At 42.9% G+C, this 68,340-nt stretch overlaps 18 non-coding genes and 31 pseudogenes across 18 annotated transcripts; all 49 read left to right on the plus strand.

Moving 5' to 3' along the window:
* The first annotated feature begins 18,987 nt into the window (after window positions 1-18,987).
* Window positions 18,988-19,106, plus strand: LOC136738548 (uncharacterized; annotated as a pseudogene).
* Window positions 19,107-19,321: 215 nt separating this feature from the next.
* On the plus strand, window positions 19,322-19,440 carry LOC136738364 (uncharacterized; annotated as a pseudogene).
* Window positions 19,441-19,651: 211 nt separating this feature from the next.
* LOC136738547 (uncharacterized) lies at window positions 19,652-19,770 on the plus strand (annotated as a pseudogene).
* A 219-nt stretch (window positions 19,771-19,989) lies between these two features.
* LOC136738396 (uncharacterized) lies at window positions 19,990-20,108 on the plus strand (annotated as a pseudogene).
* Window positions 20,109-20,324: 216 nt separating this feature from the next.
* LOC136738348 (uncharacterized) lies at window positions 20,325-20,443 on the plus strand (annotated as a pseudogene).
* A 209-nt stretch (window positions 20,444-20,652) lies between these two features.
* Window positions 20,653-20,771, plus strand: LOC136738597 (5S ribosomal RNA). The gene has a single exon (XR_010812676.1). It is a non-coding gene; the product is annotated as a 5S ribosomal RNA (ribosomal RNA).
* Window positions 20,772-20,981: 210 nt separating this feature from the next.
* LOC136738500 (uncharacterized) lies at window positions 20,982-21,100 on the plus strand (annotated as a pseudogene).
* Window positions 21,101-21,324: 224 nt separating this feature from the next.
* On the plus strand, window positions 21,325-21,443 carry LOC136738420 (uncharacterized; annotated as a pseudogene).
* Window positions 21,444-21,661: 218 nt separating this feature from the next.
* Window positions 21,662-21,780, plus strand: LOC136738305 (5S ribosomal RNA). Its single transcript, XR_010812607.1, has one exon. It is a non-coding gene; the product is annotated as a 5S ribosomal RNA (ribosomal RNA).
* A 224-nt stretch (window positions 21,781-22,004) lies between these two features.
* Window positions 22,005-22,123, plus strand: LOC136738307 (5S ribosomal RNA). The gene has a single exon (XR_010812609.1). It is a non-coding gene; the product is annotated as a 5S ribosomal RNA (ribosomal RNA).
* Window positions 22,124-22,341: 218 nt separating this feature from the next.
* On the plus strand, window positions 22,342-22,460 carry LOC136738306 (5S ribosomal RNA). Its single transcript, XR_010812608.1, has one exon. It is a non-coding gene; the product is annotated as a 5S ribosomal RNA (ribosomal RNA).
* Window positions 22,461-22,684: 224 nt separating this feature from the next.
* On the plus strand, window positions 22,685-22,803 carry LOC136738308 (5S ribosomal RNA). The gene has a single exon (XR_010812610.1). It is a non-coding gene; the product is annotated as a 5S ribosomal RNA (ribosomal RNA).
* Window positions 22,804-23,013: 210 nt separating this feature from the next.
* Window positions 23,014-23,132, plus strand: LOC136738460 (5S ribosomal RNA). The gene has a single exon (XR_010812636.1). It is a non-coding gene; the product is annotated as a 5S ribosomal RNA (ribosomal RNA).
* Window positions 23,133-23,351: 219 nt separating this feature from the next.
* On the plus strand, window positions 23,352-23,470 carry LOC136738317 (5S ribosomal RNA). The gene has a single exon (XR_010812618.1). It is a non-coding gene; the product is annotated as a 5S ribosomal RNA (ribosomal RNA).
* Window positions 23,471-23,685: 215 nt separating this feature from the next.
* LOC136738338 (uncharacterized) lies at window positions 23,686-23,804 on the plus strand (annotated as a pseudogene).
* A 215-nt stretch (window positions 23,805-24,019) lies between these two features.
* On the plus strand, window positions 24,020-24,138 carry LOC136738339 (uncharacterized; annotated as a pseudogene).
* A 555-nt stretch (window positions 24,139-24,693) lies between these two features.
* On the plus strand, window positions 24,694-24,812 carry LOC136738294 (5S ribosomal RNA). Its single transcript, XR_010812596.1, has one exon. It is a non-coding gene; the product is annotated as a 5S ribosomal RNA (ribosomal RNA).
* A 216-nt stretch (window positions 24,813-25,028) lies between these two features.
* LOC136738554 (uncharacterized) lies at window positions 25,029-25,147 on the plus strand (annotated as a pseudogene).
* Window positions 25,148-25,367: 220 nt separating this feature from the next.
* On the plus strand, window positions 25,368-25,485 carry LOC136738482 (uncharacterized; annotated as a pseudogene).
* Window positions 25,486-25,694: 209 nt separating this feature from the next.
* LOC136738465 (uncharacterized) lies at window positions 25,695-25,813 on the plus strand (annotated as a pseudogene).
* A 224-nt stretch (window positions 25,814-26,037) lies between these two features.
* Window positions 26,038-26,156, plus strand: LOC136738553 (5S ribosomal RNA). The gene has a single exon (XR_010812646.1). It is a non-coding gene; the product is annotated as a 5S ribosomal RNA (ribosomal RNA).
* Window positions 26,157-26,376: 220 nt separating this feature from the next.
* On the plus strand, window positions 26,377-26,495 carry LOC136738378 (uncharacterized; annotated as a pseudogene).
* A 210-nt stretch (window positions 26,496-26,705) lies between these two features.
* LOC136738492 (uncharacterized) lies at window positions 26,706-26,824 on the plus strand (annotated as a pseudogene).
* Window positions 26,825-27,033: 209 nt separating this feature from the next.
* On the plus strand, window positions 27,034-27,152 carry LOC136738531 (5S ribosomal RNA). The gene has a single exon (XR_010812643.1). It is a non-coding gene; the product is annotated as a 5S ribosomal RNA (ribosomal RNA).
* A 216-nt stretch (window positions 27,153-27,368) lies between these two features.
* On the plus strand, window positions 27,369-27,487 carry LOC136738480 (uncharacterized; annotated as a pseudogene).
* A 221-nt stretch (window positions 27,488-27,708) lies between these two features.
* Window positions 27,709-27,827, plus strand: LOC136738466 (uncharacterized; annotated as a pseudogene).
* Window positions 27,828-28,051: 224 nt separating this feature from the next.
* On the plus strand, window positions 28,052-28,170 carry LOC136738297 (5S ribosomal RNA). Its single transcript, XR_010812599.1, has one exon. It is a non-coding gene; the product is annotated as a 5S ribosomal RNA (ribosomal RNA).
* A 221-nt stretch (window positions 28,171-28,391) lies between these two features.
* On the plus strand, window positions 28,392-28,510 carry LOC136738472 (5S ribosomal RNA). Its single transcript, XR_010812637.1, has one exon. It is a non-coding gene; the product is annotated as a 5S ribosomal RNA (ribosomal RNA).
* A 209-nt stretch (window positions 28,511-28,719) lies between these two features.
* LOC136738463 (uncharacterized) lies at window positions 28,720-28,838 on the plus strand (annotated as a pseudogene).
* Window positions 28,839-29,065: 227 nt separating this feature from the next.
* On the plus strand, window positions 29,066-29,184 carry LOC136738296 (5S ribosomal RNA). Its single transcript, XR_010812598.1, has one exon. It is a non-coding gene; the product is annotated as a 5S ribosomal RNA (ribosomal RNA).
* Window positions 29,185-29,396: 212 nt separating this feature from the next.
* LOC136738309 (5S ribosomal RNA) lies at window positions 29,397-29,515 on the plus strand. Its single transcript, XR_010812611.1, has one exon. It is a non-coding gene; the product is annotated as a 5S ribosomal RNA (ribosomal RNA).
* A 216-nt stretch (window positions 29,516-29,731) lies between these two features.
* LOC136738481 (uncharacterized) lies at window positions 29,732-29,850 on the plus strand (annotated as a pseudogene).
* Window positions 29,851-30,071: 221 nt separating this feature from the next.
* LOC136738502 (uncharacterized) lies at window positions 30,072-30,190 on the plus strand (annotated as a pseudogene).
* A 224-nt stretch (window positions 30,191-30,414) lies between these two features.
* Window positions 30,415-30,533, plus strand: LOC136738298 (5S ribosomal RNA). Its single transcript, XR_010812600.1, has one exon. It is a non-coding gene; the product is annotated as a 5S ribosomal RNA (ribosomal RNA).
* A 210-nt stretch (window positions 30,534-30,743) lies between these two features.
* LOC136738491 (uncharacterized) lies at window positions 30,744-30,862 on the plus strand (annotated as a pseudogene).
* Window positions 30,863-31,074: 212 nt separating this feature from the next.
* LOC136738483 (5S ribosomal RNA) lies at window positions 31,075-31,193 on the plus strand. The gene has a single exon (XR_010812638.1). It is a non-coding gene; the product is annotated as a 5S ribosomal RNA (ribosomal RNA).
* A 216-nt stretch (window positions 31,194-31,409) lies between these two features.
* On the plus strand, window positions 31,410-31,528 carry LOC136738532 (uncharacterized; annotated as a pseudogene).
* Window positions 31,529-31,739: 211 nt separating this feature from the next.
* On the plus strand, window positions 31,740-31,858 carry LOC136738513 (uncharacterized; annotated as a pseudogene).
* A 217-nt stretch (window positions 31,859-32,075) lies between these two features.
* Window positions 32,076-32,194, plus strand: LOC136738313 (5S ribosomal RNA). Its single transcript, XR_010812615.1, has one exon. It is a non-coding gene; the product is annotated as a 5S ribosomal RNA (ribosomal RNA).
* A 217-nt stretch (window positions 32,195-32,411) lies between these two features.
* LOC136738525 (5S ribosomal RNA) lies at window positions 32,412-32,530 on the plus strand. The gene has a single exon (XR_010812642.1). It is a non-coding gene; the product is annotated as a 5S ribosomal RNA (ribosomal RNA).
* Window positions 32,531-32,749: 219 nt separating this feature from the next.
* LOC136738410 (uncharacterized) lies at window positions 32,750-32,868 on the plus strand (annotated as a pseudogene).
* A 217-nt stretch (window positions 32,869-33,085) lies between these two features.
* On the plus strand, window positions 33,086-33,204 carry LOC136738494 (uncharacterized; annotated as a pseudogene).
* A 548-nt stretch (window positions 33,205-33,752) lies between these two features.
* Window positions 33,753-33,871, plus strand: LOC136738387 (uncharacterized; annotated as a pseudogene).
* A 206-nt stretch (window positions 33,872-34,077) lies between these two features.
* LOC136738563 (uncharacterized) lies at window positions 34,078-34,196 on the plus strand (annotated as a pseudogene).
* Window positions 34,197-34,409: 213 nt separating this feature from the next.
* Window positions 34,410-34,528, plus strand: LOC136738514 (uncharacterized; annotated as a pseudogene).
* Window positions 34,529-34,744: 216 nt separating this feature from the next.
* LOC136738432 (uncharacterized) lies at window positions 34,745-34,863 on the plus strand (annotated as a pseudogene).
* A 215-nt stretch (window positions 34,864-35,078) lies between these two features.
* Window positions 35,079-35,197, plus strand: LOC136738546 (uncharacterized; annotated as a pseudogene).
* Window positions 35,198-35,413: 216 nt separating this feature from the next.
* LOC136738524 (uncharacterized) lies at window positions 35,414-35,532 on the plus strand (annotated as a pseudogene).
* A 213-nt stretch (window positions 35,533-35,745) lies between these two features.
* Window positions 35,746-35,864, plus strand: LOC136738515 (uncharacterized; annotated as a pseudogene).
* Window positions 35,865-68,340: the final 32,476 nt, after the last annotated feature.

Below are 68,340 nucleotides of genomic sequence, written 5' to 3' on the forward strand. Positions count from 1 at the left end.
TTAGTTCAACACGGGCTCTCCTTACCTGCGAGTCACACGGGTCCAGTTCACTTTGCAAGTGAACAGTCTCTTCTCAGAAACAATAAGGAAACTTGGAAAGAAACACAATCCCAGGTCGGTGTTAAAAAAAAGTTCTTTGTTTTCATATTAAAAGAAAACATTTGTATTTTCTCTGCACACTTCACAGCTCCAATTAGCACACTCAACTAATCCCTGCCCCCCTCAGAACCGTCACTAAAGAAAGGTACTCACAGTCATTTTAAATATGACATCCTGTAGTGTTTGTTTTCAAAATATGATCTTATTATCACTTGAACCAAATAAATCCTTTGACCCACTAATACCAAATTACAGTTATGGGGGCCACAGATGTGATTTGAAAATACGATCTTCCATGTCTTTCTGTTGTGTTTTGACCTGGGGATCTGTAATTGTCCAAGTGGCTACTGCACATGTACTTATTTAATATTAAATGTGTTATTTAATTAGGCTTGGTTCTGGTGAGCATGTACAAGACGTCAGCTTTTTAAATAACTGTGTGTATTGGATCATACACATTTTAGAAATACTCTCTCAAACTTCCCGCATTGGTACCTCACCAGGGAGGTAGAAAACAGCAATAGCATTGAAAAAGTGTGATTGTAGTTCTGCTCTTCTGCAATATATTTCTACAATATCTTTAACATCTTCTTTAACATTGTTTTAAAGGCTGGGACCAATATGGTGGAATATCTCCAACACACGGACATTGAGAGACTCGACCCCTTTGTGCTGCTGCTCAGAGACCAACTCTCAGTTGTCTCTGAGTAGGCTATGGATCAACTTCCTTTCCTAATATGAAGGAGACCATGGATACAAAACCTATGAAAAACAGGTGATTATTGTTATTCTTCTCATTATAAACTACTTAATACATCTCTCCCATAAAGTACAACAGGATAGTGGTGACGTCATTCAGGATTGGATTGCCATTGGTCAAAAGCCCTCTGAGAGAAATTGTGTGGCGACACTCCACACTCTTAGAAGAAATTGTTCTGCACAGAACCATAAAGGGTTCCTCGAGTAATCGCTCTGGTGGATCCCTTTATGGTTCTATGTAGAACCCCTTCAAAGGGGTTACATGAAGAACCCCCAAACATAGCGTTCTACACAGAACCATTCGTTTTAAAATGTTATATATAGAACCCATTCAAAAGGGGGACACGTGCTATACCTGAATTTGTTTTCCAAATACAATCTTTAAAAAATGTATGAGTTCATATATACAAACACACATACACAACGTAGAAATCGCACTACTAGTGAAGTAACTTCATTTACATTATATGCCACAACTCCTCAATTTGGAACGCAAAAACAAGACATCTGATGTAAAAGTGTAAACTAATTACGAACAGCACTTTTGATTTTTATCTTCAATTCAGGGGCTACTTATTCGAACAGTAAACTGTATTCTCTCTTCAGAGTGACTGGAATGTTTTTGCCTACATTCAACTTAAATATGAAAGTTTCCAAAAACGGCATAGTTTTCTTTAAGGCTATTCAATGCCAAACACAAAATTCTCTCTGCTTTCAGTGCTTGTCCTTCAGCACAATTACACAGGTTCATGATGTTCTCATTTCAATACATTGTTTTCTTATTTAAACTATTTGACTTTGAGCTTACATTGAGAATAAAATCACTTTTGCAAGTAAAACCTGGCCAAGAAAGGAAGCAGCACTACAATAAAACAATACACAGAATACAAAGCAGTTCCTTCAAAAGTGAAAGTGATAAAGAGTGATGTCTGTCAGTAAATTACGTTGAGATACATATTGGTTATTTTGAATTAGGAGTCCAACTTCAATAACTTCTATTAACAAGCCAAAATACAGATCAGAATTACGGGTAATTGAAAATAATATGTAGCGCCTAGGTAAGCTTGGATGTGTTCAGAGAAACACTAAAAACGGACCTTCCTCACACCCGTCTTGTTGAGGTGGACGTGGTCATACAGGTGATGTGGCTGGATGTCTCAGTGGTGTGCCAGGTGGACGTTGGGGAGGAGGGCACATCTTCGGGATACTTCTGCGTTGATGGCCTGGATGATGTGCAGGGGCACGTCTGTGCGGGGCAGCAGTGTGGAGATGGTGATTTTGGCAGTTTGGAATTCCTCTGTGGCTTTCTTTGCCACCTGTCTCAGGGCTGAGGCCACATCGCCCCTGCGGGCACTCAGGTCGTTAGTGCCGGTGTGGATGAGGATGTGTTTGACCTGGCACAGCCTCCTCTTGGAGAGCAGCTCCAGGGCTCTCTGTGCTGTCGGGCACCAAAGCTTTTTCACTTTTCGCCCAGGGAAGAGGCGCCTCTCATCCAGGAACTTCCCATTGGAGTCGCTCAGAATGACCACCTCTGTGTTGACCTGCCACTCCGGGTTTTGCGTCGGGAGTGGTGGGGGCAGCGGGTGTGTTATAGGGGAGTGGCGTTTCAGGGGTTTGTGTATTAGTGGCAGGTCTGGTGATAGTGGGGGTGTCAGGAGTGGTGGGGAGTGTGGGTGGATCAGTGGGTGCGTCAGTGGGTGCGTCAGGGGTTGTAGGTGTTGTGGGGTCAGTGCAGTGCAGTCTCTGTGCTCCTCTCTTAGCTTCTCCAGCTGGCTCTGCAGGCTCCTCAGCTGGCTGTGCTGGGGTGTCCTGGTCAGCTCCTCCCTCGCTCTGTGCAGCTCCGTCCTCAGGGTTTGGCTCTGCTCCTCCTGGTCTCTCACTGCTGCTCTCAGCTTATGGATCTCAGCCTTGTGGTGCATCTTTAGTCCCTGAACTCCGCAAACTTCAGCTCCAGCACTGATAGGCATTCCTTTAGTGTTTTAATGTTGCTGGAGAGTTTGGGTAGACAGGGGGGCAGTCTGTGGGAGATGGGGCACTGTCTGGCTCCGTGTGGCTGGGGGCAGACTGCAGGGTGGCTGGCTCTGGCTTGTGTTTCTCTACCTCAGTCTGCTGCTTTGAGGTGTGGAAGCCGAGAGATAATTGGTCCAGGCTGCTCTCGCTGTCCTGCACCATGATGGTCCCGTTGTGGTATACATTAAAAGTGAGCATCACACTGTCTGTGTCTTTCTCTACCAGCACTGAGATCTGCCTGCCTCTGCTAATGCCCCTCTTGTTGTTATTGGGGTATGTCTGGCACAGGGTTTTGTGAAAGGCGGTGGGGTACTGAGTGTAGAACAGTAGATTGTTCTTGACCCTGTTTTCTCCTTTACCGGTGTAGTCTAGGATGAGGGTCTCAGGAGATGCTCTCATCACAGCTTGTTTGTAGTCCTTCTTAGCCTGTGCAGAGCGAATGTCTTCAGGGTATCGGATTTCAAAAGGCAGCTCTGCAGTCAGACTGCTGTTCGATAGATTTCTATCAGTCTCAGTGGCAGTTGGGCTCTCTCCTACTGTCACTCTATTCAAATCGGAGCTCTGCATTTTCATTGGCTGAGTCAACTACTGAGAATGCTTATTTATTTTATTAATACATATTTTTTTGTTTAATTATTTGTCTCTATAGGTGAAAGGTCTTACCTCCAATTCTTGTCTTCAGCTTTTCTTTTCTGACTTTTCTTCCTGAACTGTCTCTCTGCTTTCTTCTTTTTGTGTTTCTCTTAAAATTATTATTTTTTGAATACTTTTCCTTCTGAATTTCTATTCCATGTCTTCTGTGTATGTTTATAGTGCTATATATTCATTTGTAAATGACAAATTAAATCCGCTTATGTATAAAAACAAATGTTTTTTAGGAGCTCATATTCCTCTCTCTCTCTCTCTCTCTCTCTCTCTCTTTCTCTCTCTCCCTCTCAATTCAATTCATTTGTATTGTCAAAGCAATTGGACATACATACATATACATACATACATACATACATACATACATACATACATCTACACGGAAAATAAATAATAGAATTATGAATCACAATAAGATGTAATGAAGTACAGAAAATGAAAATGTAAAAAAATGTGATCTTTAATACATACAAATAAAGAAAATAGGTTTACTATTTCCAGATTCCTTTTTTGAAATACAATAACATGCATAACAAACAAGTATTTACATTATATTTACAGCCGGTGCTCGTGTGTCACTGTGTCCCTCAGGCTGTGGTAGGCGCTGACATATTGGGCAGCCAGGGTGGCTGTGTGTCCCTCCCCCAGGAGGACTGGCGTTTTTCTTTTTTCTCAGTTTTGTCACAGGTTGGGTGGGCATCCATTATGTTGTTACAGAATTTGTCCCTTATTTTGGTCTAAAGCTTTCCGTGGAGGGGAACGTGGATCAGTTTGTACCATTTTTGGGAGAATCTGCCTTGTTGGGGCGGAGCTGTGACCAGGTGAACAGCAGATCGGGCATAGGTGGGCATGTGGGCAGAGGAGTTGGAAGGCCGGTCAAGCAAATAAGCTTGCTAAGGTACGCAGCAGCAGCAAGCATCCCCCACATCCAGCCAGCCAGCCAGTCTGGCTGGCGGTGACTGAGTGGTTGTCAGACGGCAAGCAACGGAATGTACGTGCTCTGTGATGTCATAGCAGTCAGCTGAGAGAGGCTCGTGATGTCATCGCTGAGCTGGCTGGCTGGCTGGCTCTGTGTGTGTGTGTGTATGTCTGTGTGTGTGTGTGTGTGTCTGTTTGTCTGTTTTTCAGTCTGTCTGTCTCTCTCTCTCTCTCTCTCTCTCTCTCTCTCTCTCCCTCTCAATTCAATTCATTTGTATTGTCAAAGCAATTGGACATACATACATTCATACATACATATATATATATATATATATATATATATATATATATATATACATACATACATGCATACATGCTAGAAAGTCATTACTATGTTGTCTTAAAGGCTAACTAAGCAGAACATATATCATTATAGAACAGAGTCCATAGGTCTACACATGGTTTTAGGGAACAGGCACGTAGGTCATACCGTTTGACATTGTTTCCAAGGTTCTCATCGTAAATAACAAACAGAAATCAAACTAGCTTCTGGCCTGACCTTCTAGCTTGACTCTATCTTTCCGCCTTATATACTTGGTGAATAATTGAGGAAGTAGCACCAAGTGACCACATTAGGCTGCCTGAGGGTTTCTGGGGAGTGTAGTTGTCTAGGGTCGGTTTTCTTCCCTAGAGTGCAGACCTTGCAGCAGACCTGGCCTGACATGTCTGCCATGTATGACCCTGCCCCTTGGTTTGTCCCACATCCTCCCCCCCAGCTGCGACCCCATAGGTCGAGCGACAGCCGCAAAAAAGCATGCACCCGGGACAGCCCATCAACATTCCCCATGGCCTTCCCTGGCCTGTGCTGCAGGGTGAAATGAAAATGTTGGAGACTCAAAAACCACCTCATCACACGGGCATTCCTGTCTTTCGAACGATGCATCCAAGTGAGGGGGGCATGGTCAGTGATCAGGGTGAAGTGCCTGCCCAACAAATAGTATCGAAGACTGTCCAAAGCCCACTTCACTGCCAAACATTCTTCTTCAACTACCAAATAATTTATTTCATTGGATTCCAACTTTCTGCTAAGGAACAACACCGGGTGTTCATGATCACCCATTCTTTGGGACAAAACCACTCCGATCCCCACCTCAGAGGCGTCCGTCTGGACTATAAATTCTTTCTGAAAGTCAGGTACCATTAAAACGGGGTTGCGGCAGAGCGCCTCCTGTAGGCTCCGGAAAGCCCGGTTTGCTGTATCACCCCATCTAACCATATTGGGTTCTGTAGCCTTAGTCATATCAGTCAGAGGGGCCGCTAAGGTAGCATAGTTGGGAATAAACCTCCGGTAATACCCAGTTAACCCTAAAAATGCCCTAACCTGCTTTTTATTGACAGGCCTAGGCCAAGAGTTTATGGCTTCAACCTTGGATATTTGGGGTTTCACCATACCCCTCCCTACTGTATAGCCCAAGTATTTGGCCTCTTCCAACCCCAAATTGCATTTGGTTGGATTAGCCATCAGGCCTGCTGCATGTATTGAATCCAATACCGCTTGGAGCTGAGACAAATGTGATTCCCAATCTGGACTGTGAATGACCACATCATCTAAATATGCTGCCGCATACGTCCTGTGTGGTCTAAGTATGTGGTCCATCAACCTTTGAAAGGTGGCAGGAGCACCATGCAGGCCAAAGGGCATCACTGTGTAGTGAAACAGACCATCTGGGGTTGCAAAGGCTGTATTTTCTTTGGCACCCGGGGTCAAGGGAATCTGCCAGTAGCCCTTGGCTAAGTCAATAGTTGAAATATAGCGAGCATTCCCAATATTCTCTAACAATTCATCTACTCGGGGCATTGGGTATGCATCAAACTTTGAAATTTCATTAACCTTTCTAAAATCATTACAGAATCTCCAGGAGCCATCAGGTTTGGAAACCATGACTATAGGGCTGGACCACTCACTGTGGGATTCTTCAATAACCCCTGCCTCCAGCATTTCCTTAACCTCATTTCTAATAGTGTTCCTGCGAGCTTCTGGTACCCTGTAAGGCCTCATATTTACCTTCTTTCCTGGGAGAGACACAATGTTGTGAGAGACTAAATGGGTACGCCCCGGTATGCCTGAGAAAACTTCCCTATTACGTATTATCAAGTCGTTCACCTCCTTCAACTGGTCAGGTGACAAGGCAGCTGCAATATTCACCTTCGGTGTCCCTAGTGGCTGAGGGGGGTAAGTCAACATCAACACTTCCCTGTCCTTCCAGGCTTTTATTAAGTTGACATGATATATTTGTTCTGGGGGTCGGCGGCCGGGTTGCTGAACCTTATAGTTCACTTCCCGTATTCGCTCTATAATCTCATAAGGTCCCATCCACGTAGCCAGAAATTTACATTCTACAGTGGGAACCAACACCAACACCCTATCACCAGGCTGGAACACCCTCAGTGTAGCCTGACGATTATAGGCGAATTGTTGGTGTTCCTGTGCCTGCCTTAGGTGCTCTCTCACAATGGGAGTGACTGTGGCTATTCTCTCTTGCATAGCATTGATGTGCTCGACTACACTCCGGAAAGGAGTGGACTCGTGTTCCCACGTTTCACGGGCTATGTCTAATATCCCCCTGGGGTGCCTCCCATATAACAGTTCAAAAGGCGAAAAGCCCAGGGAAGCCTGTGGGACTTCCCTAATGGCAGACATCAAGTAGGGCAGCATGAATTCCCAATTTTTCCCATCCTTATCGATTACCTTTCTTAGCATGGACTTCAGGGTCCTATTAAATCTCTCAACCAACCCATCTGTTTGTGGGTGGTAGACTGATGTTCTCAACTGCTTAACCTGCAACAATTTACACAGATCGGTCATAACCTTAGACATAAAGGGTGTGCCCTGATCTGTTAATATCTCCCTCGGTATCCCCACCCTACTACACATCAACATTAGCTCTTTTGCAATACCTTTTGAAGCCATGGTCCGCAGTGGAATGGCTTCTGGGTACCTGGTGGCATAATCCAAAATAACCAGTATATACTGATGCCCTCTGGCTGATTTTGGGAGAGGTCCCACCACATCCATAGCTATCCTAGCAAAGGGGGTCTCTATGATGGGCAAAGGGACCAGTGGGCTTCTGAAGGCTGGTTTAGGAGCATGTAGTTGACATTCAGGACATGAGCTACAATGTTCTGTCACGTCTGCATGTACGCCTGGCCAGTAAAACCTCCTCAGGAGTCTATCCTTGGTTTTGTCCATCCCCAGATGTCCCCCCAGGATATGCCCATGTGCCAGACTGAGAACTGTTCGTCTGAATGGGGTGGGAACTAGCAATTGCTCCACAATGTCCACCCCTATCTTATTTACACGGTACAATAGGTCATTTTTTACCATAAAATAAGGATAAGCTGTTGGCGGGTCTGCAGTAGTCATAGGGGTCCCATTTACTACCTTCACATTTTCTTTAGCATAGTGTAGAGTGAGATCTCGCACCTGTGCGCTGCCAAAATCAGTGGGGAGTCCCTCTAACACTGACACTTCTACATTGTCAGCTTCAGGGGTCTCTATGAATGGATTCTCACCCACCCTGCTAGTGCTGGGTTCCTCACCCTCCATAGGGTCATCTACGTCACTACATTCCACCCCTATGTTTTCAGTTTAATTTTCCCCAACCAAAACCTTCACTGTCGACTCAACTGGAACCAGGTCTACTTTTAGCTCTAGTTGTGGGATCGAGGCAACTTCTGGCTTACAGTTTTCAGTGTGCATTTCCAATTTACTATGTTTTCTATCTAGTTTTCCAAAATTAGGAAAATATCGTCCCAGTATCACATCATATGGCATGTTGGGTACCACACCGACTTCGTAATCTAGTTTCCCGGCCTCTGTCTGTATGTTTACAAGGGCTGTGGGATAGGGGCGTGTGTCACCATGTGTGCATGTGATACTGAGCTCCTGATGTCTATCCAGCTTGTTGGTCGCTACTAATTTTTCTGTGACCAGTGTAACCATACTGCCAGAGTCGAGTAGAGCAGCCACTTCTTTCTCATCGACTATCACTGTACACATGTGTTTTGGATTAGGTACTCCGCCTATGAAAACATCCGTCCCAACAGGGCAGGCATAAAATACCGGTTTCTCTTTCCCCATATCACACACATTACATTGCATTGGTTCCTCTCTACCTGGGCAGTGGGCCGCAATATGTCCTACTTTGTCACAATTGTAGCAGACAATTGGTTGTGATGGTGACCCCCTATAACCCTTAGTCTCGGCTTTAGGCCCCACCTTTGCCCCCCCCAGTCTTGCTCTTTTCTTCCAGTCCAGCGCGTCATGTTTCCCAGAGTACTTTGGAACCATCTTACCCGGTCCGCTGGTTCGTCATGGCCTGGGGAACGAGTTTTTAACCTCCGGTACATGCTCTGCTGCTCCGGCTGTATAGAACCGCTCTACAATGGCCACCAAGGTGTCAGCGGACAGCACCTCATTCTGGCCAACCCAGCGTCGAACGTCCTTGGGCAAACAGCGTTGGTAGTTGTCAAGGACTATGGCCTCCACCACCTCGGCTGATGAATGGACCTCTGGCTGTAGCCATTTCCTGGCCAGATGGATCAGATCAAACATCTGCGTTCGGATTGGTTGTCCTGGTTGGTAGGCCCACTGCTGAAACCGATGTGCCCTCACTGCGGTGGTCACGCCCAATCGGGTCATTATCTCCGCTTTCAATTTATCATAGTCCTGGGCGTCCTTCAGCTCCAGATCAAAGTACGCTTTCTGTGCATCCCCTGCCAGATAAGGTGCCACAAGCCCTGCCCAGGAATCTTTTGGCCATCCCTCTCTCTGCTGTCCTCTCAAAGGTCATAAGGAAGGCCTCAACATCGTCCTGTTTTGTCATTTTCTGCAGAAAGTGATTGGTGCGGGGAGTGGAATGGGTTGCAGCCCCCTGTGGCCCAATCCTGGTTGCAAGTGCTTCAACACTCTCTTTCAGCTCTTTAGTCACCTTTTCCTGCTCTTCTCTAAACATTTTATTTGTATCATGCTGGACCTGTAGTGCTTCCTGATGCATCCGCATAGCATCCTGGTGAGCCACCTGCTGCACCCTGGTCGCTTCCTGTTGGGCTATTACAGCCTGTAGTTTTTTTTTTTTGGGATAAAAAAATTCACTCAGCCAGTCTGGGTTTCATGAGGTGCTGCCCGCATTCTACACCAAATGTGACAAAACGCCTTGGCTGTACACATGTGCGGGTCTTCTCTGTGATCTTCTTAGGAGTAAAAACCAGTCATGACCCAGGGAGGAGGTTGCAAATACAGGGCTGTGCCTGTATGTTTACTTCAAACAAAACAAATCTGAAAACAAAACCTAACTCACACTGGAGTTGTAACTAATCTTACATAATCATTCTATTTTAAACAAAGTCTGGAATAAATAAGTCTTGGCTTTCTCCTTATGAGCTACCTCTGTTTTCCAGATAACTCACCCTATTGTCTCTCACTTCTCTCTCTCTCAGGCCCGCCTTATATACCTGGTGAATAATTGAGGAAGTAACACCAAGTGACCACATTAGGTGCTAGAATGGCTGCCTGAGGGTTTCTGGGGAGTGTAGTTGCCTAGGGTCGGTATTCTACCCTAGAGTACACACCTTGCAGCAGACCTGGCCTGACATATCTGCCATGTATGACCCTGCCCCTTGGTTTGTCACAATACATACATACATACATATACACGGAAAATAAATAATAGAATTATGAATCACAATAAGATGTAATGAAGTACAGAAAAAGAAAATGTAATAAAATGTGATCTTTAATACATACAAATAAAGAAAATAGGTATACCATTTCCAGATTCCTTTTTTGAAATACAATGACATGCATTACAAACGAGTATTTACATTATATTTACAGCCGGTGCTCGTGTGTCACTGTGTCCCTCAGGCTGTGGTTGGCGCTGACATATTGGGCAGAATGTGTCCCTTATTTTGGGCTAAAGCTTTCTGTGGAGGGGAACGTGGATCATTTTGTACCATTTTTGGGAGGATCTGCCTTGTTGGGGCAGAGCTGTGATCCAGGTGAACAGCAGATCGGGCATAGGTGGGCATGTGGGCAGAGGAGTAGGAAGGCCGGTCAAGCAAATAAGCTTGCTAAGGTACACAGCAGCAGCAAGCAGCCCCCACATCCAGCCAGCCAGCCAGTCTGGCTAGCAGTGACTGAGTGGTTGACAGACGGCAAGCAACGGAATGTTCATGCTCTGTGATGTCATAGCAGTCAGCTGAGAGAGGCTTGTGATGTCATCGCTGAGCTGGCTGGCTGGCTGGCTGGCTGGCTGTGTGTGTGTCTGTGTGTGTGTGTGTGTGTGTGTGTGTGTGTGTGTCTGTTTGTGTTTGTCAGTCTGTCTGTCTGTCTGTCTCTCTCTCTGTCTCTCTCTCTCTCTCTCTCTCTCTCTCTCTCCCTCTCAATTCAATTCATTTGTATTGTCAAAGCAATTGGACATACATACATACATACATACATGCTAGAAAATCATTACTATGTTATCTTAAAGGCTAACTAAGCAGAACATATTTCATTATAGAACAGAGTTCATAGATCTACACATGGTTTTAAGGAACAGGCACGTAGGTCATACCGTTTGACATTGTCTCCAAGGTTCTCATCGTAAATAACAAACAGAAATCAAACTACCTTATGGCCTCCTGACCTTCTAGCTTGACCTTATCTTTCTTAAGTATACAAGAGAGAAAAACAGGTTTGAGAAAATCATTTCTAACTTTCCTTCCATACAATAATACATACATACATACATACGGAAAATAAATAATAGAATTATGAATCTCAATATAATGTAATGAAGTACAGAAAAAGAAAATGTAATAAAATGTGATCTTTAATACATTCAAATTAAAGAAAATAGGTTTACTATTTCCAGATTCCTTTTTGAAATACAATGACATGCATTACAAACGAGGCTTAGGTGGGCATTTGGGCATAGGAGTAGGAAGGCCGGTCAGGCAAATTAGCTTGCTAAGATACGCAGCAGCAGCAAGCAGCCCCCCCATCCAGCCAGCCAGCCAGTCTGGCTGGCAGTGACTGAGTGGTTGACAGACGGCAAGCAACGGAATGTACGTGCTCTGTGATGTCATAGCAGTCAGCTGAGAGAGGCTCGTGATGTCATCGCTGAGCTGGCTGGCTGGCTGGCTGGCTGGCTGGCGGGCTGGCTGGCTCTGTGTGTGTGTGTGTGTGTGTGTGTGTGTGTGTGTGTGCGTGTGTCTGTCTGTCTGTCTGTCAATTCATTTCAATTCAATTCAAAGGTGCTTTATTGGCATGATCTATCACAATATTGCCAAAGCAGATACAAATGTTCTATCAATCAAGACAAAACATTGCAATACAAGATTCAGTGGAACAAATATAGTACACATTGAAATAAAATTAAGTAGGATATAAACCATATTTGTTGTTTGTATCAAAATTTGTGTCATGACATCAGAAAAATCACTGTTTTTATTTTGTTTTGCAAATGGAGTGCCACAGGCTGGTGTCTACACACTGTCTCGCAGGCTGTGGCAGGTGGATACATATTGCGCTGCTAAGAAGGCAGTGCGCTCCTCCTCTCCCAGCAGGACGGGGAGTTTGCAGCAATCGGGGATCATGCTGAACTCAGGGATATGCATTTTTAATATTTTAAAGTATGTCTCCCTGATTTTTGTGTATTTAGGGCAGGACAGCAGGAAATGCGCCTGTGTTTCGACCTCCCCTAGGTCACACTGGCTGCACAGCCGCTCTTCTCTGGCAACCCAGAATTTTCTGTAGCGGCCTTTTTCAATGGCGAGGCTGTGGTCACTGAGCCTGTATTTAGTTAGATTTTGTCTCTCTTTTATATTTTGGATTTTTAAGTATTCAGCCAATGTAATGTTTCTATTCAGGGCCCGGTAGCATTCCAATTTGTTTTGTAATTCTAATTCGTGTCTCTAATCTTTTGTGTATTTGCTTTTCAGGTACATGTCAATTTTCCCAATTGTAGTTGTTTTGGTCATTGTGTGTTCGGGCTCTGTGAGCCTCAGAGCCGTGGGGGCGTTTCTGTGTACGTGTAAGATGTTTTTATTAAATTCTAGGTGGAATATTTCCATGGGGCTTTTGTCCCAATTGCTGTTATTGAGGTTCATGAGGGGACCCCACACTTCGCTCCCATATAGCAGGATTGGTTGGATGATGGAGTTTAATATTTTAATCCAAATAGTTATTGGTATTGTTGTTTTCCCAAATTGTGTCTTTATGGCATAAAATGCCCGGCGTGCCTTGTCTTTTAATGCGTTTATAGCCAGGCTGAAGCTCCCTGACGCACTGATGGTCAGGCCAAGGTAGTTGTATCTGGTGCAGTGCTCTAATCCAGTGCTGCCCAGAGTGAAGCGGTACCTGTTTCCCTAAAATGGGGCTTTTTTCTGGAAAACCATAACTCTGGTCTTGTCCAGATTGACTGCCAGGGCCCATTTCTGACAGTACTGCTCTAGCAGCGCCAGGTTCTGCTGAAGCCCCTGCTCTGTGGGCGACAGCAGCACCAGGTCGTCTGCGTAGAGCAGGAACTTGATCTCTGTGTCATGGAGAGTTAGGCTGCCGGCGTCAGACTGCTCCAACACTGTGGCCAACTCGATGATGTAGATGTTGAACAGTGTTGGACTCAGACTGCAGCCCTGTCTCACTCCCCGCCCCTGAGTGAAGAACTCTGTTCTTGAGTTGCCAATTTGAACTCCGCATTTGTTTTCAGAATACATTGATTTAATGATGTCATAAACTTTACCCCCTACACCACTCTGTAGAAGTTTATAAAATAATCCCTTGTGCCAGATTGAGTCAAATGCCTTTCTAAAGTCTACAAAACAGGCAAATATTTTTCCTTTATTGTTTTGGGTATATTTATTTATGAGGGTGTGTAGAGTGTAAATATGATCGGTTGTGCGGTGTTATGGTAGGAAGCCAATCTGACTCTTATTCAGGACACTGTGCTTGGTAAGGAAGGCCAGTATCTGGGCGTTGATGATACTGCAGAACACCTTCCCCAGGTTACTGCTCACACAGCTGCCCCAGTAGTTATTGGGGTCTAATTTGTCTCCACTTTTAAAAATCGGGGTGATCAATCCTTGATTCCCGACCTCAGGGAAACACCCGGCTCTCAGCACCAGGTTAAAGAGTTTGAGCAGAGCCTCCTGCAGCTGCGGGCTGCTGTGCTTCAGCATCTCAGGGCTGATGCTGTCGGGGCCGCTGGCTTTCCTGGGTTTGAGGATTTTGAGTTGATGTTTTAGTTCCTGTATTGTAAATGGGTTATCTAAGGGATTTTGGTTATTCTTAATGATTTCTTCCAATTTATTTAGGTTTTTTAATATTTTAACCTGTTCTGGCTTTGGATTGTTTTCAACATTTTGGTAAAGTTTTTCAAAGTGTGTTTTCCAGATTTCTCCATTTTGAATTGGTATTTCATTTTTTGTTTTTGGGGTATTTATTCCGCCCATATAGTGGTCTTTTTTCTTACTGAGGAGTTGCTTGTAGTGCCGCAGGGCCTGGCAGTAGCTGAGGCGAGCCTCCTGGTTGTCGGGCTCTCTGTGTTTAGTGTTGGAGAGATGTCTCAGGTGTTTCCTAGAAGTTTCACACTCCTGGTCACACCACTGTTCTTTTTTTCTTTTAGACGATTTCATATTTTGGTTTTTAATTGTTTTAATGTTTGATTTTAAAGCCAGTCTCTCAAATATTTCATTCAGTGTTTTGGTGGCTGAGTTTATTCCGTTTTGGTTTATTTGATAGTGTGAGGATTGATATCTGTCTAACATGTTTTCAATCTCATCACTATTCAGGGCTCTTGTGTAGTTCTCTGTGCTGGGCTCTGACCATCTCTAACTGGGTGGCAGGGAGACCAGTTTTGTGGGAAGTTTGGCTCTGACTTGTGGCTGCGCTGATCTTTTTAGGTAAAGTGTTATTTGGCTGTGGTCTGATAGTGGAGATTGTTGTCTGACTATAAACGCATTGTTGGCTTGTGGGTCCAGGTCAGTTATGGCGTAGTCCACCACACTGCTGCCCAGAGCCGAGCAGTATGTGAATCTCCCCAGAGAGTACCCCCTGGTCCTGCCATTGATGATATATAGACCCAGGCTTTTACATAGGCGCACTACCTGCTTCCTGCTCTTGTTTACCACGCTGTCGTGGCTGTGTCAGTGTGGAGGTGTGTGTGTGGCACAGCGGGGAGTCTCCAAACAGGTGTGTGTTCCCCTCTGTATTGATGTAGTCCATCTCTCTGCCAGTCCTGGCATTGAGATCGCCACACAGCAGTACAGAGCCCAGGGTCTGGAAGTGGCAGATTTCGTTTTGAAGCTCATGAAAGCCTTCCTCATTATAGTAGGGGGAGTCTGCGGGTGGCATATAAATTGCACATAGGTATATATCTGTGTTATTTTGTAGGGTGTCTTTTCTGATTTTCATCCACAGGTGTGTGTCTCCTCTCTGTACTGGGCATAGGGCTGCTCGGAGCTCCTCCCTGTACCACACGATAATCCCCCACGAGGCCCTGCCACACCTGACTTTGGGTTTTTTATAGGAGGGCACAATCAGCTCCCTGTATCCATTGTATCCATCCAGTGTATAGACATATCTGCACAGCACCAAGTCTCTACAAGAATGAAAACATCTGAACTATTTACAGTGTTGATCAGTTCAGGGCCTGTGCTCTTCATTCCAAAAGTTGAGGAGCGTAAACCCTGCATATTCCAACTGCTTATTTTAAAGGACATGTTCATATATTTTATTATACTTGTCTCTTCTACATAAGAAAGTTTAATTTGTGGTCTACAACTGATATTATATTACTATTAATAATTATATATGGATATACATAATAATCACTCAAAGATTTTATCTTTGCATCAAAATATCAGAATAATTAAATCACATTTTTTCTTACTCTCCATCTCCACAACCATATATATGTGTGTTGAGGCTCAGTTAACTCAGCAGTGTGGAACAGATGACACTGAGGAGTTGCCTTATCTGGGCCAGCTGGGCAGCATCGGGCCTCCAGGCTCTGGAAGCCGCTGCTGCGTGGCTGTGTGGCTGTGCTGGTCCCCGGCTGTCCGCTCTGCTGTGCTGGACGGGCCCTCTGGGGATGGGGGGGTGGGGAATGGGGCCGCGGGGTCTCAGGGGCTGGGGCTGGGGTGGAGCCGGTGGCTGGGGATGTGGCCGGGGGCTGGGGGGTTTGCTCCTGGTCTCGAGGTGGGGGTGTGTGGGGTTTCGGCCCAGGGTTGTGTCCTTGAGGACCTTTGAGATGATCCTCACACCCGTCTTGTTGAGGTGGACGTGGTCATACAGGTGATGTGGCTGGATGTCTCAGTGGTGTGCCAGGTGGACGTTGGGGAGGAGGGCACATCTTCGGGACACTTCTGCGTTGATGGCCTGGATGATGTGCAGGGGCACGTCTGTGCGGGGCAGCAGTGTGGAGATGGAAATTTTGGCAGTTGGGAATTCCTCTGTGGCTTTCGTTGCTACCTGTCTCAAGGCTGAGGCCACATCGCCCCTGCGGGCACTCAGGTCGTTAGTGCCGGTGTGGATGAGGATGTGTTTGACCTGGCACAGCCTCCTCTTGGAGAGCAGCTCCAGGGCTCTCTGTGCTGTGGAGCACCAAAGCTTTTTCACTTTTCGCCCAGGGAAGAGGCGCCTCTCAACCAGGATCTTCCCATTGGATTCGCTCAGAATGACCACCTCTGCGTTGACCTGCCACTCCGGGTTTGCGTCGGGAGTGGTGGGGGCAGCGGGTGTGTTTTGGGGGAGTGGCGTTTCAGGGGGTTGTGTATTAGTGGCAGGTCTGGTGATAGTGGGTGTGTCAGGAGTGGTGGGGAGTGTGGGTGGATCAGTGGGTGCGTCAGGGGTTGGAGGTGTTGTGGGGTCAGTGCAGTGCAGTCTCTGTGCTCCAGTGATGTGTAGCTCCTCTCTTAGCTCCTCCAGCTGGCTCTGCAGGCTCCTCAGCTAGCTGTGCTGGGGTGTCCAGGTCAGCTCCTCCCTCGCTCTGCGCAGCTCCGTCCTCAGGGTTTGGCTCTGCTCCTCCAGGTCTCTCACTGCTGCTCTCAGCTCATGGATCTCAGCCTTGTGCTGCATCTTTAGTCTGTGCATCTCATCCCGGAGCTGATCGCACAAGGAGGTCTGGGCCAGGGTGCTCAAGGTCTGCTCCCTGAACTCCGCAAACTCCAGCTCCAGCACTGATAGGCATTCCTTTAGTGTTTTAATGTTGCTGGAGAGTTTTGGGGAGACAGGGGGGCAGTCTGTGGGAGATGGGGCACTGTCTGGCTCCGTGTGGCTGGGGGCAGACTGCAGGGTGGCCGGCTCTGGCTCTTGTTTCTCTACCTCAGTCTGCTGCTTTGAGGTGTGGAAGCCGAGAGCTAATTGGTCCAGGCTGCTCTCGCTGCCCTGCACCATGATGGTCCCGTTGTGGTATACATTAAAAGTGAGCATCACACTGTCTGTGTCTTTCTCTACCAGCACTGAGATCTGCCTGCCTCTGCTAATGCCCCTCTTGTTGTTATTGGGGTATGTCTGGCACAGGGTTTTGTGAAAGGCGGTGTAGAACAGTAGATTGTTCTTGACCCTGTTTTCTCCTTTACCGGTGTAGTCTAGGATGAGGGTCTCAGGAGATGCTCTCATCACAGCTTGTTTGTAGTCCTTCTTAGCCTGTGCAGAGCGAATGTCTTCAGGGTATCGGATTTCAAAAGGCAGCTCTGCAGTCAGACTGCTGTTCGATAGATTTCTATCAGTCTCAGTGGCAGTTGGGCTCTCTCCTACTGTCACTCTATTCAAATCGGAGCTCTGCATTTTCATTGGCTGAGTCAACTACTGAGAATGCTTATTTATTTTATTAATACATATTTTTTTGTTTAATTATTTGTCTCTTACCTCCAATTCTTGTCTTCAGCTTTTCTTTTCTGACTTTTCTTCCTGAACTGTCTCTCTGCTTTCTTCTTTTTGTGTTTCTCTTAAAATTATTATTTTTTGAATACTTTTTCTTCTGAATTTCTATTCCATGTCTTCTGTGTATGTTTATAGTGCTATATATTCATTTGTAAATCACAAATTAAATCCGCTTATGTATAAAAACAAATGTTTTTTAGGAGCTCATATTCCTCTCTCTCTCTCTCTCTCTCTCTCAATTCATTTCATTTGTATTGTCAAAGCAATTGGACATACATAAACATACATACATATACACTCACCTAAAGGATTATTAGGAACACCTGTTCAATTTCTCATTAATGCAATTATCTAATCAACCAATCACATGGCAGTTGCTTCAATGCATTTAGGGGTGTGGTCCTGGTCAAGACAATCTCCTGAACTCCAAACTGAATGTCTGAATGGGAATGAAAGGTGATTTAAGCAATTTTGAGCGTGGCATGGTTGTTGGTGCCAGACGGGCCGGTCTGAGTATTTCACAATCTGCTCAGTTACTGGGATTTTCACGCACAACCATTTCTAGGGTTTACAAAGAATGGTGTGAAAAGGGAAAAACATCCAGTATGCGGCAGTCCTGTGGGCGAAAATGCCTTGTTGATGCTAGAGGTCAGAGGAGAATGGGCCGACTGATTCAAGCTGATAGAAGAGCAACTTTGACTGAAATAACCACTCGCTACAACCGAAGTATGCAGCAAAGCATTTGTGAAGCCACAACACGTACAACCTTGAGGCGGATGGGCTACAACAGCAGAAGACCCCACCGGGTACCACTCATCTCCACTACAAATAGGAAAAAGAGGTGAGACATTCAGATGGTAGAGTCAGAATTTGGCGTAAACAGAATGAGAACATGGATCCATCATGTCTTGTTACCACTGTGCAGGCTGGTGGTGGTGGTGTAATGGTGTGGGGGATGTCTTCTTGGCACACTTTAGGCCCCTTAGTGCCAATTGGGCATCGTTTAAATGCTACGGCCTACCTGAGCATTGTTTCTGACCATGTCCATCCCTTTTTGACCACCATGTACCCATCCTCTGATGGCTACTTCCAGCAGGATAATGCACCATGTCACAAAGGTCGAATCATTTCAAATTGGTTTCTTGAACATGACAATGAGTTCACTGTACTAAACTGGCCCCCACAGTCACCAGATCTCAACCCAATAGAGCATCTTTGGGATGTGGTGGAACGGGAGCTTCGTGCCCTGGATGTGCATCCCACAAATCTCCATCAACTGCAAGATGCTATCCTATCAATATGGGCCAACATTTCTAAAGAATGCTTTCAGCACCTTGTTGAATCAATGCCATGTAGAATTACAGCAGTTCTGAAGGCGAAAGAGGGTCAAACACAGTATTAGTATGGTGTTCCTAATAATCCTTTAGGTGAGTTCATCGTAGCTCTTAATACTCTCTTTCTGTCTGGAGGAGATATAATTGAAGTATTGTACACGTACCCGGCTACTTTCAACACCCATTGCTGCACTGATATTTTTCCCTCCATTTTTCTTTATCCATTTTTTTTTTGCTGGAAGTTCCGTCAATACCCTTCAGCCTTTAAGAGACATCATGCAGCCAGGCCTCTTGGCTTGCGGCCACACCGTCCTGAACGCGCCCAATCTCATCAGATCTCGGAAGCTAAACGGGGCAAGGGTTCGTCAGTACTTGGATGGGTGACCTCCTGGAGATATCAGGTGCTGCAAGTTATTTCGTCTCCTGGGTAACTTTATCGTAGCTCTAAATACTCTCTTTCTGTCTGGAGGAGATATAATTGAAGAATTGTACACATACCCGGCTACTTTCAACACCCTTTGCTGCACTGATATTTTTCCCTCCATTTTTCTTTTTTCTTTTTTATTTTGCTGGAAGTTCCGTCAATAACCTCCAGCCTTTGAGAGACATCATGCAGCCAGGCCTCTTGGCTTGAGGCCACACCGGCCTGAACGCGCCCGATCTCGTCAGATCTCGGAAGCTAAACGGGGCAGGGCCTGGTCAGTACTTTGATGGGAGACCTCCTGGAAATACCAGGTGCTGCTAGCTTTTTCGTCTCCTGGGTAACTTCATCGTAGCTCTTAATACTCTCTTTCAGTCTGCAGGAGATATAATTGAAGAATTGTACATGTACCCGGCTACTTTCAACACCCTTTGCTGCACTGATATTTTTCCATCCATTTTTCTTTTTTTTTTTTTTGCTGGAAGTTCCGTCAATACCCGCCAACCTTTAAGAGACATCATGCAGCCAGGCCTCTCGGCTTGCGGACACAAAGTCCTGAACGCGCCCGATCTCGTCAGATCTCGGAAACTAAACGGGGCAGGGCCTGGTCAGTACTTCGATGGGAGATCTCCTGGAAATACCAGGTGCTGCCAGCTTTTTACGTCTCCTGGGGAACTTCATCGTAGCTCTTAATACTCTCTTTCTGTCTGGAGAAGACATAATTGAAGAATTGTACACGTACCCGGCTACTTTCAACACCCTTTCCTGCACTGATATTTTTCCCTCCATTTTTCTATTTTTTTTTTTTTTTTTTTGCTGGAAATTCCGTCAATACCCGCCAGCCTTTAAGAGACATCATGCAGCCAGGCATCTCGGCTTGCGGCCACACCATCCTGAACGCGCCCGATCTCGTCAGATCTCGGAAGCTAAACGGGGCAGGACCTGGTCAGTACATGAATGTGAGACCTCCTGGAAATACCTGGTGCTGCAAGCTTTTACGTCTCCTGGGTAACTTTATCGTAGCTCTTAATACTCTCTATCTGTCTGGAGGAGATATAATTGAAGTATTGTACACGTACCCAGCTACTGTCAACACCATTTGCTGCACTGATATTTTTCCATCCATTTTTCTTTTTTTTTTTTTTTTTTTGCTGGAAGTTCCGTCAATACCCGCCAACCTTTAAGAGACATCATGCAGCCAGGCCTTTCGGCTTGTGGCCACACCGTCCTGAATGCGCCCGATCTCGTCAGATCTCGGAAGCTAAACGGGGCAGGGCCTTGTCAGTACTTGAATGGGAGACCTCCTAGAAATACCAGGTGCTGCAAGCTTTTTACGTCTCCTGGGTAACTTCATCGTAGCTCTTAATACTCTCTTTCTGTCTCCAGGAGATATAATTGAAGAATTGTACACGTACCCGGCTACTTTCAACACCCTTTGCTGCACTGGTATATTTCCCTCTATTTTTCTTTTTTTTTTTGCTGGAAGTTCCGTCAATACCCGCCAACCTTTAAGAGACATCATGCAGCCAGGCCTCTTGGCTTGCGGCCACACCGTCCTGAATGCGCCCGATCTCGTCAGATCTCGGAAGCTAAACGGGGCAGGGCCTGCTCAGTACTTGGATGGGAGACCTCCTAGAAATACCAGGTGCTGCAAGCTTTTTACGTCTCCTGGGTAACTTCATCGTAGCTCTTAATACTCTCTTTCTGTCTCCAGGAGATATAATTGAAGAATTGTACACGTACCCGGCTACTTTCAACACCCTTTGCTGCACTGGTATATTTCCCTCTATTTTTCTTTTTTTTTTTTGGTGGCAGTTCCGTCAATACCCGCCAGCCTTTAAGAGACATCATGCAGCCAGGCATCTCGGCTTGCGGCCACACCATCCTGAACGCGCCCGATCTCGTCAGATCTCGGAAGCTAAACGGGGCAGGACCTGGTCAGTACATGAAAGTGAGACCTCCTGGAAATACCTAGTGCTGCAAGCTTTTACGTCTCCTGGGTAACTTTATCGTAGCTCTCAATACTCTCTCTCTGTCTGGAGGAGATATAATTGAAGTATTGTACACGTATCCAGCTACTGTCAACACCCTTTGCTGCACTGATATTTTTCCATCCATTTTTCTTTTTTCTTTTTTTCTTTTTTTTTTTTGCTGGAAGTTCCGTCAATACCCGCCAACCTTTAAGAGACATCATGCAGCCAGGCCTTTCGGCTTGTGGCCACACAGTCCTGAATGCGCCCGATCTCGTAAGATCTCGGAAGCTAAACGGGGCAGGACCTGGTCAGTACTTGGATGGGAGACCTCCTGGAAATACCTGGTGCTGCAAGATTTTACGTCTCCTGGGTAACTTTATCGTAGCTCTTAGTTCTTTCTTTCTGTCTGGAGGAGATATAATTGAAGAATTGTACACGTACCCAGCTACTGTCAACACCCTTTGCTGCACTGATATTTTTCCATCCATTTTTCTTTTTTTTTTTTTTTTCTTTTGCTGGAAGTTCTGTCAATACCCGCCAACCTTTAAGAGACATCATGCAGCCAGGCCTTTCGGCTTGTGGCCACACCGTCCTGAATGCGCCCGATCTCGTCAGATCTTGGAAGCTAAACGGGGCAGGGCCTGGTCAGTACTTGGATGGGAGACCTCCTAGAAATACCAGGTGCTGCAAGCTTTTACGTCTCCTGGGTAACTTTATCGTAGCTCTCAATACTCTCTCTCTGTCTGGAGGAGATATAATTGAAGTATTGTACACGTATCCAGCTACTATCAACACCCCTTGCTGCACTGATATTTTTCCATCCATTTTTCTTTTTTCTTTTTTTCTTTTTTTTTTTTGCTGGAAGTTCCGTCAATACCCGCCAACCTTTAAGAGACATCATGCAGCCAGGCCTTTCGGCTTGTGGCCACACCGTCCTGAATGCGCCCGATCTCGTCAGATCTCGGAAGCTAAACGGGGCAGGACCTGGTCAGTACTTGGATGGGAGACCTCCTGGAAATACCTGGTGCTGCAAGATTTTACGTCTCCTGGGTAACTTTATCGTAGCTCTTAGTTCTTTCTTTCTGTCTGGAGGAGATATAATTGAAGAATTGTACACGTACCCAGCTACTGTCAACACCCTTTGCTGCACTGATATTTTTCCATCCATTTTTCTTTTTTTTTTTTTTTTCTTTTGCTGGAAGTTCTGTCAATACCCGCCAACCTTTAAGAGACATCATGCAGCCAGGCCTTTCGGCTTGTGGCCACACCGTCCTGAATGCGCCCGATCTCGTCAGATCTTGGAAGCTAAACGGGGCAGGGCCTGGTCAGTACTTGGATGGGAGACCTCCTAGAAATACCAGGTGCTGCAAGCTTTTACGTCTCCTGGGTAACTTTATCGTAGCTCTCAATACTCTCTCTCTGTCTGGAGGAGATATAATTGAAGTATTGTACACGTATCCAGCTACTATCAACACCCCTTGCTGCACTGATATTTTTCCATCCATTTTTCTTTTTTCTTTTTTTCTTTTTTTTTTTTGCTGGAAGTTCCGTCAATACCCGCCAACCTTTAAGAGACATCATGCAGCCAGGCCTTTCGGCTTGTGGCCACACCGTCCTGAATGCGCCCGATCTCGTCAGATCTCGGAAGCTAAACGGGGCAGGACCTGGTCAGTACTTGGATGGGAGACCTCCTGGAAATACCTGGTGCTGCAAGATTTTACGTCTCCTGGGTAACTTTATCGTAGCTCTTAGTTCTTTCTTTCTGTCTGGAGGAGATATAATTGAAGAATTGTACACGTACCCAGCTACTGTCAACACCCTTTGCTGCACTGATATTTTTCCATCCATTTTTCTTTTTTTTTTTTTGCTGGAAGTTCTGTCAATACCCGCCAACCTTTAAGAGACATCATGCAGCCAGGCCTTTCGGCTTGTGGCCACACCGTCCTGAATGCGCCCGATCTCGTCAGATCTCGGAAGCTAAACGGGGCAGGGCCTGGTCAGTACTTGGATGGGAGACCTCCTAGAAATACCAGGTGCTGCAAGCTTTTTACGTCTCCTGGGTAACTTCATCGTAGCTCTTAATACTCTCTTTCTGTCTCCAGGAGATATAATTGAAGAATTGTACACGTACCCGGCTACTTTCAACACACTTTCCTGCACTGATATTTTTCCCTCCAGTTTTCTATTTTTTTTTTTTTTTTTTTGCTGGAAATTCCGTCAATACCCGCCAGCCTTTAAGAGACATCATGCAGGCAGGCATCTCGGCTTGCGGCCACACCATCCTGAACTCGCCCGATCTCGTCAGATCTTGGAAGCTAAACGGGGCAGGGCCTGGTCAGTACTTGGATGGGAGACCTCCTAGAAATACCAGGTGCTGCAAGCTTTTACGTCTCCTGGGTAACTTTATCGTAGCTCTTAATACTCTCTATCTGTCTGGAGGAGATATATTTGAAGAATTGTACACGTACCCGGCTACTTTCAACACCCTTTCCTGCACTGATATTTTTCCATCCATTTTTCTTTTTTTTTTTTTTTTTTGCTGGAAATTCCGTCAATACACGCCAGCCTTTAAGAGACATCATGCAGCCAGACATCTCGGCTTGCGGCCACACCGTCCTGAACGCGCCCGATCTCGTCAGATCTCGGAAGCTAAACGGGGCAGGACCTGGTCAGTACTTGAATGTGAGACCTCCTGGAAATACCTGGTGCTGCAAGCTTTTACGTCTCCTGGGTAACTTTATCGTAGCTCTTAATACTCTCTATCTGTCTGGAGGAGATATATTTGAAGAATTGTACACGTACCCGGCTACTTTCAACACCCTTTCCTGCACTGATATTTTTCCATCCATTTTTCTTTTTTTTTTTTTTTTTTGCTGGAAATTCCGTCAATACACGCCAGCCTTTAAGAGACATCATGCAGCCAGACATCTCGGCTTGCGGCCACACCGTCCTGAACGCGCCCGATCTCGTCAGATCTCGGAAGCTAAACGGGGCAGGACCTGGTCAGTACTTGAATGTGAGACCTCCTGGAAATACCTGGTGCTGCAAGCTTTTACGTCTCCTGGGTAACTTTATCGTAGCTCTTAATACTCTCTATCTGTCTGGAGGAGATATAATTGAAGAATTGTACACGTACCCGGCTACCTTCAACACGCTTTGCTGCACTGATATTTTTCCCTCCATTTTTCTTTTTTCTTTTGTTTCTTGCTGGAAGTTCCATCAATACCCTCCAGCCTTTAAGAGACATCATGCAGCCAGGCCTCTTGGCTTGAGGCCACACCGTCCTGAAGACGCAAGATCTCGTAAGATCTCGGAAGAAAAACTGGGCAGGGCCTGGTCAGTAATTGGATGGTTGACCTCCTGGAAATACCAGGTGCTGAAAGCTTTTTACATCTCCTGGGTAACTTCAGCGTAGCTCTTAATACTCTCATTCAGTCTGGAGGAGATATAATTGAAGAATTGTACATGTACCCGGCTACTTTCAACACCCTGTCCTGCACTGATATTTTTCCCTCCATTTTTCTATTTATTTATTTTTTATTTTTTGCTGGAAGTTCCGTCAATACCCGCCAGCCTTTAAGAGACATCATGCAGCCAGGCCTCTTGGCTTGCGGCCACACCGTCCTGAACACGCCCGATCTCATCAGATCTCGGAAGCTAAGCGGGGCAGGGCCTGGTCAGTACTTGGATGGGTGACCTCCTGGAAATACCAGGTGCTGCAAGCTTTTTACGTCTCCTGGGTAACTTCATCATAGCTCTTAATACTCTCTTTCAGTCTGTAGGAGATATTATTGAAGAATTGTACACGTACCCGGCTACTTTCAAAACCCTTTGCTGCACTGATATTTTTCCCTCCATTTTTCTTTTTTCTTTTTTTTTTTGCTGGAAGTTCCGTCAATACCCGCCAGCCTTAAAGAGACATCATGCAGCCGGGCCTCTCGGCTTTCGGCCACACCGTCCTGAATGCGCATGATATCGTCAGATCTCGGAAGCTAAACGGGGCAGGACCTGGTCAGTACTTGAATGTGAGACCTCCTGGAAATACCAGGTGCTGCAAGCTTTTACGTCTCCTGGGTAACTTTATCGTAGCTCTTAATACTCTCTCTCAGTCTGCAGGAGATATAATTGAAGAATTGTACACGTACCCGGCTACTTTCAACACCCTTTCCTGCACTGATATTTTTCCCTCCATTTTTCTATTTTTTTTTTTTTTTTCTTTTGCTGGAAGTTCCGTCAATACCCGCCAACCTTTAAGAGACATCATGCAGCCAGGCCTTTCGGCTTGTGGCCACACCGTCCTGAATGCGCCCGATCTCGTCAGATCTCGGAAGCTGAACGGGGCAGGGTCTGGTCAGTACTTGGATGGGAGACCTCCTAGAAATACCAGTGCTGCAAGCTTTTTACGTCTCCTGGGTAACTTCATCGTAGCTCTTAATACTCTCTTTCTGTCTCCAGGAGATATAATTGAAGAATTGTACACGTACCCGGCTACTTTCAACACCCTTTGCTGCACTGGTATATTTCCCTGTATTTTTCTTTTTTTTTTTGCTGGCAGTTCCGTCAATACCCGCCAGCCTTTAAGAGACATCATGTAGCCAGGCATGTCGGCTTGCGGCCACACCATCCTGAACGCGCCCGATCTCGTCAGATCTCGGAAGCTAAACGGGGCAGGACCTGGTCAGTACATGAATGTGAGACCTCCTGGAAATACCTAGTGCTGCAAGCTTTTACGTCTCCTGGGTAACTTTATCGTAGCTCTTAATACTCTCTCTCTGTCTGGTGGAGATATAATTGAAGTATTGTACACGTATCCAGCTACTGTCAACACCCTTTGCTGCACTGATATTTTTCCATCCATTTTTCTTTTTTATTTTTTTATTTTTATTTTTTGCTGGAAGTTCCGTCAATACCCGCCAACCTTTAAGAGACATCATGCAGCCAGGCCTTTCGGCTTGTGGCCACACCGTCCTGAACGCGCCCGATCTCGTCAGATCTCGGAAGCTAAACGGGGCAGGGCCTGGTCAGTACTTGGATGGGAGACCTCCTAGAAATACCAGGTGCTGCAAGCTTTTTACGTCTCCTGGGTAACTTCATCGTAGCTCTTAATACTCTCTTTCTGTCTCCAGGAGATATAATTGAAGAATTGTACACGTACCCGGCTACTTTCAACACCCTTTCCTGCACTGATATTTTTCCCTCCATTTTTCTATTTTTTTTTTTTTTTTTTTTGCTGGAAGTTCCGTCAATACCCGCCAACCTTTAAGAGACATCATGCAGCCAGGCCTTTCGGCTTGTGGACACACCGTCCTGAATGCGCCCGATCTCGTCAGATATCGGAAGCTAAACGGGGCAGGGCCTGGTCAGTACTTGGATGGGAGACCTCCTAGAAATACCAGGTGCTGCAAGCTTTTTACGTCTCCTGGGTGACTTCATCGTAGCTCTTAATACTCTCTTTCTGTCTCCAGGAGATATAATTGAAGAATTGTACACGTACCCGGCTACTTTCAACACCCTTTGCTGCACTGGTATATTTCCCTCTATTTTTCTTTTTTTTTTTTGCTGGCAGTTCCGTCAATACCCGCCAGCCTTTAAGAGATATCATGCAGCCAGGCATCTCGGCTTGCGGCCACACCATCCTGAACGTGCCCGATCTCGTCAGATCTCGGAAGCTAAACGGGGCAGGACCTGGTCAGTACATGAATGTGAGACCTCCTGGAAGTACCTGGTGCTGCTAGCTTTTACGTCTCCTGGGTAACTTTATCGTAGCTCTTAATACTCTCTATCTGTCTGGAGGAGATATAATTGAAGTATTGTACACGTACCCAGCTACTGTCAACACCCTTTGCTGCACTGGTATATTTCCCTCTATTTTTCTTTTTTTTTTTTGCTGGCAGTTCCGTCAATACCCGCCAGCCTTTAAGAGACATCATGCAGCCAGGCATCTCGGCTTGCGGCCACACCATCCTGAACGTGCCCGATCTCGTCAGATCTCGGAAGCTAAACGGGGCAGGGCCTGGTCAGTACTTGGATGGGAGACCTCCTAGAAATACCAGGTGCTGCAAGCCTTTTACGTCTCCTGGGTAACTTCATCGTAGCTCTTAATACTCTCTTTCTGTCTCCAGGAGATATAATTGAAGAATTGTACACGTACTAGGCTACTTTCAACACCCTTTGCTGCACTGATATTTTTCCCTCCTTTTTTCTTTTTATTTTATTTTTTTGCTGGAAGTTCCGTCAATATCCGCCAGCCTTTAAGAGACATCATGCAGCCAGGCCTCTTGGCTTGTAGTCACACCGTCCTGAATGCGCCCGATCATATCAGATTTCGGAAGCTAAACGGGGCAGGGCCTGGTCAGTACATGGATGTGTGACCTCCTGGAAATACCAGGTGCTGCAAGCTTTTTACGTCTCCTGGGTAACTTCATCGTAGCTCTTAATACTCTCTTTCTGTCTCCAGGAGATATAATTGAAGAATTGTACACGTACCCGGCTACTTTCAACACCCTTTGCTGCACTGATATTTTTCCCTCCATTTTTCTATTTTTTTTTTTTTTTTTTTTTGCTGGACGTTCCGTCAATACCCGCCAGCCTTTAAGAGACATCATGCAGCCAGGCATCTCGGCTTGCGGCCACACCATCCTGAACGCGCCCGATCTCGTCAGATCTCGGAAGCTAAACGGGGCAGGACCTGGTCAGTACATGAATGTGAGACCTCCTGGAAATACCTAGTGCTGCAAGCTTTTACGTCTCCTGGGTAACTTTATCGTAGCTCTTAATACTCTCTCTCTGTCTGGAGGAGATATAATTGAAGTATTGTACACGTATCCAGCTACTGTCAACACCCTTTGCTGCACTGATATTTTTCCATCCATTTTTCTTTTTTATTTTTTTATTTTTATTTTTTGCTGGAAGTTCCGTCAATACCCGCCATCCTTTAAGAGACATCATGCAGCCAGGCCTTTCGGCTTGTGGCCACACCGTCCTGAATGCGCCCGATCTCGTCAGATCTCGGAAGCTAAACGGGGCAGGGCCTGGTCAGTACTTGGATGGTAGACCTCCTAGAAATACCAGGTGCTGCAAGCTTTTTACGTCTCCTGGGTAACTTCATCGTAGCTCTTAATACTCTCTTTCTGTCTCCAGGAGATATAATTGAAGAATTGTACACGTACCCGGCTACTTTCAACACCCTTTCCTGCACTGATATTTTTCCCTCCATTTTTCTATTTTTTTTTATTTTTTTTTTTGCTGGAAGTTCCGTCAATACCCGCCAACCTTTAAGAGACATCATGCAGCCAGGCCTTTCGGCTTGTGGCCACACCGTCCTGAATGCGCCCGATCTCGTCAGATCTCGGAAGCTAAACGGGGCAGGGCCTGGTCAGTACTTGGATGGGAGACCTCCTAGAAATACCAGGTGCTGCAAGCTTTTTACGTCTCCTGGGTAACTTCATCGTAGCTCTTAATACTCTCTTTCTGTCTCCAGGAGATATAATTGAAGAATTGTACACGTACCCGGCTACTTTCAACACCCTTTGCTGCACTGATATATTTCCCTCTATTTTTCTTTTTTTTTTTGCTGGCAGTTCCGTCAATACCCGCCAGCCTTTAAGAGACATCATGCAGCCAGGCATCTCGGCTTGCGGCCACACCATCCTGAACGCGCCCGATCTCGTCAGATCTCGGAAGCTAAACGGGGCAGGACCTGGTCAGTACATGAATGTGAGACCTCCTGGAAGTACCTGGTGCTGCTAGCTTTTACGTCTCCTGGGTAACTTTATCGTAGCTCTTAATACTCTCTATCTGTCTGGAGGAGATATAATTGAAGTATTGTACACGTACCCAGCTACTGTCAACACCCTTTGCTGCACTGATATTTTTCCATCCATTTTTCTTTTTTTTTTTTTTTTTTTTTTTTTTTTTTGCTGGAAGTTCCGTCAATACCCGCCAACCTTTAAGAGACATCATGCAGCCAGGCCTCTCGGCTTGCGGCCACACCGTCCTGAACGCGCCCGATCGCGTAAGATCTCGGAAGCTAAACGGGGCAGGACCTGGTCAGTACTTGGATGGGAGACCTCCTGGAAATACCTGGTGCTGCAAGCTTTTACGTGTCCTGGGTAACTTTATCGTAGCTCTTAATTCTCTCTTTCTGTCTGCAGGAGATTTAATTGAAGAATTGTACACGTACCCAGCTACTGTCAACACCCTTTGCTGCACTGATATTTTTCCATCCATTTTTTTTTTTTTTTTTTTTTGCTGGAAGTTCCGTCAATACCCGCCAACCTTTAAGAGACATCATGCAGCCAGGCCTTTCGGCTTGTGGCCACACCGTCCTGAATGCGCCCAATCTCATCAGATCTCGGAAGCTAAACGGGGCAGGGCCTGGTCAGTACTTGGATGGGAGACCTCCTAGAAATACCAGGTGCTGCAAGCCTTTTACGTCTCCTGGGTAACTTCATCGTAGCTCTTAATACTCTCTTTCTGTCTCCAGGAGATATAAATGAAGAATTGTACACGTACTACGCTACTTTCAACACCCTTTGCTGCACTGATATTTTTCCCTCCATTTTTCTTTTTATTTTATTTTTTTGCTGGAAGTTCCGTCAATATCCGCCAGCCTTTAAGAGACATCATGCAGCCAGGCCTCTTGGCTTGTAGTCACACCGTCCTGAATGCGCCCGATCATATCAGATTTCGGAAGCTAAACGGGGCAGGGCCTGGTCAGTACATGGATGTGTGACCTCCTGGAAATACCAGGTGCTGCAAGCTTTTTACGTCTCCTGGGTAACTTCATCGTAGCTCTTAATACTCTCTTTCTGTCTCCAGGAGATATAATTGAAGAATTGTACACGTACCCGGCTACTTTCAACACCCTTTGCTGCACTGATATTTTTCCCTCCATTTTTCTATTTTTTTTTTTTTTTTTTTTTGCTGGAAGTTCCGTCAATACCCGCCAGCCTTTAAGAGACATCATGCAGCCAGGCATCTCGGCTGGCGGCCACACCATCCTGAACGCGCCCGATCTCGTCAGATCTCGGAAGCTAAACGGGGCAGGACCTGGTCAGTACATGAATGTGAGACCTCCTGGAAATACCTAGTGCTGCAAGCTTTTACGTCTCCTGGGTAACTTTATCGTAGCTCTTAATACTCTCTCTCTGTCTGGAGGAGATATAATTGAAGTATTGTACACGTATCCAGCTACTGTCAACACCCTTTGCTGCACTGATATTTTTCCATCCATTTTTCTTTTTTCTTTTTTTATTTTTATTTTTTGCTGGAAGTTCCGTCAATACCCGCCGACCTTTAAGAGACATCATGCAGCCAGGCCTTTCGGCTTGTGGCCACACCGTCCTGAATGCGCCCGATCTCGTCAGATCTCGGAAGCTAAACGGGGCAGGGCCTGGTCAGTACTTGGATGGTAGACCTCCTAGAAATACCAGGTGCTGCAAGCTTTTTACGTCTCCTGGGTAACTTCATCGTAGCTCTTAATACTCTCTTTCTGTCTCCAGGAGATATAATTGAAGAATTGTACACGTACCCGGCTACTTTCAACACCCTTTGCTGCACTGGTATATTTCCCTCTATTTTTCTTTTTTTTTTTTGCTGGCAGTTCCGTCAATACCCGCCAGCCTTTAAGAGACATCATGCAGCCAGGCATCTCGGCTTGCGGCCACACCATCCTGAACGCGCCCGATCTCGTCAGATCTCGGAAGCTAAACTGGGCAGGACCTGGTCAGTACATGAATGTGAGACCTCCTGGAAGTACCTGGTGCTGCTAGCTTTTACGTCTCCTGGGTAACTTTATCGTAGCTCTTAATACTCTCTATCTGTCTGGAGGAGATATAATTGAAGTATTGTACACGTACCCAGCTACTGTCAACACCCTTTGCTGCACTGATATTTTTCCATCCATTTTTTTTTTTTTTTTTTTTTGCTGGAAGTTCCGTCAATACCCGCCAACCTTTAAGAGACATCATGCAGCCAGGCCTTTCGGCTTGTGGCCACACCGTCCTGAATGCGCCCGATCTCGTCAGATCTCGGAAGCTAAACGGGGCAGGGCCTGGTCAGTACTTGGATGGGAGACCTCCTAGAAATACCAGGTGCTGCAAGCTGTTTACGTCTCCTGGGTAACTTCATCGTAGCTCTTAATACTCTCTTTCTGTCTGCAGGAGATATAATTGAAGAATTGTACACGTACTAGGCTACTTTCAACACCCTTTGCTGCACTGATATTTTTCCCTCCATTTTTCTTTTTATTTTATTTTTTTGCTGGAAGTTCCGTCAATATCCGCCAGCCCTTAAGAGACATCATGCAGCCAGGCCTCTTGGCTTGTAGTCACACCGTCCTGAATGCGCCCAATCATATCAGATATCGGAAGCTAAACGGGGCAGGGCCTGGTCAGTACATGGATGTGTGACCTCCTGGAAATACCAGGTGCTGCAAGCTTTTTACGTCTCCTGGGTAACTGCATCGTAGCTCTTAATTCTCTCTTTCTGTCTGGAGGAGATATAATTGAAGAATTGTACACGTACCCGGCTACTTTCAACACCCTTTGCTGCACTGATATTTTTCCCTCTATTTTTCTTTTTTTTTTTTTGCTGGAAATTCCGTCAATACCCGCCATCCTTTAAGAGACATCATGCAGCCAGGCATCTCGGCTTGCGGCCACACCATACTGAACGCGCCCGATCTCGTCAGATCTCGGAAGCTAAACGGGGCAGGACCTGGTTAGTACATGAATGTGAGACCGACTGGAAATACCTAGTGCTGCAAGCTTTTACGTCTCCTGGGTAACTTTATCGTAGCTCTTAATACTCTCTATCTGTCTGGAGGAGATATAATTGAAGAATTGTACATGTACCCGGCTACTTTCAACACCCTTTGCTGCACTGATATTTTTCCCTCCCTTTTTCTATTTTTTTTTTTTTTTTTTGCTGGAAGTTCCGTCAATACCCGCCAGCCTTTAAGAGACATCATGCAGCCAGGCCTCTTGGCTTGCGGCCACACCGTCCTGAACGCGCCTGATCTCATCAGATCTCGGAAGCTAAATGGGGCAGGGCCTAGACAGTACTTGGATGGGTGACCTCCTGGAAATACCAGGTGCTGCAAGCTTTTTACGTCCCCTGGGTAACTTCATCGTAGCTCTTAATACTCTATTTCAGTCTGGAGGAGATATAATTAAAGAATTGTACACGTACCCGGCTACTTTCAACACACTTTGCTGCACTGATATGTTTCCCACCATTTTTCTTTTTTCTTTTTTTTTTTTGCTGGAAGTTCCGTCAATACCCGCCAACCTTTAAGAGACATCATGCAGCCAGGCGTCTCGGCTTGTGGCCACACCGTCCTGAATGCGCCCGATCTCGTCAGATCTCGGAAGCTAAACGGGGCAGGGCCTGGTCAGTACTTGGATGGGTGACCTCCTGGAAATACCAGGTGCTGCAAGCTTTTTACTTCTCCTGGGTAACTTTATCGTAGCTCTTAATACTCTCTTTCTGTCTGGAGGAGATATAATTGAAGAATTGTACACGTACCCGGCTACTTTCAACACCCTTTCCTGCACTGATATTTTTCCCTCCATTTTTCTATTTTTTTTTTTTTTTTTATGCTGGACATTCCGTCAATACCCGCCAGCCTTTAAGAGACATCATGCAGCCAGGCGTCTCGGCTTGTGGCCACACCGTCCTGAACGCGCCCGATCTCGTCAGATCTCAGAAACTAAACGGGGCAGGACCTGGTCAGTACTTGGATGGGAGACCTCCTGGAAGTACCAGGTGCTGCAAGCTTTTTACGTCACCTGGGGAACTTCGTCGTAGCTTTTAATACTCTCTTTCTGTCTGGAGGAGATTTAATTGAAGAATTGTACACGTACCCGGCTACTTTCAACACCCTTTACTGCACAGATATTTTTCCCTCCATTTTTTTTTTTTCTTTTTTTTTTTTGCTGGAAGTTCCGTCAATACCCTCCAGCCTTTAAGAGACATCATGCAGCCAGGCTGCTTGGCTTGCGGCCACACCGTCCTGAACGCGGTCAATCTCATCAGATCTCGGAAGCTAAACGGTGCAGGGCCTCGTCAGTACTTGGATGGGTGACCTCCTGGAAATACCAGGTGCTGCAAGCTTTTTCGTCTCCTGGGTAACTTCATCGTAGCTTTTAATACTCTATTTCTGTCTGGAGGAGATATAATTAAAGAATTGTACACGTACCCGGCTACTTTCAACACCCTTTGCTGCACTGATATTTTTCCCGCCATTTTTCTTTTTCTTTTTTATTTTTTCTGGAAGTTCCATCAATATCCGCCAGCCTTTAAGAGACATCATGCAACCAGGCATCTCGGCTTGCGGACACACAGACCTGAACGCGCCCGATCTCATCAGATCTCGGAAACGAAACGGGGCAGGACCTGGTCAGTACTTGAATGTGAGACCTCCTAGAAAAACCTGGTGCTACAAGCTTTTACGTCTCCTGGGTAACTTCATCGTAGCTCTTTATACTCTCTTTCTGTCTGGAGGAGATATAATTGAAGTATTGTACACGTACCCGGCTACTTTTAACACCCTTTGCTGCACTGATATTTTTCCCTCCATTTTTCTTTTTTCATTTTTTTTTGCTGGAAGTTCTGTCAATATCCTCCAGCCATTTAGAGACATCATGCAGCCAGGCCTCTTGGCTTGCGGCCACACCGTCCTGAACGCGCCCGATCTCGTCAGACCTTGGAAACTAAACGGGCCAGGGCCTGGTTAGTACTTGGATGGGTGACCTCCTGGAAATACCAGGTGATGCAAGCTTTTTACGTATCCTGTGTAACTTCATCGTAGCTCTTAATACTCTCTTTCAGTCTGGAGGAGATATAATTGAAGAATTGTACACGTACCCAGCTACTTTCAACACCCTTTGCTGCACTGATATTTTTCCCTCCGTTTTTCTTTTTTTTGCTGGAAGTTCCATCAATACCCTCCAGCCTTTAAGAGACATCATACAGCCAGGCCTCTTGGCTTGCAACCACACCGTCCTGAACGTGCCCCATCTCGTCAGATCTCGGAAGCTAAACGGGGCAGGGCCTGGTCATTACTTGAATGTGGGACCTCCTGGAAATACCTGGTTCTGCAAGCTTTTTACGTCTCCTGGGTAACTATATCGTAGCTCTTAATACTCTCTTTCTGTCTGGAGGAGATATAATTGAAGTATTGTACACGTACCTGGCTACTTTCAACATCCTTTGCTGCACTGATATTTTTCCCTCCGTTTTTCTTTTTTTTTTTTTTTGCTGGAAGTTCCGTCAATACCCGCCAACCATTAAGAGACATCATGCAACCAGGCCTCTCGGCTTGTGTCCACACCGTCCTGAACGCGCTCGATCTCGTCAGATCGCGTAAGCTGAACGGGGCAGGTCCTGGTCAGTACTTGGATGGGTGACCTCCTGGAAATACCAGGTGCTGCAAGCTTTATACGTCTCTTGGGTAACTTCATCGTAGCTCGTAATACTCTCTTTCAGTCTGGAGGAGATATAATTGAAGAATTGTACACATACCCGGCTACTTTCAACACCCTTTGCTGCACTGATATTTTTTCCTCCATTTTTCTTTTTTCTTTTTTTTTTTGCCGGAAGTTCCGTCAATACCCTCCAGCCTTTAAGAGACATCATGCAGCCAGGCTGCTTGGCTTGCGGCCACACCGTCCTGAACGCGGTCGATCTCATCAGATCTCGGAAGCTAAACGGTGCAGGGCCTCGTCAGTACTTGGATGGGTGACCTCCTGGAAATACCAGGTGCTGCAAGCTTTTTCGTCTCCTGGGTAACTTCATCGTTGCTTTTAATACTCTATTTCTGTCTGGAGGAGATATAATTGAAGAATTGTACACGTACCCGGCTACTTTCAACACCCTTTGCTGCACTGATATTTTTCCCGCCATTTTTCTTTTTATTTTTTCTTTTTTCTGGAAGTTCCATCAATATCCGCCAGCCTTTAAGAGACATCATGCAACCAGGCATCTCGGCTTGCGGACACACAGACCTGAACGCGCCCGATCTCGTCAGATCTCGGAAACGAAACGGGGCAGGACCTGGTCAGTACTTGGATGGGAGATCTCCTGGAAATACCAGGTGCTGCCAGCTTTTTACGTCTGCTGGGTAACTTTATCGTAGCTCTTAATACTCTCTTTCAGTCTGGAGGAGATATAATTGAAATATTGTACACGTACCCGGTTACTTTCAACACCCTTTGCTGCACTGATATTTTTCCCTCCATTTTTCTTTTTTCTTCATTATTTTGCTGGAAGTTCCGTCAATATCCTCCAGCCTTTAAGAGACATCATGTAGCCAGGCCTCTTGGCATGCGGACACATTGTCCTGAATGCGCCCGATCTCATCAGATCTCGGAAGCTAAACGGGGCAGGACCTGGTCAGTACTTGAATGTGAGACCTCCTAGAAAAACCTGGTGCTGCAAGCTTTTTACGTCTCCTGGGTAACTATATCGTAGCTCTTAATACTCTCTTTCTGTCTGGAGGAGATATAATTGAAGTATTGTACACGTACCTGGCTACTTTCAACATCCTTTGCTGCACTGATATTTTTCCCTCCGTTTTTCTTTTTTTTTTTTTTTGCTGGAAGTTCCGTCAATACCCGCCAACCATTAAGAGACATCATGCAGCCAGGCCTCTCGGCTTGTGTCCACACCGTCCTGAACGCGCTCGATCTCGTCAGATCGCGTAAGCTGAACGGGGCAGGTCCTGGTCAGTACTTGGATGGGTGACCTCCTGGAAATACCAGGTGCTGCAAGCTTTATACGTCTCTTGGGTAACTTCATCGTAGCTCGTAATACTCTCTTTCAGTCTGGAGGAGATATAATTGAAGTATTGTACACTTTGTCTTAGGGACAGTCTGGCTAGCAGTGACTGAGTGGTTGACAGACGACAAGCATCGGAATGTACGTGCTCTGTGATGTCATAGCAGTCAGCTGAGAGAGGCTCGTGATGTCATCGCTGAGCTGTCTGTCTGTCTGTCTGTCTGTCTCTCTCTCTCTCTTTCTCTCTCTCTCTCTCTCTCTCTCTTCCTCTCAATTCAATTCATTTGTATTGTCAAAGCAATTGGACATACATACATACATATATATATATATATATATACATACATATATACATCTATACATGCTAGAAAGTCATTACAATGTTATCTTAAAGGCTAACTAAGCAGAACATATATCATTATAGAACAGAGTTCATAGGTCAACACATGGTTTTAGGGAACAGGCACGTAGGTCATACCGTTTGACAATGTCTCCAAGGTTCTCATCGTAAATAACAAACAGAAATCAAACTATCTTCTGGGCTGACCTTCTAGCTTGACCGTATCTTTCTTAAGTATACAAGAGAGAAAAACAGGTGTAAGAAAATAATTTCTAATTTTCCTTCTACACATATATACATACATACATACATATGTAGCATTATGTTGGGTGTATTTTGATAAGAGCATTTGGGCTCTGAGCTGAAGCACTGATCTAAAGAAGACCTCTCCCCCCCCAAAGTTATCAGATTTCCTTAGCTCATCAGCTTGGAACTGGTTTGCATCAAAGTGACAGTTTTGGGGAGGATGGCACCGAGAAGAGGCCAAATAGTTTGGAATTCTGCTATGAGATGTCTGGAGAAAGGGGCCTGTAGGTGATAAAAACTCTTTGAAGTGGATGAGAGCCGAAATCCCGACATAGAGCTACGAACCCAGGCCAACCGGCATTTCCAAAAGATGGCATGGATTGACATCAGTCATAAATAAAGCCTCCCTCCAATAGGACACTTGGGGCTGAAACCGAAATCCAATCTCAAGAACTCAGGGACCAATCACCTACTGATCTGACAGACTATAAGGAACAGCGGACAGTCTTTCTCTCTCTCTCTCTCTCACCTGAACCAGAATCTCGCTGCCACAGCTCAACCTGTAGCTCTGTTGCCAGAACCGGAATCAGAAACCAACCAAGTCTTTGCCGGCAACAGAAGAGTTAAACTGGGAGAAGGAGATTGAGCGAAGAATTCTTTTAAAGGACTTTATTAAATAAATAACTTCACAGACCCACCTGATCAGTGGAGTTTTACAGCTGGACAATTGACTAAGTCGACTGAATACGAAAGTGTCAGTCACTTAAATAGCTATTTGAGTCTTAAGAAACTTGACCCTTGGAATAAACAGGGCCCTGCTTTCCTCAAAGACTTTGTCTTCAAGTAACTACGGTGGAACCCTGCTTACAAAGAAGATTTTGTGCACTACCTTGGAGCCTTCAAACCAGTGGAAAATCTGTTTGGAAAAGACTCTACATTCGCGAAACCCCAACTTCCAGGTGCATCGACTGAGTGGAAGTTCTTGGACAAAGCCGAACCGGACTGCCTTTGTTCCAAACCACACGGACCTCGTGCCGTGTGCTGTTATCTGAGCCCGAAGCCAGAGAGGCCTCTCTGCGACGAAGTTCACATAAGTTTAACAGTTTGGAGTTCATGATTCATGACATTTGAGAAATCAATTAGAAATGTTAATCTGTGATTCATAACTCTAGAATGTGTAATATCATTTAGTTTTCTTAAATATAAATGTGTGTTGCATTCAACTGTTTTGTTGATAATTTTAGAAATAAAATCTGACAACGCCGAGAAATATCTTCTCATTCCTGTTTAACTGTTTAGTCTGAAATTGACACAAGTTAATAGACACCAGATTATAGGTGGCCCTGCCTATCCTTAATCATTGAATAATAATCAGTTAAGGGAAATTGTGGTAACAAGTAATGATAGGATCTTTCTCTCCACCTAAACGTTAATGAGACTGATATATATATAACGAGAAGTTACCTGACATAAATACTAACCTGCGTAGTTATTGAATGTCTGACTAACAATACTAATGAGAGACTCACCTTCGTCTTACTAACCGGTATTGTAGTCAATGTGTTTATAACCTTTTTTGTTTAATGATTTGTGTGTTATCATATGCGATCCCATGGTCTTTGATTTGGTCACGGAAGTGATTTGTCTTTGATTTGTTGATCTAGAGTTGAATTTTAATTAGTTTTTCCCTTTTGTATAATTAGTGTAGTGCTACATTTAGTCTTTGTTTTTGAATAAATTTGACAATTTATATCTTTGGAATTGGTGTCTGCATCCAATTATTACAGAAAATGAGTTCTACAAGATTCCAGGATTCGTGATAAGGTGATACTATAAATTCACTTCTTTCATTGAATTTTATAAGTGTACCTTACGCTACACCTTTGACCACCACGTCTTCCTCCTCCCACTGCTTGACCTCTATTGTGACCTGGATCACCTGCCGGCTCCATGTTATCGCTGTGTTGTTGAGGTGGATAGCACGCATTTCACTCGATACTCGTACCACAATGTGAAATCAATCATCAATAACCAGTTGGCAGTATTGGAAAAGCAATTACAAGGGCCTGCATACATACAGTAATGTCAAATCTGATGTGGAAGAACAATTCCTTTATCCCTCTGTTCTCCACCAGGGTTGTGCTGATCGCCTCGATTGGCAAGTTTGCAGTGTGAGGAGTGGATCCATGTCGTCGTTCCTAGGCACTTCACAGCTGTGTGGGTGGTCAGGAGCACCTGGTAGGGCCCTGTCCACCTGGGCTGTTGGGAGGACTTTCTCTTGTGTGCTTTGATATACACAGTCATCTTGCTGGAAGGGGTGGTAAACCTGCTGGGATGGTTCAGTCTGGGCGGCTTTCATCTGTGAATGGACAGCTTCGAAAGCACGTGTTAGTCCCATACAAAGAGACAACATAGCATCATCCATCAAGTGGATGTCCATTTCCCTTACAGACAATGGAGGAGTGATGGAGAGTCTCATAAGTCATCCCATAATAATCTCACACGGAGAAAGACCTGTTTTTCTCAATTTGCTGACGATTTCATTGTCATTAGGACTATAGGAAGGGGATCTGGACGTTTGAGTCCTGTTTGTTTGCATATATTAGACAGCTTATTCTTTAATATCCCATTTTGTTTCTCCACTGCTCCAGCTGACTGAGCCTGATGGGGCAGTGAAAATGTTGTTTACCTCGCAGGGCTTTGCATAGTTCCTGCACTATTGTCCCAGTGAAGTGAGTGTTCCTATCACTGGAAATTTCCCTGGAATGCGAAATCTACATATAACATCCCTTAACTGTATTTTTGCTACTTTTACTACTTCAGCCTTCCTACGGGATAGGCTTCAACCCATTTAGAACACCTATATATTATTACAAGTATATATTCATATCCACAACATTTAAGCTTTTGAACACAATCTATTTGCATATTGCAGGATTATGAGCTTGACAAATGTGGCAAGTTCTACAATATTGCTAAGCTGTTACTATAAAACCTGGGGCAAACCAATTTAAAAGACTGATGCACACATCCCCCCTTTGCCCGTGTGGCCAACACCATGTGCCACATGGGCAAACCAGGGAAAGAGTGCCTGTGAGGCAACCAATGCATTAGCAAATGTTTGAGCTCTCTTATGGAAGGTGCAGTGGCCAGTTGCAATTTCCTGGAGCTTTTACAGTGCATCTCAAATTAAATTTCATCCAGCCCCAGGTCATAAAAGTCAAACCCTAGTTACGACATACATAACACATACATTTTGTTGCTTCAAAGAGAATACAAAAGTCAGCAAAACATTCTTTTTTACAAATTCAGTTTGTAAACTGTATTGTACATATATTTGTTGCGTTTTGATTTATAAACATTATACATTGTACAAATCTTAAGTGAAGGGCAATGGACTGATTCTGACTTCATGGCTGTCATTCTATTCATTTGAATAATGTGACATCTCCACTAATAGTACATTATAAATTAAACTATCAATAGAAGAATATGTGCTACTGCGGACGTCATCTGAGCAGTTTCACAATATATTGTAGATTCCTATAATCTGGAAAACCTTTAATTATAGTATTTTAACTTATTTCTCCACTGAGTCAAGCATCACTTCAGCGTAGTGGACCTCAGCATTGGTCTGTTCAAGTTGCTGTGAGGCTGTCTTTAAAGCCGCGCCCTCGGCCTACTGTGTCTCAACAAGAACACCAGCATCTTCTCCATATGGGTCAGACATCGGTTCCTTCAGGACACGATTCATAATATGCATATCTGCCATGTGGAATAAATCAGTCTGAAGACACAATGTGTGGTTCACACAACATCAGAGATCGTCCTTATAAAAGGCATCTCTATCACATTAGTTGACATTCGCACAATCTATAAGGTTTCTAGTAAAGGGACAATTCAAAATAATAATAATCTTGATTCCAATTTATCTCATTTATCAAATTATTTCAGTACAGCACTCAGCTGTCGTCAGCAGCATCATATCTCCTGTGTTTATTGAATCAGCTTTACTTCCTAGTGTAGATACTCTTTTTGTGTGGAGTTGTCAAAGTTTCAAAACAATGTGCTTATCTTTGTCCTTTTATCTAACTTTAATACCTGAGAACATTACAATAACTATTACAGCAGCTCCTTCAACACCATAGTTAATAGTAGTTGGGTAAATGATGGCAGTTATTAATCTTTGTTTCTCAATTCATTTTTTACCAATAAACCATAATTTGAAATTATTTCCATACTCCTATTATTCCTATTTTCATTATTATTAGTTTTATGCGGTTGTCATCTAGTATGTGATGTATTCGTCTGTATCAACATCAATATTATTATCATTATTAATACAAGCAGTGTAAATTACCATTCATTACACTCTTGCTCTGTTTGTAATAAGTTATGAACCCTTACACGTACTTACAGTCTCTGCCTTGTCTCTGACTTCTCTCTCTCTCTCTCTCTCTCTCTCTCTCTCTCTCTCTCTCTCTCTCTCTCTCTCTCTCTCTCTCTCTCTCTCTCTCTCTCTCATCTCAGGCTGCTTGTCTGCTCAGGCGAACAGGGGGAGCAGAGGAGCACATACGGCCCTTGCCCCCTGCCCCCCTCTTCCTAATTGATAGGGTATTTCTGTTTGTGAAAGGACTATTTCCAAACAGTTTTATAACTTGCCATGACTATGTTTCATTAAATTAGTTATGTTACACCTTTAGTTATACCTGTAGTAACTTCATTATTTTCCCTCATATTCCAGTCAATCACCATCAGAGTCTCTCGTGGCAGTACATTTGTCTCACACAGAACAAACTCTCCTTTCTCAACCGCTTTCAATTTTGGATAACATCGCACTGCATCCCAACAGCTGTTCTTTCTCCTATTCCTAATTTCTTACAAGAAAATGCAAGTTATATTTGATCGATTTGTATTATTACTATTTATATACATTTCACTACATTATTGTAGTTAATGAATGTATTTAATCTTTGGAAAATAAGCCTTTTCATTGATCTCAATAATGATGTCCAGGTACTTCAGGAAAGCACATTTTCAAAAAATGTGTCCAGTCAATGATTTCCCCAAGTAAGAACCTGCGTGGGCACTAAGACTGTCCTCCTGCGCGGCTCATGTCTTTATTGTGTCACTTCCTCCTATTGAAGTCCAATCTACACCAGTACAGGTTCAGAAGAACTGTTCCCGAATCCAGATTGAACTGATCAATAGTTAATTTCTTACCTACACATTGTATTTAGGGATCTATTACTAGGGATTTAAAAACTCTTCATTGTGGAACTCATAGCTTCCAAATGAGCACATCGTTAATTTCCTGGAGTATCTGGTTATCTATTTATCAATATGTAAGAAACCTTCACCGAATGTTTGTGGTTGCCTCGGATTCCTATTTCTAAATTTGGCTCTAATTCCATTTCTAACATGTTACTTTTAACTTCTGTATTCGTAAGACCTATTTAAATAACTTAATTTTGTATTATTATTTCTGTTTGCAATAGCATTCTGTGTACAGTTAAATGCTGACTTTCTTGTAGGTCTGTTATTACAACATATTTAACTGGCGTTTTTTAGCTATCATTCTGTAACTATTTGTGACTTATGACTCTCTTAGTCATATTCTGGACTATACAGTACATGAAAAAGTCAAAATATGGACATTTACCTTGCGCAAACTGAAAACGTACAAACATACAAAGAGACACATATTAATTTATATCCATAGTAAATTCAGATACCATGGTTTTGGTTGGCATGTTATATTGACCTGCAGTGTCTCAAACTACCCTTATTTATTACTTATCTAGTAATTTTCCTTCAGTATCTTGAGGACTGTCATTTATACTGAAAAACATATATATATATATATTTTTAATTTGTCTTCGGGGCATTCAGATTGAATTATGCCTGTTGTCTTTTCTTTCTTTTCTCTAACAAATGTTTTAAGATAGCTAGCTTTGGTTTCTCATTTCTTAATGCTTTGTATTCCTATTTTGCAAAACCGTTTTTAGGTGCTCAAGTCTATCTGAATCAAAAGTCCCATCTTCTGGAAACCTTAATTTTCTGTCACCTATTGTCCAGTCAAACGCACCGCTTCACTCCATAGTTATCATACATGTACCTTACATGTGTACCTTTAAGTGGCGGGTCGCCCATCTTACTAGAGCTGTTCCCACACAGTAACACGTTTTCCCATTTTCTATGTATCGTTTTGTACACAACAACCAAGGCGTGCAAGCCCGCAAAATAACAATAAACGACAGGGGAGAAAACATAGCAAAAAACAAGAAAACACAAATAATACTAAATCCTATATAGGAATAACAACAAACATGCTTTTCAATGTTTGCATTTATAGAACTTGTATATAACTTAATGACTTTTCTTCATTTACCATAAACACTATAAACTTCTATAAACTATAAACACGTTATTTTATATTATCACCGGCGTATCAGATATTGAACAATTAATTAGCGCTCCTTTTTTTTTTTTTTTTTTCTAATAGTAGGTCAAACCCACTTAAGCCTGCGGGAACCCAGACAGGAAAACACAGTCCTGTTCCTTCACAAACAAGAAGACACAGTCAAGTCTATGGTAACCCTAAGAAACCATGCTCCTCGGTTATTGGTGTCAATGGATCTCATTATCCTGAAACTTTCATGATCGAAACATGGAATACTGTTTGTCAGTTTCCATAAAACTATGCATTAAGAGTAATGCAACAGTCACTTATCATTTTGAGCAGCTGTATCAATTGATAGTTAGATCTCTGTAATGAAATGAATAGACAGTGATCTCAGATGTAATGTGTGAATTGCATTTTGAAATGGTAATACTTTGATGTAAGTTGTGTCATTTTAGTTCAATGAACAAATGATCTGAGGTTGATGTGTATTGTATCCAAGCAATTGTAAAAAAGTGTTAGAGTTTTGAAAAATGTGCATTTTGATCATCGGGTGTGAGTTTAGTGTCTAGAGTTTTGAAAAATGACATCAAGGTTCTGAAATGAGTGCCAAAGTGATTGTGAAAAAGTGTAATATCAGGGGACAGTGGCTATTAGTGATCTGGCCTTCCGTGGCCTCTGTATTAATGTAACAGGTCACATTGTATGTGTACACTGATACTTGATAGTATAATATAGTACAAGTAAAAAACATACATAGGTATCATAGAAGTATTTTGCAGAAATGATTATGGATAGTTATCAAAATGGAGAGGAAATGCTAAATCCAGTCTCCCCAGGCTGAGCTTCTATTGCTGCACCTGCTAAGTGGCTGCTGGCCCCACTATATGGATAGAGCCACACCAAGTACAAGAGTCTCCCCATTGCTATTTATATCTCCCTATCCAGTCTTCTATAGGTGTCAGGGTGGGGTGCCTATTCCCCTGCATGCTTTGAAACCTATAGCACCTGGGACGCACACTTGGGATCCGGTTCCTCTGCCCCTCACATACACATGAGGAATCCCAGGTGCTCAATACGTCATACTGTCTCTTTCATCTCATGTGTAAACTATGGACAAATACATGACTAAACGTGTTTAGTTGCTTTTCCCAGAATGCTTTGCGCCACGATATGCAAATAACGGGGACTATGATTGGCTCCCTGACATTACCCACACTGCGACTGATGCTACCCATTTCACTACCCAACAAAGACCCATAATATGCGTGTGTCTGTCTGTCTGTCTGTCTGTCTGTGTGTGAAAGTGTGTGTGTGTCTGTCTGTCTGTCTGTCATGTAACTTGCACATCTGTGAGGGCACCACTAATGCCGAAAGAGATGTACACATATTGTTTATTTTCCATATATATGTATGTATGTATGTATGCATGTCCAATTGCTTTGACAATACAAATGAATTGAATTGAGAGGGAGAGAGAGAGAGAGAGAGACAGACAGACAGACAGACAGAGATACACACATACACACACACACACACACACACACACACAGAGAGCCAGCCAGCCAGCCAGCCAGCTCAGCGATGACATGACGAGCCTCTCTCAGCTTACTGCTATGACAGCACAGAGCACGTACATTCCGTTTAACAAATCGTTAAACAAAAAAGGTTATAAACACATTGACTACAATACCGGTTAGTAAGACGAAGGTGAGTCTCTCGTTAGTATTATTAGTCAGACATTAAATAACTACGCAGGTTAGTTTTTATGTCGGGTAACTTCTCGTTATATATATATCAGTCTCATTTACGTTTAGGTGCCGAGAAAGATCCTATTTGTTACCACAATTTCCCTTAACTGATTATTATTCAATGATTAAGGATAGGCAGGGCCACCAATAATCTAATGTCTATTAACTTGTGTCAATTTCAGACTAAACAGTTAAACAGGAATTAGAAGATATTTCTCGGGGTTGACAGATTTTATTTCTAAAATTATCAACAAAACAGTTTAATGCAACACACATTTATATTTAAGAAAACTAAATGATATTACACATTCTAGAGTTATGAATCACAGATTAACATTTCTAATTGATTTCTCAAATGTCATGAATCACAAACTCCAAACTGTTAAACTTATGTGAACTTCGTCGCAGAGAGGCCTCTCTGCCTTCGGGCTCAGATAACAGCACTCGGCACGAGGTCTGTGTGGTTTGGAACAAAGGCAGTCTGGTTCGGCTTTGTCCAAGAACTTCCACTCAGTCGATGCACCTGTAAGTTGGGGTTTCGGGAATGTAGAGTCTTTTCCAAACAGATTTTCCACTGGTTTGAATGCTCCAAGGTTGTGCACAAAATCTTCTTTGTAAGCAGGGTTCCACCGTAGTTACTTGAAGACAAAGTCTTTGAGGAAAGCAGGGCCCTGTTTATTCCAAGGGTCAAGTTTCTTAAGACTCAAATAGCTATTTAAGTGACTGACACTTTCGTATTCAGTCGACTTAGTCAATTGTCCAGCTGTAAAACTCCACTGATCAGGTGGGTCTGTAAAGTTATTTATTTAATAAAGTCCTTTAAAAGAATTCTTCGTACGGCTCAATCTCCTTCTCCCAGTTTAACTCTTCTGTTGCCGGCAAAGACTTGGTTGGTTTCTGATTCCGGTTCTGGCAACAGAGCTACAGGTTGAGCTGTGGCAGCGAGTTTCTGGTTCAGGTGAGAGAAAGAGAGAGAGAAAGACTGTCCGCTGTTCCTTAAAGTCTGTCAGATCAGTAGGTGATTGGTCCCTGAGTTCTTGAGATTGGATTTCGGTTTCAGCCCCCAGTGTCCTATTGGAGGGGGGCTTGATTTATGACTGATGTCAATCCATGCCATCTTTTGGAAATGCCGGTTGGCCCGGGTTCGTAGCTCTATGTCGGGATTTCGGCTCTCGTCCACTTCAAAGAGTTTTTATCACCTACAGGCCCCTTTCTCCAGACATCTCATAGCAGAATTTCAAACTATTTGGCCTCTTCTCGGTGCCATCCTCCCCAAAACTGTCACTTTGATGCAAACCAGTTCCAAGCTGATGAGCTAAGGAAATCTGATAACTTTGGGGGGGGGAGAGGTCTTCTTTAGATCCGTGCTTCAGCTCAGAGCCCAAATGCTCTTATCCAAATACACCCAACATAACGCTACATATGTATGTATGTATGTATATATGTGTAGAAGGAAAATTAGAAATTATTTTCTTACACCTGTTTTTCTCTCTTGTATACTTAAGAAAGATACGGTCAAACTAGAAGATCAGCCCAGAAGATAGTTTGATTTCTGTTTGTTATTTACGATGAGAACCTTGGAGACAATGTCAAACGGTATGACCTACGAGCCTGTTCCCTAAAACCATGTGTTGACCTATGAACTCTGTTCTATAATGATATATGTTCTGCTTAGTTAGCCTTTAAGATAACATAGTAATGATTTTCTAGCATGTATGGATGTTTGTATGTATGTATATATATATATATATATATATATATATATATATATATATATGTATGTATGTGTGTATGTATGTCCAATTGCTTTGACAATACAAATGAATTGAATTGAGAGGAAGAGAGAGAGAGAGAGAGAGAGAGAGAGACAGACAGACAGACAGACAGCTCAGCGATGACATCACGAGCCTCTCTCAGCTGACTGCTATGACATCACAGAGCACGTACATTCCGTTGCTTGCCGTCTGTCAACCACTCAGTCACTGCTAGCCAGACTGGCTGGCTGGCTGGATGGGGGGGCTGCTTGCTGCTGCTGCGTACCTTAGCAAGCTTATTTGCTTGACCGGCCTTCCTACTCCTCTGCCCACATGCCCACCTATGCCCGATCTGCTGTTCACCTGGATCACAGCTCCGCCCCAACAAGGCAGATCTTCCCAAAAATGGTACAAACTGATCCACGTTCCCCTCCACGGAAAGCTTTAGCCCAAAATAAGGGACACATTCTGTAACAACATAATGGATGCCCACCCAACCTGTGACAAAACTTAGAAAAAAGAAAAACGGTCAGTCCTCCTGGGGGAGGGACACACAGCCACCCTGGCTGCCCAATATGTCAGCGCCTACCACAGCCTGAGGGACACAGTGACACACGAGCACCGGCTGTAAATATAATGTAAATACTCATTTGTAATGCATGTCATTGTATTTCAAAAAAGGAATCTGGAAATAGTAAACCAATTTTCTTTATTTGTATGTATTTAAGATCACATTTTATTACATTTTCTTTTTCTGTACTTGATAACATCTTATTGTGATTCAAAATTCTATTATTTATTTTCCGTATGTATGTATGTATGTATGTATGTATGTATGTATGGAAGGAAAGTTAGAAATTCTTTTCTCACACCTGTTTTTCTCTCTTGTATACTTAAGAAAGATTAGGTCAAGCTAGAAGGTCAGGCCAGAAGGTAGTTTGAATTTTGTTTGTTATTCACGATGAGAACCTTGGAGACAATGTCAAACGGTATGATGGCAGCATCACTTACAATTTTGACAGCCGGAAGTCCCGCCCTCCCTACGTACCATAGACCGGAAGGCCCACCTCACCTTCCGGTTACCCCCACCTTTGAACCGGAACTTCTCTCTCCTTCCCATCACCCCCAGGGTTACCCTTTTACCCTCCCTTGTCAGCCATCTTGGATGATATCGGCCATATTGGATGTCAGCCATTTGTAAGGTCATAGGTCATCTGGTAAGATGGGAGCCATTTTGTTACCATTTGTAAGGTCATAGGTCATTTGGTAAGATGGTAGCCATTTTGCTAGGGTGACATCCATCATGGTGAGGGTCCGAGTGTACCTCACCCTGCTTGTGTGGAGGTGTAATGTTTTATAGCATAAACTGTGTTTTTAAGGTTATATTGTCTTATGATACTGTTTTAGTAAATTAAAAAATACAAGTTTTAAATACACACATATATATTGGACTTGGTCATGATAGGGATGGTGTTTCCAAAAGAACTCTGGAGAACTTTTTGAACAGCTGTAAAAGCAGGTACACCAGGACGTGGATCTTTATACAGCATTCTCTTGAGCATGTTGGGGAGGGCATCCACTGTTTTCACAATATCCTCAACCAGCAATGTCACATTAGGATTACTAGTGTCATACAAATCACCAAACTTGTGAGCTATTAGAGTGAGGATGGCATCTTCAAGCAGAGATTCCTCAAACATACGTATACATAAACCCACGGCAGCAGGAGTTTTCTTTCTCTGGAAAAAATATATATAATGTCTTATTGCAAAACAAATTTGTAAAACATCTTATAAGGCTTGTTATTTATAACCTTCTCAATTAATTGTATCACTTACTCATCTACACTTTCCAACAAGTCACTTAACCATCTCGAAGGTAGAGTGCATGTTTCTAAGCTATGCAAAAGAGATTTCACTTCTTTCTCAGTCTGTCTGGTGATGCATAGCCCACATAGGGCACGTGCAACACATAACACAACATTTAGAAAGTGGGTGACACTTATTTTGTTACATATAAGAGCGACACTACTCCAGACACTCCCTTGCTCGTGATCTAAAGTTAGACAGAGATGCTGTGCTTGGCTGGGGTCACCTATCAGACAGGCCTCACACTTATCAACTAATTCACGGCCAATACAATGTTGTAACACTAGCGCAATAATGCCCTTTATGGTGTGTGTCATCACTAGTGTTACATGATCATCATAGTTTTTACAATTATATCTCGGAACTTCCCTGTCTGAATCAAAACTCTTGTGGGTTCTAGCAAGGCAAGAACAGAAGCATGCAATGTTCAATCTTGTTCGGGGTCTTAAAGAGTTGACAGAGGAATCCATATCACTGGTGTCTGGTACTCCACTATTCTAATGAAGAGAAAAGAAAATAACACTTAAAACTGTAATGTGTGTCGGTCAGTAAAGAAGTACACAACTATACACAGTTGTAGGACCTCTATATTTACCTCTCTTTCCATTGATGGTCCAACTCCATCATCAGTGTCTGAGGTTTTATCCTCCCTGCCATGTTCATGGTCCTTGTCATCATCTTCAGACTCATCACCAGTGTTGACACCTTCGTCTTCATCAGACATTGGGAGAGCATCCCTGGGGCTCGGAGGAGGAGCGCTGACACTATTCTTTTGATAAACATACAAAGAAGAAAACATGCATTTAAATTCACTTTGCATTGAAATGTATATATACACACATACGGCCTAACAGCATGTAAACACCGGCATACGTTTAAAATTAATAATAATATTCTAAACACGTTTTTAAAGTAAAATAAAGTGTTACCTCTTTTGGGTCCCTGTCTTCCGACCATCTTAATTTTGTGTTAGGTGCCCCCGCATCTTCATCAGCAGCGTGGTCGCTAGGGGGTGTCTTCTTAGCTGGTGTAGCCATAGTGCGCTATGGGGGTTTCCACCAGTTACCGCAGACCTGTTCTGTCCCGAACGGGTGACATGTTTTCTGTGTTTACCAGCATGCTCTTTATACTGTAAATGGTGGCCGGCGGCTCTACAGAGGAGGCGTGGTGTGGGTGGGGTTGGGGGCGTGTGTGGGGACACGTGGGTAAATGGGGGGCAGTGGCTCTACAGAGGAGGAGGAGTGTGGGCGGAGTTGGGTGCGTGTATGGGTGCCACGTGGGTACAGTCATTTGTACCCATTAGGCTCGTGTCCATAACAAATATGTGATAACAATTTATCTCTCCAAATGGTCACCTCACCCAGTGTGTACACGTTGTTTTGAACGTGAGACCATGACCATAGCACGCATAGATACAGATGTCTGTTGGAGATCAACTTTATCGGAGTGAAATAGACACCCCAACATACCGCCCCAACTGAATTCTGTAATAAGAACAACATTTTTGGCGGTTTCCTGGTATGTTATGTGGAATACAATTTTGTGTGATTCTTAGAAAAATTATGAAATACCATTTTGCCCCCCCATAAATAAGCCGCTCCAAGCAGTTAATTTTACACATCCAATATAATATATGAAGGGACACACTCTTCATAATGGCATCTGACTGGGGTCCATTTGATGAGGAAGAGCTAGTAAATGCGTTATCATGTATTGATGGTAAGAATGTTTTTTATAGTAATAGAGTTGGGTTTAAAAGTGTTAGTATATCATGCATAGTTCATGGTTTGTATAATTTAAGGTGAGAGAGAACCGAGATATTACAGCACAGAATAACAGAGCCGAGACTGTCGGGCCGAGCACCCCGCAGGGGACCACGGAGAGTGGAACTCGCAACCCCCAACGCCTACGTCCCGAACAGCGCCTTCCAAACCGCAGGAGACACGTGTTCTGAAGGTGGGCCAAAGCAATGTGTTTAATGGCCAGTTTTATTCAGATTTCATGGTATGCCATAGAACAAGTTGTTACATATTATAAATTAATTACATCTTCGAAAACATTATATTGTGTACATTTATGGGACCAATGTTTGTTTTTTGATTTGACAGTTGTTTAACCCACATAACTAAGCACTCCCCCACCCACCCCAAGTCACAGAGCAAACTTTGAATGGAGGTGTGTAACATTCACCGTTTTTACCAATGTTATTAATAATAATAATAATAATAATAATAATAATAATATATTTTGTATTTGTTCGAAATGTAGTGAAAAGTCACTGTATAAAGTGTAATTGACATGTTTGTTTTATTATAGCTAAAAATGCGGCACAGCCTGCATTGCCCTGCTTGAGAGGCTTGTCAAGTGGAAAACAGGTGAAGAGATCCGATCGTGCTGATAAAGGGAGGTCCGTTCTACAGCGGGGGAGACAGCCACCAGTCACACAAAGGGGAAACACAGCGCCCAGAAAAGCCCTGAGTAAGACAAACCGGGTGGCACACGACACCACCGATGTGGGGGTGCAATGTGTGAAAGTGAACCGACCGAGCTCCGCTACTGTAAAAAGAGGTAAACGGGGTAAAAGCACGGTTAAAGCCACCACTAGTGGGGATACTGAGATGAAATGTGATCAATCACCCTGTGTTGACATACAGACCCCTGGTGATTGTAGGGCCCTGGTGTTTAGCAAGATATGCAGTCAGCTTGTGGAGGCGTTAAACACCGCTCAGTGCATAATACATGTTTTGACAAATTTGTTAAAACAAATAGGGAATTGCCCCGTTTCTGATGAGAGTTTGATGAATCTGTAATTCACACTGTGAATCAATCAGTCTCTGCAAGATCGAGAAGGGTTGTTACAAAAAACAACCAATTCTGAAAACAACAATTGACAAACAATGAAAAAGGAGAAGCACAAAATCTGTCAGTCTGCTTGTGTAATTAGGGGGGTAATGCGAAATAAAATTAATGCTGCGAAAAGAATGCTGCGTAGGCTTAAATTTAGAACAAATGTGTCACAATTAGCACGGTCACAGACACTGTTGCACACTCTCCAGACGGGAGGCCATCCGGTAAACTTGGAAATTCAGGAATATATAGATCAGGATGTATCTAAGGAACTAGCATCGGTAGCTAATAACAATGATAATCAGATCGGGGGTGGTGATGCTGCAATGTTAGAGATGAATAATGAAAATGATGAACAAATGGCTGAGGGTGGCGTTGGCGGGGACCCTCCTCGGGGGTTTTTGGAGATTATTCGTCGCTATGACCGAGAAATTAATAGGTTTCGGGGTATGGAGTTTTATGAAGAATTCAGGTTTGTGAACCTGGATCTGGTACAATCTTATATGAATGCTGTCCGTATTGTGCATGGAGCTGTGCAAGGATTGCTAAATGAAATATCACACAATGTGGGTCCTAATGATTTTGTACAGCTGAGACCGAGCTCGGGGTCATTAAATAATCCTTTCTAATCGAGGAGTCGAAATGTGGGGGAGCTGGACGCTGCAGATTTCTTAGAGAGCATAGCTAATTTACTACAAAGTCACAACAAAATTCTATCACATTTGAGTTTGCGAATAACGGTCACTGTGATTAGAAATATGCAAGGTGGTGGTGGTGCGCGGAGGCGCTTAAAAGGTATTTTATTTTGTAAAATAATAGACATAAACCAAGGTAACAATTTATGTTTTGCTGCCAGTGTGTACCGCCTGTGGAAGGGTAAAGAATGCACAGATTCCGAAATGTTAGATGGTGCCAAACGAATGCATAGCCAGCTAGGGTTTTCAATTCAGAAAAAAAAAAATGTTTTTCAGATATTCAGGCATTTGAAAGACTATTGGGGGTCATTATCAAAGTATTGTACCATGAAAACGGATGGGAATATTTTACTACGGGGCCTACACCTATAAATTCTAAGTATCCGTTGCTCTTATCCTGTATCAAGTGTTGCTCATTGCTTCGCTGTCCTCGTCCTGTACCCTCAGTGTTTTCAGAGCCCGTTCTTGATCTTGTAGAAATATATTGCAGAAGAGCAGAACTACAATCACACTTTTTCAATGCTATTGCTTTTTTCTACCTCCCTGGTGAGGTACCAATGCGGGAAGTTTGAGAGAGTATTTCTAAAATGTGTATGATCCAATACACACAGTTATTTAAAAAGCTGACGTCTTGTACATGCTCACCAGAACCAAGCCTAATTAAATAACACATTTAATATAAAATAAGTACATGTGCAGTAGCCACTTGGACAATTACAGATCCCCAGGTCAAAACACAACAGAAAGACATGGAAGATCGTATTTTCAAATCACACCTGTGGCCCCCCTAACTGTAATTTGGTATTAGTGGGTCAAAGGATTTATTTAGTTCAAGTCATAATAAGATTATATTTTGAAAGGAAACACTACAGGATGTAATATTTAAAATGACTGTGAGTACCTTTCATTAACATTGTTTTAAAGGCTGGGACCAATATGGTGGAATATCTCCAACACACGGACATTGAGAGACTCGACCCCTTTGTGCTGCTGCTCAGAGACCAACTCTCAGTTGTCTCTGAGTAGGCTATGGATCAACTTCCTTTCCTAATATGAAGGAGACAATGGATACAAAACCTATAGGCAACTATGAAAAACAGGTGATTATTGTTATTCTTCTCATTATAAACTACTTAATACATCTCTCGCATAAAGTACAACAGGATAGTGGTGATGTCATTCAGGATTGGATTGCCATTGGTCAAAAGCCCTCTGAGAGAAATTGTGTGGCGACACTCCACACTCTTAGAAGAAATTGTTCTGCACAGAACCATAAAGGGTTCCTCGAGTAATCGCTCTGGTGGATCCCTTTATGGTTCTATGTAGAACCCCTTCAAAGGGGTTACATGAAGAACCCCCAAACATAGCGTTCTACACAGAACCATTCGTTTTAAAATGTTATATATAGAACCCATTCAAAAGGGGGACACGTGCTATACCTGAATTTGTTTTCCAAATACAATCTTTAAAAAATGTATGAGTTCATATATACAAACACACATACATAACGTAGAAATCGCACTACTAGTGAAGTAACTTCATTTACATTATATGCCACAACTCCGCAATTTGGAACGCAAAAACAAGACATCTGATGTAAAAGTGTAAACTAATTACGAACAGCACTTTTGATTTTTATCTTCAATTCAGGGGCTACTTATTCGAACAGTAAACTGTATTCTCTCTTCAGAGTGACTGGAATGTTTTTGCCTACATTCAACTTAAATATGAAAGTTTCCAAAAACGGCATAGTTTTCTTTAAGGCTATTCAATGCCAAACACAAAATTCTCTCTGCTTTCAGTGCTTGTCCTTCAGCACAATTACACAGGTTCATGATGTTCTCATTTCAATACATTGTTTTCTTATTTAAACTATTTGACTTTGAGCTTACATTGAGAATAAAATCACGTTTGCAAGTAAAACCTGGCCAAGAAAGGAAGCAGCACTACAATAAAACAATACACAGAATACAAAGCAGTTCCTTCAAAAGTGAAAGTGATAAAGAGTGATGTCTGTCAGTAAATTACGTTGAGATCTATTGCATAATCTACAACACCTTATACATCAAACCCAATTTACTAATATTATTGTTATGCATTAATTTGTCACATCTGCCTTTGTTGGTTAGGATAACAGTACAGGATCATCAATATGTACTGTAACGAAACCTGTCCTAGTAAGGTCGTGTCCTAACTGGATTTGACAGAGGAGCGTGTAGCTGCCACCACCTTTGGTTTACCGGACGGTCCGGTCGAATAACCCTGGAAGCTAAAATTAGTGATGTAAAGGGAGAGTGAAAAGCCAAGAGGAAGTATATAACCAAGTCTTTTTAATAACCAATTTAATACGCTGGGTACACAATGTGCAATTTAGGCAAATAGAATAACAATCACAGTATCACTAAACAATCCATAAAAAGTCAATATCCATTAAACAGTTAAGTTAATTTCTCCCTCAAATACATACGACCAATTATTATAATAAAACCGCAATTGACCTTCATTAAAGAAATACTAAAAAAAAACATACAATAAACACCAATGTAAGTGAAAAGAAACCACAATATAAACATCAGATAAACCATACAATAAACACACCAATATAAGTTACCACAATTACAACAGCAATTTCAACTAAAAAAGGACACAATACAAACTCTTCAATGTAAAGCCAAAATTCACAACAAGCCAAAAAAAAAAAAAAGACAGAATAAAAGTATGAATGTTGTGTTGATGTGCTGCGTATGATGACATTGTCCCGGTGCTCCCGTTTGGTGCAGCACACACACCTCAACACAACATTCAGTCAGTGCGAGTGGTGCGGCCGAGCAGTGTGGCGAAAAAAAAATACGATCTTCCAACAGCAATTTCAACTACAAAAGAACACAATACAAACTCTTCAATGTAAAGCCAAAATTCACAACAAGCCAAAAAAAAAAAAAAAAACGGGTTAATTGCTGTTTTAGATCAATTGATTGGAATATAGCTAATAGGATCAGCAAAATCCAATCAATCAATCACTCACTTGGCCCTGTTACACAGACTGATTAATAGCAGTATGTTTAAGTCTAACCATAAATTCATAAATTAAAGCAAAGACATTGTTACTATTGGCAAGGACTTGTATAAAACCAAGTTTAAACAATGAAAACATGTAATCAAATACACATAATCCCACAAACAAACACATATAGATTTAAAATAGAGTCAGAGAGCTCCCGTCAACTGAACAGCTCCCCAGTGGCTCCAGAGGTTCAGCTCCAGGCTGGATCTAAACATTTAACTGTATATAGAGTGCATATAGAGTGCATAAGGCATCACAAATTATAAATAAATTATATATTCTATTATGAGAATAATGTTAAAGTAATACACAATATACACTAAATAATAAAAATAAAGTAATAATAAAGTAAATAAATAGTAATGGTGTTGTCTAAGACCCAGAAGGACAAGGATTTGTTTGTTAAAAATCATATTATGGACAAATTCTATAAAGTCAAATTAAAGGGAAATGAAAGGCTGACATCCACAGGAGCAGCACTCTGGTGCAGCCCTGACAGCCTGATGTAAAATCCAGGCAGGAGAATGTAAACAGAATAGTGATATATTATAGTCTTATTTTCAGAAAATGTTTGGGGCCAGCATAAAATACCTGAAATAAATTAGACCTTGGATTTAAGATGAGTGAAGTAGTCAAAGGGTACGAATTTGAAGGATACTATAGAAATATAAAATGACAAGCATTGAAGAAGTGAGCTAAATTAACATTGAACCATTTAAAGGAGAAAATAAAAATAAAATACTATTTTACAACCCAGAAATACAAAATAAAATGTTGAAAATTGAATTTGAGCTAATTTCTGAAATGGGAATCTGAGGAAACAGTAAAATATGGTGAAGATATGAATACATAGATGTAGAACCGTGTGGGAAATAAGTGGAGAAATCGTGGAGATAAAGCAAATAGAACTTTAATCAAGCCGCTCGGAAGCCCCACGTCAGGAATAATTCCTTCAGTGAGAACTTAATGTTTACCAACATGAGTGCAGCTTTATAGGAAAATGACGTAACATCTTATGGCCGTTCATCCAATCAGAAGATACAGGTCCGGGTCCGTTTTATGATCTGTCCTCCCGTGAAGAGGTGATGGATCCAAAGCAGATGTCCGTCTTTGATGTGCACTAGGAAGATGCGATCCCACGGTCGTCATTTACCTAGTGTCAATCGCTCGTTAACAGAAACAATTCCTGCCTATCTGGAGAAACGATTAAGTCATAAACAAATTCTCAGCAGACATCTGTAGGCTATTTCGGCACTGTGTGATCTTTCATTACTGACAGGAGTTTCTAACAAACCAACCTTGTTGACCCTTTACTTGTGCTGCTAAATCTAATCTGCTCAGTCTGTATACAAACTACTTCTAATGCTAGTATTAATATAAAACATAATATAGTTATCACAAAACACTTTCTTCAACTTCCTATACAGAGTCTTCAATAGATAACCAGATACTCCAGGAAATTAAAGGGTCGTTTGGTAGCTGTGAGTTCCACAATGAAGAGTTTTTGAAATTCCCAGATATAAGATCCCTAAATACAATGTGTAGGTAAGAAATTAACTATTGATCAGTTCAACCTAGTTTCGGGAACAGTTCTTCTGAACATGTACCGGTGTAGATTGGACTTCAATAGGAGGAAGTTGACACAATAAGGACATATGAGCCGCGCAGGTGGACAGTCTTAGTGCCCACGCAAACTCTTCATTGGGGAAATCATTGACTGGACACATTTTTTGAAACTTTGTTTTCCTGAGGTACCTGGGAATCATTATTGAAATCAATTAAAAGGCTTATTTTCTAAAAGATATTTTGTTAAGTAAATATTTTAGTTAAAATAATGGAGTGAAATGTGTGTATAAATAGTAATAATACATGTCAATAAATATAACTTGAATTTTCTTGTAAGAAATTAGGAAAAGGAGAAAGAACAGCTTTTAGGATACAGAGCAATTTAGTGGGTCTGAGCGATGTTGAGGAAGGTTTGAGGAAGTTGACGAGGGGTTTAAGAGTTGATAAGGCTTGGGAAGCTGGAAAAAGGGAGTTTGATATGTGTGAAAGACATGTGCTGCCACTTTCAGCATGAGAGTTGTGAAGGTGGTTGAATGGAATATGAGGGAAAATAAGGAAGTTACTGAAGGTATAACTTAATGTAAAATAAATAAATCATTGAATGAGATATAGTTTAAAGTCTAAAGGCATGATATTGTATGGAAATAGTCCTTTCACTAACAGAAATACCCTATCAATTAGGAAGGGATTCACCCCCCAGGAAGGAGGGGGGGTCAGTGAAAGTGTCTGTGAGCTCAGCTGGGAAATTGAGAATAGTTACATTACTAATGCTAATAATATTGATGTTGATAGTCTTTGGCAAGATGGGCAAGATGGGCACTGCCTGTGGTATCTGTTCCAACACAGCTCTCGATTGCTTAATTGAACCTTAATCAGAGCATTTTCATTATTTTTAACTGTAGAGGGTTTAAGTTAAGCATAGAATTGTATGAATAACATATTAAAGAACCAACTATTTTTTACACAATTTGAAAAGTACAATCTAAGCCGGTTGTTCATTCAATGGAGTCATTGAGTGTCCGGTTGAACAGAAAGCAGCAGGTCGGGGCCTAACCGATGAGCCGCTGCCCTCTGCTCAAACCTGCAGCTTGCCAGGCAGGCGAGTAGATCCAACACAATTCATATTAAAGATGCGACTCGGGTCCGAGACCGGCAGCAGCCAATGAGAGTCGAGCACATCCACGAAAACAAGTTACATTATTTTGAGTTTTTGATTTTGACTTTCATAAGTATTGATTCAAATACCTCAAATAACAATAGTTGTTTTGGGGCATCATGATGCAAAAGACCTAAATTCCGTGAAATCCTGCCTGTCGTTAAATGTGAGCAGCCCACCATTTTAAATATCGTCTGGGATTTAAAGAATCGCGTTAGCGTGGGTCTAGCTTTAATTTCAACACTTGTCAAGACACTTTTGGACTTTTGCACTTTTTTTACACAACATGAAATGAAAGCTTTTACTTTGCAGAACAATCTGAAGCAGAGTGACCATGATTTCACTTTGCTGTAAAATCATGGTTGCTCTGCGTCAGATTGTTGTGCAGAGTAAAAGTGTGGAAGTGGAAACAGTGTAGCTCATTGCCAGAGCCAGGGATCGGACCTGGGGCTTCATACCTTCAGTCTGACGCGCTCCCGACTGAGCTACTCGGGCAACTCCGGAAAGACCCGGAAGAGCGCTATTAACTGTGCGCTGTTTCTGCTGTCACTCATCTCCTGCAACAGGCCCGTAGCCAGCCTAGTGGAAGGGGGGTTCTTTTTTTCAAAAAGTGGACCTTTTTGCAGTTTTTCCCCTCATTTTGTATTCAATTATGAGGTTTAAATACTTCATTTTGGTTACTTTTTATGCACTAATTTGTGCTGGATTAGCTTGTCTGCTGCTATCTTAACGAGGACGCTTTTTGATGCACCGAAAATATTTACTACAATGTTGTCAAATTGCTTACCAAGATCATGTACCACCTTTTTCAGTCCAAACACACGCATGCACGCACGCAGACACACAGACACATGCGCACACACACACACACACACACACACACACACGTGAATGGAGCGCCGACACATCACACATATTCAGGGTAAAAATCTTCTGAATCGGTCACTGTAGCTAGCTAGTCCCACTGGATGGATAATGGTCAGAATTTACTGTGTTCTTCCTTGACCCATGCTACACCCCTCCACTGAGTTTCGTGAAAATCGGTCTTGTAGTTTTTGTGTAATCTGACAGACACAGACACACACGAGTAAAAACATTAGCTACCTTCTGCGTGGAGTTGACGACTGTTTGCTAGCACGTAGTTAGCGTTATCTATCTCAACTGTTAGATTAGGTAGTAAATATAACAACCTTACCCTGTTTGGCAGTGTTTTTGAACATATGTTCAATATTCTGCGACAATGACGCTGCTGCCTGCTTTCTCTCCCGTCTCTCCTGCTCTTTTCACCCCATACTCACTATCCAGCTTGATGTCGTTTGCATAACGTCAGTTGCTGCGCACAGGGCCAATTTGGTGCCCTAGGCAAGATTTTAAGTGGTGCCCCCTGCATCGCAGGGTCATTGTGTTCATACACTCACAGACTGCATAGCTTTATGTCTTTGAGATCTTCTTTATTTTAGAAACAAAACCCCCACACAAACAGTATAAAAACAGTATTAAAGAAACAAGTGACATAAAATGAATTATAAATACAGTATTATAAAAGTATTGCACGAAAAAACGATATTACAGACACCTTAGTGCAATATGCATAATGTAGCAATGTTCTACAGCAGGGGTAGTCAATTATGTTGTGTCAGGGTCCACATTTCTTGGTCAAGGTATAGTCAAGGTCCAGACATGGACTAAATCTGTGAATTAGTCATTTACCCCGTTGCTTATATTTAGTACATTCATTTCACAAAGTACAAAAATCAACTGGTTAAATAAATGTATATATTTGTATTAAAACGGTTTCAGACCACTTACATTTTAATTTGTTAAAGATTATTGTAGTCATATAGATAAACATAATAGAAACTTTCAAGCATTTTGTGTCTTATTAGATTCAAGTCTGTACCATTTCCCTTTGTCCCACTGTGCACTGCACAAAATTAGTGTTGAAAAATGAGGGCGAAGACGATTGAGTAATTCAGGGTGCGGGTTCTGGGGAAGATGTTAACAACTGGAGACAAGTCAAAAAACAGCTCAAAATCTCCATGAAATCAGGCAGATTTGGACTCAAACATATCTTTGCTTCACAACCACACATCAGCAGCGGAAAATCCCATATCAAGCAACATTATATATGCAAACTGGACGCGGTGCCGGTGGGTGTGATGGAAACGTGTCGCTGCTGAAACGCGTCTGCACTGAAATCCGCTGCGTCCGCCGCTGCCGGACGAGTTTCTAGGTGAACACAAGCTATGGCACCGTGACCCCCGGTCGTGTGCGCACTTTTATATTTTAGAGGCGAGGTTGACAATGTCCAATTTGAGCTGCTTATGTATAGAAATCAGCAAAACCCAATAGCTGTGTTTGTGTTGTTTTTGACAGTACAAAGTGCCGCTGTTGCCCAGTGCAACTCACTGACTGACTCCCTAACAGCAGCTCTATACAGGACATCCCATATTAACACTCACATCCTATTGGCTAATAACCAGGAATTGCTGTGACTTGGTTCCACACAATAACAAGCACTGAGTGCAACAAACCTCCGTACAAATGTTCACTCTTTCGGGCGCCCCTAGCATTTGCCTATTCCGATAGGGCCGGCCTTGGCTTCGCATGTAATACTCCTGTAAAGGATCATTTTAATGAAGACAAAAAAACGGACTTTGGCTACAGGCATGTGCAATGCCGTGTTTATGTGAGAGCTGTGACGCGCTGTAGCAGCAACTACATGTTTTCTACATCTCATCTCTAATGTGAGACAATAAATACATGCATGTGCAAATAGTGCTACATGTTCAATGAATCGCCAACATTGGAATCGGCAGGGACATGTATCTATGTATTTAATAATGGTTTAGTTATTTATTCCTGTAGTGTAAAATAAAAACCGCAAGAGTAGAAAAAGCATTTTTGCACGACCACGGTGTATTTCTGCGCTCGATCATTGTAGCAGTGAATGACGTCATACAAGCCCGCTGTGTCAATCACAGCCAGTGGGCGGTGTCCAGTGCGCTTATTGGCCGACATTATACTTCAGCGTTTAGTGTCACCGTCTCACAAACACTGAAACCCCAGAGGAGATGAGATGTAGTAAACATGTAGTTGCTGCTACAGCGCGTCACAGCTCTCACATAAACACGGCATTGCAGGAGATGAGTGACGGCAGAAACAGCGCACAGTTAATAGCGCCCTTCCGCGCCGATGCTCCGTTGCCGGAGTAGCTCAGCTGGAGAGCAGCAGGGTGACGATCCGGAGGATCCGGGTGCGAGGTCTGGCCCGGCAATGTGTGACTTGACATCCAGCCAATGTTTTTTTATTTGCAGGACGATGTCAAGCAGCGACCATGATTGCACTGCGCTGTATAAGTCATGCTCGCACTGTCCCGGGCCTTTGCTTTTGTATGCAGGATAATCCATGCCAGAATTAAAAATGAATACACAGAGAAAATCATCAATGAATCAATACATGTTGAAATAAATAAATGAATACATCAATAAATAAATAGACATTTAGACAATAGACATAGGTCAATATGCAGCGGCTCGTTTGGAAAACCGAGCTCAACATCCTTCCCCAACAAATAGGCCACGACTTGCCGCAGCCCTGTAGACGGGGCGTCCATTTTCCACATGAATTTACTAGCTAAGAGTTGTATTGTTGTGCAGAAGCTATTTTTGACTTTGTTCTGAATCGCACTGTCTGTTACACGTGGCTCGAAGCCCAATGTTTGCGCTACAATGTTAACGTTCATATTTCACACTTTCTATGTTTGTCTTTTTTTTAGCCCAAGTGTCCAGGCTTTTCGCGCATGTAGACGATGTGCAAAAAGAAGCGCACTTTCCCGCTCCAGCGCCGCGCTGTTATGTCATGCTGTAAATATAGTAGTACTGTGATGAGCCAGTCGGCTCTGTCACTGATTGAATTGGCTCTTATTAACCCTAATTGGACTGAGCATTGCGACCAATCACGGGATGTCATACCGGGAGCAGATGGGGATATAAGCAGTGCTCAGAAGACACAAGAGAGACTCTTTCTACGGCTAGCATTGCTTGTGTTGGTTTGTGTGCAGATAATAGGGGGCTGCTTGTTTTTACATGTGCAGTGTGCAGTGTGCAGTGTGCAGTGTGCAGTGTGCAGTGTGCAGTGTGCAGTGTGCAGTGTGCAGTGTGCGCCAAATGCTGGGGAGCTGTTCAGTTGACGGGAGCTCTCTGACTCTATTTTAAATCTATATGTGTTTGTTTGTGGGATTATGTGTATTTGATTACATGTTTTCATTGGGCAAGGACTTGTATAAAACCAAGTTTAAACATAGTAACAGTTTCTTTGCTCTAATTTATGAATTTATGGTTAGACTTAAACATACTGCTATTAATCAGTCTGTGTAACAGGGCCAAGTGAGTGATTGATTGATTGGATTGTGCTGATCCTATTAGCTATATTCCAATCAATTGATCTAAAACAGCAATTAACCCGTTTTTTTTTTTTTTTTTGGCTTTACATTGAAGAGTTTGTATTTTGCTTTTATAGTTGAAATTGCTGTTGTAATTGTGGTAACTTATATTGGTGTGTTTATTGTATGGTTTATCTGATGTTTATATTGTGGTTTCTTTTCACTTACATTGGTGTTTATTGTATGGTTTATTTTAGTATTTCTTTAATGAAGGTCAATTGCGGTTTTATTATATTAATTGGTCGTATGTATTTGAGGGAGAAATTAACTTAACTGTTTAATTGATATTTACTTTTTATGGATTGTTTAGTGATACTGTGATTGTTATTCTATTTGCCTAAATTGCACATTGTGTACCCAGCGTATTAAATTGGTTATTAAAAAGACTTGGTTATATACTTCCTCTTGGCTTTTCACTCTCCCTTTAACATCACTAATTTTAGCTTCCAGGGTTATTCGACCGGACCGTCCGGTAAACCAAAGGTGGTGGCAGCTACACGCTCCTCTGTCAAATCCAGTTAGGACACGACCTTACTAGGACAGGTTTCGTTTCAGTACATTTTGATGATCCTGTACTGTTATCCTTACCAGCAAAGGCAGATGTGACAAATGAATGCATAACAATAATATTAGTAAATTGGGTTTGATGTATAAGGTGTTGTAGATTATGCAATAGAGGGCGGTGACGTGCACTAGGAGACTATACTATTTTGTGCATATGGCTCTCCTAATATTTTCGGTCAGCTTATTACCCAAAATATCAAATACTCTTCAGGATTGCATTCCACAAATAAAGCCAATCCGTTTTTAGTGTTTCTCTGAACACATCCAAGCTTACCTAGGCGCTACATATTATTTTCAATTACCCGTAATTCTGATCTGTATTTTGGCTTGTTAATAGAAGTTATTGAAGTTGGACTCCTAATTCAAAATAACCAATATGTATCTCAACGTAATTTACTGACAGACATCACTCTTTATCACTTTCACTTTTGAAGGAACTGCTTTGTATTCTGTGTATTGTTTTATTGTAGTGCTGCTTCCTTTCTTGGCCAGGTTTTACTTGCAAAAGTGATTTTATTCTCAATGTAAGCTCAAAGTCAAATAGTTTAAATAAGAAAACAATGTATTGAAATGAGAACATCATGAACCTGTGTAATTGTGCTGAAGGACAAGCACTGAAAGCAGAGAGAATTTTGTGTTTGGCATTGAATAGCCTTAAAGAAAACTATGCCGTTTTTGGAAACTTTCATATTTAAGTTGAATGTAGGCAAAAACATTCCAGTCACTCTGAAGAGAGAATACAGTTTACTGTGCGAATAAGTAGCCCCTGAATTGAAGATAAAAATCAAAAGTGCTGTTCGTAATTAGTTTACACTTTTACATCAGATGTCTTGTTTTTGCGTTCCAAATTGAGGAGTTGTGGCATATAATGTAAATGAAGTTACTTCACTAGTAGTGCGATTTCTACGTTGTGTATGTGTGTTTGTATATATGAACTCATACATTTTTTAAAGATTGTATTTGGAAAACAAATTCAGGTATAGCACGTGTCCCCCTTTTGAATGGGTTCTATATATAACATTTTAAAACGAATGGTTCTGTATAGAACGCTATGTTTGGGGGTTCTTCATGTAACCCCTTTGAAGGGGTTCTACATAGAACCATAAAGGGATCCACCAGAGCGATTACTCGAGGAACCCTTTATGGTTCTGTGCAGAACAATTTCTTCTAAGAGTGTGGAGTGTCGCCACACAATTTCTCTCAGAGGGCTTTTGACCAATGGCAATCCAATCCTGAATGACGTCACCACTATCCTGTTGTACTTTATGGGAGAGATGTATTAAGTAGTTTATAATGAGAAGAATAACAATAATCGCCTGTTTTTCATAGGTTTTGTATCCATTGTCTCCTTCATATTAGGAAAGGAAGTTGATCCATAGCCTACTCAGAGACAACTGAGAGTTGGTCTCTGAGCAGCAGCACAAAGGGGTCGAGTCTCTCAATGTCCGTGTGTTGGAGATATTCCACCATATTGGTCCCAGCCTTTAAAACAATGTTAAAGAAGATGTTAAAGATATTGTAGAAATATATTGCAGAAGAGAAGAACTACAATCACACTTTTTCAATGCTATTGCTGTTTTCTACCTTTCTACCTAGTATTTCTAAAATGTGTATGATCCAATACACACAGTTATTTAAAAAGATGACGTCTTGTACATGCTCACCAGAACCAAGCCTAATTAAATAACACATTTAATACATTTAATGCAGTAGCCACTTGGACAATTACAGATCCCCAGGTCAAAACACAACAGAAAGACATGGAAGATCGTATTTTCAAATCACACCTGTGGCCCCCCTAACTGTAATTTGGTATTAGTGGGTCAAAGGATTTATTTGGTTCAAGTGATAATAAGATCATATTTTGAAATGAAACACTACAGGATGTCATATTTAAAATGACTGTGAGTACCTTTCTTTAGTGACGGTTCTGAGGGGGGCAGGGATTAGTTGAGTGTGCTAATTGGAGCTGTGAAGTGTGCAGAGAAAATACAAATGTTTTCTTTTAATATGAAAACAAAGAACTTTTTTTTAACACCGACCTGGGATTGTGTTTCTTTCCAAGTTTCCTTATTGTTTCTGAGAAGAGACTGTTCACTTGCAAAGTGAACTGGACCCGTGTGACTCGCAGGTAAGGAGAGCCCGTGTTGAACTAAGATGGCTACAGTGAGTTTTCCTGGACAAAGCTCGGGCAAAGGATAGCGCAGAGTGCACCTGCACCTGAGATTGTGTTGAGAAGCTTTGTGATAAGAGCAGGTAAAGAGGGAAAAGAAACACAAGTATTTTCTTTGTTTGAAGAACACATTTTGTTTTAACTGAAACGGGACTACAACTTTTGAAAGGGAAATAGTTGCTAGTGCACTGTATTTGTATTGAGTTTATTAGAAGAAAAAAAGCTTATATTTTGGACAGAACGAACTCGTTTGGCATGCAACTAGCAGCAAACGATGAGAAGCAAACAAAACAGCAAGTTAGCAAGTTACAGTCTGTCCTAGGTCCGGGGGTGCTTATGGTTGTTTATGGGTTCCCTTACCTTAGCCAGTGTCATGTACGGGTGTCCGTACCTTACTGGAGTGTTTGTTTTTATTATAATATATATACATAATATAATATATAATAATGTAATATTTCAGATAAATCGTCACAGTGAGTGACACCAGCATTATTGGTTTTTTGAGAAATAAAAAAACAGAATGTAGAGAAGAAAATGTTGGAAGGAAGTTGGGAGAAAGACTGGTCTCCGAAGGAGCACCGGGACTGGTGGAAGCAACAACAACCAGATAAGACAGAGAAAGGAATTGTGATATTGTGTCAGGTTGGTGAGAATCAAGAAAAGAAAATAACAGAAATGGAAGATCATCATAAACAGTAATGTGAATTGAGAGCAGAAGTTGTGAAAAATACGATAGAATTAATAGAACTACAAGGCAAATTAGAAGGGCAAGAAAAGTGGTCAGAAAAGGTGAAGGTGTAGGTGCGCGATGTGCTGCCGTGTTAGGAGCGCGTCGCGACACAGATCACTCCGAGGACGACAGGCCCGATTGGGATGATTTAGATCGCAAAGCATGGGAATATGAAAAAGGAGGTTTTGCTAGCGCTCCTCCCCCATATAATCCGGAATATAAATCAATCACTGATTTTGGTTATAATAATACATTGTATCCAGATCTGACCGCTCTGAAAACGGTCCCAGCTGCACCCATGCAAGTCAAAACTAGACAGAGTAAAGAGGAAGGTCAATCAATAGTCTATACGACTAAAACCCATGTCCCCTTCTCCCCAGGAGAAAAAGAAATGATATGGGCGTCCCTCCTAAAATTAAAACCAAACCAGGGTAACACAACTTTTTGGGATATTCTAGATGAAAAGATGGTTATTCACCTCCTTCACCCGCACGATGTACACATCATCGTGAAGGCTAAATGTCCGCCCAACATTTGGATACAGTTACTACGAGAATATCAGACCGGGGAGTGGGCTAATGTAGCCTCTACAGATGAGGAGGAAATAACAGAACTTTTTCACAATGGATCAAGAAAACTGAGATAGTGAAATAATGAAATAATCGAGTGGGATTATTTGACATTTTATTCTAAATAATCATAAGCTTAAATAATAAGTTATAAGGGCTGTTTGAGACACTGCAGGGTCAATAAAACATGCCACAGATCGGATATCTGAATTATCTTTAGATATCAATGTGTATGTGCTTTGTGTGTTTATGAATATGTATAGTTTGAAGGTGATATAAGGTGAATGTCTATGTTTTGGCAATCATTTTAGAATTATATTTAAAAATGTAACAACAGATTTATCATATTCATGAGGATCTTTGGCTCTATACAGAGTGCCTCAAGCATCAGAAATCAGAAAGAAAGACTATTATAAGAAAAGTAATCCAAAATATACATTGAATAAACAGATGGATAATAATAGTAATACATAAATAGTCATGGTGTCTCCACAAGAAGAACCAGAATTTGTTTGTTAAACATCATGTTATGGACAAGCTCTGTCAAAAGTCAAATTCAAGGAAACGAAAGGCTAGAAGAGAGCCTGGTGCAGCCCTGACAGCCTGTGAAAGCAGGAGAATGTAAACAGTCTGGTGACATGTTACAGTCTTTCAGAAAATGTTTGGTTATTGGTGCCTAGCATATAATACCTGAAATGAAAGTCAAAGTAGACCATGGTTTTAAGATGAGTGATGTAGGAAAAGGGTAAGATACCGCAGAAGTATAAGATTACAACTATAGAATAAGTAAGCTCAAGTAATATAAAATGCTTTACAGGAGAAAAGTAAGAATGGAAAGGAAGAGTAAAAGAGAAGGTGTCCTAGGATTATGGGAATCATTATTGAGATCAATGGCCTATTGGCTAATATTTTGTTAGGTACATATATGACTTCAATAAACGAATAATGGAGTGACATCTGTATAAATATAAATAAAACATATTGATAAAAAAACCTGAATACATTTCTTGTAAGAAATTAAGAATAGGAGAAAGAATAGCTGTTAGAATGCAGAGCAATGTTGACCAAAGTTGAAGAGGGTTTGAGTAAGTTGACGAGGGTCTGAGTAAGTTGATAAGGCTTGGGAAGCAGGAAAAGGCGAGTTTGATGTGTGTGAGACAAATGTGCTGCCACTTTTAGCACAGAGAGCTTCTGATGGTGATTGAATGAAACGTGGGAAAATACGGACGTTACTGAAGATATAACTTGATGTAGAATAAATGAATAAATAATTGAATGAGATATGAGTTAGTTTAAAGTCTAATGTCATGAAACTTTGACTGTATGGAAATAGTTCTTTCACAAACAGTAATACCCTATCAATTAGGAAGGAAGTCCATAAATAAACCAGTGTAAGGGATTGAGATTAGGGAACTGCCTTATGAGTAAATGCAAGTGTTCTACTACAAACGGTGCAACAGTGTCTATAAACTAATGTCCTGGGATATAAGGAATGGTTACATTACTAGACGCAACACCACTTTTGCAACAGGGCCTAACCATCCTCACTGCTCCCTGGACAAGTCGGTGGCTCCCCCTGTCCAGTCCACGGTCCCTGTCACCCCCTGTGTCTGGACCGGACGGACCCCCACTTCTACCATGTCTGGATATCGGAACTGGAATGTCGCCTCATCCTCAGTGATAATGTCCTGCTGGTCTATACGGGAGAGTCTAGCCAGTGGGCAGCGCTGGGGCACATCTACAGGGTAGGGGAAAAGATTTAACACTGGCAACGGGACCCTACCCTGGCATACCCACGTGATGGTCCGTGCCACCTGCCGCTCTCGCTCCTCATCCCAAGCCTCGATCAGGACACAGTATTCCGCTATGTGGGGGAACTCTGGCACCTGTGCCCACAGCACCATCTCACTGCAGGGCGGAATCTGGACAGTGGACTGCCGGGTCAGCCTCGTTAACGTTAATGTTAACCCTCTTCTCGCTTTCTCTGTTTGCCGGTTTCCCTGTTTGCTGGTTTCCAGCTGCCCTGCCCACTGCATGGAGGAATACCCAAGCAACACAGCGCCCAGGTTAGTAGGTCCAGTATGTAAACAGACACTGTAATGTTCAATGTCTTTCCTCGATCGCTTATAATCCAAGGAGGGGAGAGGGGTGGGCACAGCAGGAAATCACTCGCAGCTTGGCGTCTTAAACTTCTCTACGTTTCCACACTCCATGGAAATCAGCGAAACCAAAGGTGCACTCACTGTAGCCTCCAGAGGAATCCATCTCTCTCTGCTTCTGTCCTAGTGATGGGAATTCCGGC

This window comes from Amia ocellicauda, unplaced genomic scaffold, assembly GCF_036373705.1.
Source record: "Amia ocellicauda isolate fAmiCal2 unplaced genomic scaffold, fAmiCal2.hap1 HAP1_SCAFFOLD_56, whole genome shotgun sequence".
Taxonomy (NCBI): domain Eukaryota; kingdom Metazoa; phylum Chordata; class Actinopteri; order Amiiformes; family Amiidae; genus Amia; species Amia ocellicauda.